General features: G+C 40.4%; 2 protein-coding genes and 1 long non-coding RNA gene across 3 annotated transcripts; all 3 read right to left on the bottom strand.

The window, feature by feature from the left end:
- Positions 1-9754: 9754 nt before the first annotated feature.
- DMP1 (dentin matrix acidic phosphoprotein 1) lies at positions 9755-23394 on the bottom strand. Its single transcript, XM_060011597.1, has 6 exons — positions 23307-23394; positions 17411-17489; positions 16894-16937; positions 14371-14403; positions 14142-14189; positions 9755-12100 (listed from the first exon to the last, which is right to left on the bottom strand). Exons 2-6 carry the CDS (start codon positions 17466-17468, stop codon positions 10730-10732), a joined length of 1554 nt encoding a protein of 517 aa, XP_059867580.1. The 5' UTR covers positions 17469-17489; positions 23307-23394; the 3' UTR covers positions 9755-10729.
- A 15457-nt stretch (positions 23395-38851) lies between these two features.
- Positions 38852-45763, bottom strand: DSPP (dentin sialophosphoprotein). The gene is made up of 5 exons (XM_060011596.1): positions 45713-45763; positions 44586-44672; positions 43447-44451; positions 41306-42964; positions 38852-38890 (listed from the first exon to the last, which is right to left on the bottom strand). Exons 1-4 carry the CDS (start codon positions 45761-45763, stop codon positions 41348-41350), a joined length of 2760 nt encoding a protein of 919 aa, XP_059867579.1. The 3' UTR covers positions 38852-38890; positions 41306-41347.
- Positions 45764-59254: 13491 nt separating this feature from the next.
- On the bottom strand, positions 59255-60874 carry LOC132425720 (uncharacterized). The gene is made up of 4 exons (XR_009519483.1): positions 60806-60874; positions 60416-60470; positions 59463-59608; positions 59255-59328 (listed from the first exon to the last, which is right to left on the bottom strand). It is a non-coding gene; the product is annotated as an uncharacterized lncRNA (long non-coding RNA).
- Positions 60875-68931: the final 8057 nt, after the last annotated feature.

Raw genomic sequence — 68931 nt, 5'->3', positions numbered from 1 at the left:
GTAGATTCGGGGATTGATTGACGAGGGAGATTTTGCTGGCTGATTTCTATTTTCCTCTCAGAGTAGAAGAAAAAGTAATCTCTAAAAGTAAGGAGAGGGAGGGCAGAGATGTAGGAGGGAAACAAGATGTAGAGGATATACAATTTGGAATGTTTGTTATGTGCTCTCTATTGCCTGCTGAATACAGCCTGCTTTTTCCCTACCTAAGCACACAAATGTATACACGTGTGGACAAAAAAATAGGAATACGCAAATTTCTTTCTAAATACAATTTCTCAGACATCCCATTCGGATTGTAACCTCCTTATTCTTAATCATTATGTAGCATGTGCTAGGCGTAGGGCAGAATTCTAAGGTGGTCCCACTGAAACTTACCTTCGGACATTCATGGCCTTGTGTAACCCTCTTCCCTTGAGTGTGAACTGGCTCAAACGGCCTGCTTTCAACAGAGAGACTACAGCAAAAGTGACGGGTATATCACTTCTGAGATTAGGTTATGAGACCGTGACTTTTGCTCACTCTTTCTTACTTGCGCTCTCTGATGGAAACCAACGGCCAGGTTATGAGCTGCCCTTTAAAGAGGGCTGCATGGCAGGGAACTGAGGGTGGCCTCCAGCCAGCAGCCAGCGAGGAGCTGAGGCTTTCATGCAACGATCTGTGAGGGACTGAAAACCACCAGTCCCCACACGCGTGAGCTTGAAGCACATCCTTCCCTAGTTGAGACTTGAGTTGATCACAACATACCTTTACTGCAGTCCATGAGAGCCCCCAAAAGAGAGGACCCAGCTAAATCAAGCTGAGGTCATGGCCCACAGAAACTGTTAGATAGTAACTATTTTGTGGTAAGTCACTACATTTTGGAGGTGATCTGTCACTCAGCGATAGATAACTTATACACTCGGAGAGTTTTAAATTTCTGCTTCTAAAACAGGTCCCTTCAAATAATTAAAAATTACCTCTGTCCCCAAGTATTTATTGTGGCAACAAAAAAATGAATACACTGTATAGGATGGGAAGGGACAGGGCAGAAAGTGGAAGAGAAGTTTAAAGGAAAAATGGGGGACTAGATTGAGGTGTAAGTCAGTAATCTCACCTCCAAGGGAGCCAACGTAGGATATAAAACAATCCGGAGGAGCAAAAGAGTGAAGGAGAAAAAGAGAGTGTTTTGAACCAAAGAGACATAGGCATATTGGGAACAAATCCTCCCCAGCTTGCTAGGGACTTAATGCTTATTGAAGGAGGGGCTGAATGTGTAACCCTTGCCGGATATCAGCCAAGATTTCACAAGGCACACACTTGGAGTTTACAGACTGTGAACTAGGAAATTATGATGTAGAGGCAAGTCAGTTGCTCAAGATAGCTCAGTGCCTTTTTAGTGGCATAGAGCATTGGATTAAGTTCCTTAAAAATTAGTGCCTTTGCTCTGCTAACCCACAAGATCTTTTAGTGCAACAGTGACAGTATCAGTTATTTCTTGAACTTTAGGAGAATATGTAAAGCATGTAGTATATCTACACAGTCTATCTAGTTATGATCCGTTTCTATCTCTTATTGGTTGTCTAGTATCAGTAATATGGGTAATGTTTCTTAAATAAACTAAAAACAGAGGTTCAGAGAAATGACTAGTTCAACAGAGCAAAATTGGACTCATATCTAGAAGTCAATTGGGTCCTGCACACTGTCTGTATTTATGCAAGGAAAAGGGTAGAATATTTGGACTGAAGCCTGACTTCATTATATTTTCAATATTTAAAGGGACCTTATTAGTATCTCCTCTGAGTGTTAAATATCTTTATGATTCAGGTATGGTTTGTGACGTTGGGCATAGGGAAAATTGTCAGAAGTAGAACTAATCCTCCTGGAAAGAAAATTGTCTCTTCGGTTCCTTTTAAGGTTATAAGATTTACTGTGTGCTTCAGCCAGGAGAAATAAGCCAGTTTAGAGCTGGTTCTAAGAAAATTAAGTTTCAAAATTTAAGGCAATTTACTGAGCTGTTAATCTGAGAATATAAAATCTAAATTAAAATCTTTCCTGACCTATATTCTAATCTGCCCCCAAAATCCTACTGGACCTTCTAAGCCCATTCAAAATGCCCTACATCATCAAGTCAATCTCTCACACTCATCATCTAGCTCTGATGCTAGAGCTGCCCGCATTTCTGTCCAGGGTTAACCCATCCACCTGTGCTCTGAATTCCAGACTCTTCTGGCCTCTCGGGGACCACAGCAGCGAGCAACACTGCCACCTGCTGGGAGTTAAGAGAAGTTACAGAGTGGGACTACCCAGATATTCTTGAACTTCAGGATTTGAAGCTTTCATAAAGAATCTTGTTCTTAAAGAAATGTAGATAAATCCCAATTGTGTTTAATGATAATTCTTATCTTTTAGGTCATAATGCTATTACATTATGACTCTTTCACTTGAAGTCTGGAAAGGCTGCAGTTTAGGAATTGCTCTTCTCGGAGTAATTTACATTTTTACTCTAGTTGGTGTCATTAAATTACCAATATTAAATCAAGCATTATAGCCTCGTTGAACGTGTATTTCAATAGAGGGAGGTTAAAAAGACACATATAACTCTCCATTCAGACTGGGTGGAAGAATACGTGTAGTTAAATTAGAAGGTGTCTTGCCGTAGGGAAAAAATTTTCATGGCTGTTCTTGGTAATGGATGAATTTAAAGTGGATAATCAATCTAAGGTTGATAAGTAGCAAGTGATATTTGCATAACGCTGTTCATTGCTTCATTTCAAATAGTAAAAAGAAAAAAGAAGAAAGATATGATAACTTGAAACTGTAAAACATAAAAAAATAGGTTAAGTGAGAAAATTAAAAATCACTGTAGGGCTTCCCTGGTGGCGCACTGGTTGAGAGTCCGCCTGCCGATGCAGGGGACGCGGGTTCGTGCCCCGGTCCGGGAGGATCCCACATGCCGCAGAGCAGATGGGCCCGTGAGCCATGGCCGCTGAGCCTGCGCGTCCGGAGCCTGTGCTCCGCAACGGGAGAGGCCACAGCGGTGAGAGGCCCGCGTACTGCAAAAAAAAAAAAAAAAAAAAAAAAGTCACTGTAACTGCAACTATGGAAAAGATATGCATGCTTACTGAGTGGTGGCCAGGAGGTCAAACTATACATCCCTTGACGGAACTCATCATGTTTAAATCGTGTTAGGGTGAACTTCTAGAGGATGGTAAACTTTTACATCATCTCTATGGTTCCCCTGCTCTATATCAGACTCTGAACCTCATGAACCTAGTTTTGGCCAAGGTTCAAAGCATCCTGTCTCACTCTCTTGTGTAGGACCTTCTTTTGGCTTCTGACCTCAAGTGGACCATATTTCAAGATGCCATAATCCCTCCGACCTACTGTGTCCCCCTTACTTCTCTCCTTAGTATTTGAGAAGTCAGGAAGGTACGGTCCACTCCCATAAAAAAAGATTAACATTACCCCTTCAAGCACACATCCAATTTCTGAAAGACAGTGAAAACAGTTCTCTACTTTGCCTTTCAAGACATTTATCAACCCATATGCAATCCAATTCCCATGGGCATAAGGGTGTCCCTTCTCTCTGGTCTCCCTTCTCTGTCTTCCTCTTTCTTCTCTCCTTTTACCTCCTCATAATTTTAGTCCTTTTTCATCCCCTGGAGTCATTTGACTCCTTCAAATTTCCCCCTTAGTGAAGCTGGAACAGAGACAAGTAGGGAGAGTAATTCACATCCTTTAAGTCCTGAATAAAGCAGGATAAAGGACAGTGTACTTTGAGGTCCATCCTCAGAGTGGAAACATCTAAAGGACAAAAGAAAACCTTTCTTTCAGTAATATTGTCACCATTTTAAAGCATAGCAGAGTTTGTCCTTTCTCTACCTATGTAAGCTCCCTATTTATTGCCATAACTTGTATTGACAGTGGGAGTGGGGGAATAGGATGGGAGTAGGGAATCACCCACTCCAGGAAGGAAACGAGACAGCTTTGAAGTTCTGTGTGGGGTGGAGTGTGGATGTGGTCCCAGCGACAATGTCCCAGACAGACTTCCTGCACCCTCCCTTCTGCTAGTTCCCTTCTTCCCCATGGGGGACTTCCAGACCATCTGCTAGATGTACAATTCATAAAGAATGACCTGTGTTATGTGAAAGGATGGTAATGGTCTCTTTCATATCAGTTACACAATAAGGTCTCTAACCAAACACTACGTTTATATTCAGTTGCTTAAAATAATAGTCATGATCTGTACCAAAGAAAAGGGAAAGCCAGGCTGTTTTGTGTGTCTGACCGTGAGACCTACAGTCTGTAGATGTTTCTCCTGCTATAATCTCTTCCATCTGTGGTACTGTGGTGCAAGGACAGAGGGAAACCATTCACGAGCTTAAGTAAGATTTATTTTGATGACAATTCAGATGCTGATAGAAAGCCAACTAGAGTAAACCTCAGAGATCCTACGCTCTGAATGGCCTTGGGGTGGGCAGTTTACCAAAAAGAAAAAAGAGCCTTACATTTTTTCTGATGACTGATTACGTCTTAACTAGTCACTGTCCGGGAGCTGATGAGAGCTAAATGCTCTAGTCACTCAAATGTTGGGTCCATTTATGTGCTGGTAGAGGAAGCAGACAAGCCTGTGTAATTGACATAAGCATTCAACTCATCATATTAAATAGGGTCGGAATTTGATTAGTGTTTTCCTTCCAAAATGAGACCTATGCCTGGGACCAAAGAGTGGCCAAACGTTTGCAGAATTAACCACTATATTGTATCAGAGTTCTCAATGCTGGCTATGCTTTGGAACTGCTGAAGACTTTAAAAAAATACCAGTGCTGAAGCCTAATCCCAGACCAATTAAATAGGATTCTCTGGGGTGGAGCCTGGGTAAAGACTTAAAAAAAAAAAAACTCCTCAGGTGACGTGCACCAGGGCTGAGAACCAGTGCTATTAGACAGTGTACAATGGAATAGAAGCAAGTTTACAGCCTTACCTCATTTTCATTATGTTCATTAATAACAGCCAGATTTGCAAATTGCACTTGAGTAATCAATGTCTCAACTTGAAATTCTGACCAATAATTTCAGTCCTAGATGTAGAAATTTACCAAATGGTACCTAGCAGTTTCGTGAAACGATAAAATTTCTATTTATTCCCAAAGAATAGATTATATACTGGGGCATTCTCTTCATTACCCATATTTTCAAAAGCTAAGTATTCCATTCACTTTAACAGTAAATTCACAGTCTAAAAGTTAATCTAATCTAACTAATACTAAAACCTACTGAGGATGCATAACGATATTCTGAGAGCACAGTTGGAGAACATGTTTTCTTCAATTATTAAATAAAGGAAAGTGAGACTTCCCTGGTGGTGCAGTGGTTAAGAATCTGCCTGCCAATGCAGGGGACACCGGTTCGAGCCCTGGTCCGGGAAGATCTCACATTCCATGGAGCAACTAAGCCCGTGTGCCACAACTACTGAGCCTGCGCTCTAGACCCCGCGAGCCACAACTACTGAGTCCACACGCACCACAACTACTGAAGCCCGCGCGCCTGGAGCCTGTGCTCCGCAACAAGAGAAGCGACCGCAGTGAGAAGCCCGCGCACCGCAACGAAGAGTAGCCCCCGCTCGCTGCAACTAGAGAAAGCCCGTGTGCAGCAAGGAAGACCCAACGCTGCCAAAAAATAAATAAATAAATAAAGCTATTAAATCTGGTCAAAAGTATGGATCTTTTTAAAAGTAAAATAAAATAAAGGAAAGCTAACTCAGTGTTTCTGGTGAGAACTCTAAATTATATAGTCTCTGAATATATACATATATTAATGTAGATTAAGCTGCTGTAATGTGGAAATTCCAAAATACGGTGGATTAAGCAATATTGAAGTTTATTTCTCTCTCATGAAACAACGAGGAGGAGGGTACCTTTTGGTAAAGGAAACTATTTCTAAAGTTGCCAATTTCTAGCCAATGGGGAGAGAGGAGAGGAAAGGAAAGAGGCCAAGCGCATCACTTCTGCTCACATGCTGTTGGCTAGAACTTAGCCACGTGTGCGTGCCCAGCTGCAAGGAAGTTTGGGAAATGGCGTCTCCATCTCGGCAGCCACGTGCCCAACTGAAAACCAAAGATTTTTATTACTAATACAAAGAAGAGGAAAATGGATATTGGGGGTAAATCTCAATTTCTACACCATCTACATCCAGTCCAGAATCTAAATATACTTGGAATGCAAAGGAACTATACGGTTTAAAAGTTTACTTTGAGAAAATTTATTTTCATTGTGTGTCCTATATCAACATTTAAGAAGTTTAGAATTTGTATTCATTTGATCAGAAAGATAGTTTATGATATACTATCTTCCTTTATACAAGCTTTAGCTATGATATGCAAGGGATGCACAGCACGTGATGTATGTAATATGAATCATGCTAATCCCCTCAACACGGTTCCTCAGCACTGACCTGGGCTTTTCCAGAACACGGTAGTTCCACAGAACAATGTTCAGACAGATCTTATATGACTGTCAGTGTTATATCTTTTATTTAATTGAATAGACTCTGGCAGCCTAGTCATGGACTCCTTTGAGAATCTGATGAAAATCGTGGATCCTCTGCTCAAATATATCAACGATTTAGCAACTAATTTTAGGGGCGTTAGAAACACCTTCCCGCATGAAGCCCAGTTTCAGAGTGTCTTGATTCTGTCTTCCACAGAAGCCTGGGAAAGTCTAGATGAAATCACTCATCCCTCTCTCTGGGACCCACCAATGGAATTCCTGGAGCTCTGGCCCAAGGCGGACACCTAGCACAGGACCTGGGGCATGGTGATGCTCTATGATGTTCGTTCCCTTGTATTTCAAAGCTCCTTTGCTCCCTGTAAGAACTCCTTGGTGTGCTGGCATAGGTGAAAGTAAACAAATAAAATTATTGTTAATTAAAAAAAAAAAGAATTCCTTGGTGGTCCACGCATTCCCCTTGGTATTAGTGTTACTTCGCCCATCTTCAGCAACATGAATCACAACCAGAGCCTTGGTGGTTGACTTGGTCATTCTCATGACATTAATGCCGCTCCTCCTTTTGGCACGGACACGGACCTTCTCCCCATCAGCGGGATGTTTTTCAATCTTTTTGCTCACGCAGCATCTGAAGCACCTTCTTACATATATTACCTCCTTATACGTTTGGATGAGAGACAAAATTCACCTTGTGATATTGAAACTGAAAATGCAAGATACTTTCTCTCTAGGGCCCCCTGTAACTATTGCATGGGCACTTAGTATAAGCTCTGACAGGTTTATGCATCTGCTACAAACTTGGAATGGAAAGCTAGTGATATAACCCAGCAGGGTCCGTGGAGAAGGGTCTCTGGCAGCAGCGACAGCTGGGATCAGCAGGACCAGGGTTATTGTAATAGTACCAGTGTTACCGGCAGCCTCCGGAGTCATTACCAGCGGGGTCAGTAGTACAAGCCACAGTGTCTAATGCCTTGTAGTAGAATCAGTGGCTTCCAGGCTGAATGAGTTCTCCTGCATATGAAGCCATGTTTCCTAAAGACTTCAGTATAAGCTTCCTTTTTTTGGACAAAATATTGCTAGCTTCTCCAGCATCACTATGATATTTCCTTGTACAAAATCTTCAGTAGTAATCTTCACTGTGACATAGATCTACATGGGAAACTTTGTGGGAAATAAGAATGCATTTCTCCACTGAAAGGGGCAGGTCTAGGAAAATAAGCCATCGGAAAATTACTGAGAGGCTCTTGGGTTCTTTCCATGCTGAGAACAAGCAGAGAATATAGCATTTCCTTTACTTATATTTCAAGCAGATAAGGCCATAATCGTATACTCATGAATCTTACTCCACTGCTTGAAACTTTCAGTGGTTCATCATCAAACTGTAATGGAAGCAGGCTCTGTCCTTTCTTGGATTTTAAACTAGAATAATTAACTTAGCTTTTCTGGGCCTCACTTGCTCTTCTTTATTTTCTATATATTTTTTTAAGGGGTAGAAAGTTTGTAATATCCATGAAAGATGTTTGTGATATGTATGATACAAGAAAACCTGGTGCCAGAAAGGCACTCTGTAAAAATGAAGTTTATTCTCCTTAATTTGGCACTCAGAGGCCTTCACTTTAGATCGCGATCTGCCTTTCCAGTCTCTTCTCTTATCACTTCCCTTCCCTCTTCCTCTCTTCCAAATGCTTTGGTGACACCAGATTTTGAACATCATACCTTAATGCGCCACAAACAATTCCATACATCTACTCCTCTGTTCCCTCGGCCTGGAATGTGCTTCTCCCCTGTTTTCTTTTTCACTCTCCAAGGTCCACCTGTGTCGTCCAGTACTTCCTCCACTTAGCTGTTAAGTTAGCCAGTGTTCCGAGGTTATATGACCTAAGTTCATGAGTTTGATTTCATTAGGATTTTTGGTGGCAAGGAGAAAAGGTGTCAGAAAGGTGGGTGTATTGTAAGGATACAGGTGGCAATTAAGAGGAAAGAATGTCACAGGCATCCAAGAAGGCCTGACAGGCAATAGGAGAGTCAGGATCCAAGCATGAGAGCCAGAGGGTTACGATCTCCCCCCGCAGCATCAGGAGTTCAATCATTTTCAGTTTTGTGCTCCACCATTAATGGACTTAAGCTTTCTCCTTATTCCTGCTTCTCTGTATTTTCCCGTCTGTTTTTGTTCAGATCATTCTGACATCTCTCTCCCTAAATATCCAAATTTACAGAGAGGGAAAATCAGATTAGACCCCAAGCCACCATCATTGTTCAGGTAGAACCTTTGCGACACGCCCCCTCTGAGGCTGCTGGCCGACTTCCCTTGGGTTGGGCGCTCATCCCACACCATCACCTGTGGTGAGGCGGGCCATTGGAGTGGCTGGAACCTGGTCACCTATGTCTCAAGCAACCAGGAGGTCTGTGCAAGGGCAGTTCTCCTCTGAAGACGCTGTAGGTTGGTAGGAATCTGTAGGTTAATAAAGCCAGGTAAGTAATCCAGAGAGTCAGAGAACCCAAATGTAGGTGTGCAGATGGGCTACTTCAGAATCTCCTGGGATCCTTTTTAAAATACAGAACTTGGGGTTCACTCCAGATCTACTGAATTAAAATCTGAAGGGAGAGGCTTAGAGAACTATATATATTTTATCTCCGCAAGAGACCATAGCTTTGACATTATGAGGGAACAGAGCTATGTGAAGGATAGGAAGGGTCAGACTGAAGGTTAGGAAGTTTTCTTGATTCTCTGAATGAATTTGTAGGGGGATTTTGATTTGCTCTAGTGGCAGTGTGTGTGAAAACACATTTGAAAAGTGGAAGTGCTGAGGTGAGGTAGTTTCCTTCAAAGAAATACACTGTGAGGAATGTGTATCTCTGTAGTTTCCAGAGTTTACACTTATGACTGTCAGAGAGACCAGGAAGAACTAATGTTAAACCCAAACACCGTGAACTTTCCACATGGCCTTATACAAAAGCTGAGAGTTTGCTTCCTTTTTTTAACCTTATCTATAACAGGTATATTTAGTGAAATACCATAAGCAACACGTGAAGTAACTTTATCAAAATGCTGCCTGAAGTATAAATAAAATTAAATTTTCAGGAAATAATTTAAGAAAATCTTTTGTTTTAATGGGAGAAAGCTAATAGACTATTTTGCAGTGCGTTAAAGGAAGAGTTGTTTCATATAAATATATCCTAAAAATTGACATCACTATAAAAAATAAGCACATACTTCTTCTGGATATTATTATCTTTATTACAAAACAAATATTTTATGTTGAGGTAACATTTCAAAGGGTATTTGGCAAAAATCAGTTGAATTCTATACACACAATTTTGCTACGTGCGACCCAGGCAAAGGACTCCGAGAACAGTTTTTCTAACATTGCACATAGACTGGTCTTAGAAAAAAGTAAGCTGAAAGTTGTCTATTTAAAGAGGAATTTTCTTTTTCCACTCTCCCCAAACCATTCCTCCATATCATCACCAGTGGGCAGGGAGGTGATGCTCACTGGAGCACCACAAAAAACATTGAAAAGTATAAATTAATTGAAAAAAAAGTTTGCTTATCCAAAACACCTCACCATGCCATAATTTGAAAGTGCTTTCACAAACTAAATATTTATTCATACAGGATTTTCTATTGCCTGTACCAAGAATAAATAGAACTGTCTTTTCTTAAATGGAGAAATCCTATGCAATGCTCCAAGTCCAGTGTCTTTTCTGCTGTGAAGCCTTCTCTGATTCTCTAAGGCAAAGTTGGTCCCCGCTCTGTGCTCCCATGTGTTCTGTGCACACCTGTGTTATAGGACTCACCTCATTGGGTAGTAGTAATTCTTGCTTCTGTCCTACGTATCCCTCTTTCACTTTATTTATCCCTCCATAAGCTCCTCAGGAGCAAGAAATAAGTCTTAACTTCTTGATATCCCCAGCACCTGGCACAGTGCCTGGTACCTAACAGAATCTCAGTAACTGTGTGTTAGGTTAATGAGTTAGGAACTATTTCAGCTGTGAAGCTATAATGCACATCTTTCCTGGCATCAGGTCTCATTGAGGGTATTTTAGTGAAATTCCCCATTATTGAAACCTCTATGGTTTGGTGACATCCTAGAAAGAAGTATAATGTCCAGTATTTCCTTTCATAAAGGAATGGTCTCTGGTTATTCTTCTGATACAAACATCAATAAATTACAGTTCTCATGATTTCCCTAGTCTCCAACCCCCAAGACACGTGTCTGTGAGAGGCACTCAGGCACGCCCGTGCTAGTAGCCGTCTTGGCAGTCATTGTCGTCCTGATCTCCGATGGGTTTGTTGTGATAAGCATCGACTGTCAGTCTTCTGCTTTCTATCTCGGTGTTTCTGGACTGGATGTCTTCCTCGCTGCTTGATGTGCTCTCAGTTGAGTTGCTCTCTTCTTTTGATCTGCTGCTGTCCTGAGAATCGCTGCTCTGCTCCTCCTCAGACGGGCTGTCCTCCTGGCTTTCCCGGCTCTGGCTCTCTGACGAGGCGCTGGGAGACCAGGGGTCCTCCTGGCTGGAGCTGTTCTCCTCTTCGGTGGACTCCGGGCTTTCCTCCGAGGATCTGAGGCTCTCACTGGATTCGCTGTCGGTTTGCCCCTCTGTGGATCTGCTCTCTGAACTGGAGGGTTTATCCGAGCTGTCCTCATCACTGGAGTCACTGGAGTCCTGATCTTCTGAGTGACTGGTAACGTTATTGGGGTTGTCACCCCTGGACTCGCGCACGACCTCTTCCTGAGATTCGCTACTGCTTTCTTGAGAAGGCAGGTCACCCTCTTCACTGGACTCGCTGCTGGGGTCTTGGACGCTCTGACTGTCTTCTGGGGACTGACCCTCCTCGCTCTCTTGTTGAGATTCACTCTCGCTGTGTTCCCTGGATGGGCTGAGACCAGCTTCTTTGGAGTCGGGGTATTCTGGGGAGTCACTCTTGCTTTCTTCCATGGTGTTGCTATCATGAAGCTCACCTCTGCCATCTTCCTCCGAGATGCGAGATGTTCTGAAAAATTTCCTACTGGGATACCCCACTGCCGGGCTTTCACCGGAAGCCTGAGTCTTTGCTTGCCCATTGCTCCCTTTCGAATCTTTTGACTGGATGCTGGCCCTGCTTATTCTGGAATTGCTTCTCTCGCTCCTGAAGGTGTTGGGGTCCTCACTCTGCATTCCTTCGTCGTCAAACTCAGAGCCGTCCCCGTGGCTACCGACTCCCTCACTGTCGCCTCCCACCCACTGCTCTGCACTCTCGCTGTCTGGAGTGGAGTCACGTCCCTCAGGCCTGCTGCGCCCCTCGTCCTCACTGGCAAAGTCCCTGCTCTCACTGGTGGTGTCTTGAGCACTGTCTTCCCCCCGTGGGACACCATCCTCCGTGGACTGTGTGCTGTCAGTGGGGTCCTCACCGCTTCCGAGTCTGGAGTTCCCTCCTCGCCTCTCTTCGGGTCCTGGGCCATTGTCATCATCCGCCGAGGTGTCATCTCCACTCTCGTCTTCATCATCATCTCTATCATCTCCTTCTTTTCCTCCGCTCCTAGAAAGGCCACCAGCTGGTCTGTGAATGTACTGCGGATCATCAAGGCCCAGGCCCTCCTCTGATTCAGTGCTGTCACTGGGGTCTTCATTTACCTGGAGTTTGGGGTTAACAGACATGGTTAGTACCCCAGGAGCTGCTCTCAAGGGTGTTATTTAATGCCCACCTAGGCTCTGTTTGCTTTCTTCTTCCTATGTCCCTCATCAGAGCCATTGAGCCAATTTTACAGCTCAATAATGTTTCAACCAGGGGTTAAAAAGGAAGGAAGAACAGTTGAAAGTCACGTCGTTCCATTTTACATAGGCACAGTTCACTTAATGCTGCAAACATTTGCTCAAAAAGTTTTATAGAAATCACATTTATGGAACTCAATATTTAAGTGTGAGTCCTTAAAGGATACTTTCAGAGAATTTTTTGTAAATTAAAGAATTGGTTGGGCTTCCCTGGTGGCGCAGTGGTGGAGAGTCCGCCTGCCGATGCAGGGGACACGGGTTCGTGCCCCGGTCCGGGAAGATCCCACATGCCGCAGAGCGGCTGGGCCCCTGAGCCATGGCCGCTGGGCCTGCGCCTCCGGAGCCTGTGCTCCACAACGGGAGAGGCCACAACAGTGAGAGGCCCGCGTACCGCAAAAAAAAAAAAAAAAAAAAGAATTGGTTTATAATACTCACTCACCAAGTTGTTTGGTTTAAAACACAGTTTTTTAAAATATTGGGTGATTTTTAAAATGACTCAAGTTTTTTTTTCTAATCAACTCTGGGGGGAAAAATGTATTAGGGCAGGCAGATGAAACCTTTAGCTAAAATGAAAGTATAATATTGTAGTAAGGTATAAATCTCACCAAAACCATGTTTGTAACTCATTTGCACAGGCACAGAGTTGCCTGTGGAAGGCTTAGCTGAAGAACTGTAGCTAGTGTGACCACCAAGGCAGCTTAGTTCCAAGTGTGAGCTCAGAGAGGTGATCCCCAGAAGTAAAGCCATTGGATGCTCTACTCAGATAAGGAAGGATAGTGAATCTTCATTCATCATGCTCTGGAAAAATCTGCTCTCTCTACCATATCCTATGACAGAACATTCTTGCCAACTTTTTTTTTTTTCCCACATGTCCCTACTCATCAATGTCTGAGTTTCCAGTCAGTACTACCGGGCGGTGACACCTCTTCCTATCGCTAGGGTGTACACTGATCCATTGGAACTGAGCATCTATTTAGTTTTCCTAACCTCGACAGGCACATACTGTACCCCTCCCAAGGCGCTATCATCCTCTGAGAACCCAGAGAACACTGAGGCAATACATCACAACGTCCCCAGAAAAGAGCATTTTCCCAATTCTACACTTATAAATCTGTAAAATGTTCCTCTGACAATCTTTAGTAAATAGTGGTAAAAAGCCTAAATTCATTTTCCAACTGATTGAGTATAGAATGCAACATGGGTCAAAGTTTCAGGGAGAAACCTGGTTCCAAGAATGTCTGGAGCCCCTGGGGGTTGAGATTGGTCAAAATGATAGGACAGAAGAGTGGGGAAGGGAGAGGGAAGGTGGGGACGGGAAAGAGGATAAGAAGAAGGAAGCTACCAAGTTTTCTATGAAAGTGATATAAGCTAAGTCAGCTTTTCTCTCTCCCAGGGCCACAGATGAGACTATTTTAAAGATGTCATTACTAAAGCAGCTGTCTCCTTAAAGGTTCCTCAGGGCGCTCCTATTCTCTCCTCCAACAGGATTCCGGGCCCGGAGGTGGTCTCCAGGCCCAGCAGGCATCTCACATTAACCAGAACTCTTTGCCCGATCTGAACTGCTCCAATTGTGAAACCAACATTTGAGATTTATGAGTGAGCTATTCCTCGTCTTCCAGAGTCTATGACCGTGTGTGTGTGTGTGTGTGTTCTCTTTAACTAGAGGGACATTTAGGGCCACATGTCTATCATCTGGCCCCAGTGATAAATATGGAATGAAGGGCATGTCTACCTCTGAATTCTCCCACTCATTTTTCCCTTCCTATTTTCTGGGGCGATTTAGCCAGCATAACCAAAGGTTAGAAAATATTATATTTAGAATGGTCACTAGGTAATTTAATATAACATCATTTCCTTTGATTCCTAAGTAGCCTGGAAAGTTAAGAAAGGTTTGTTTAATTACCTGTTCCTTTGAGCTAACTTTACTTTCTTCTGATGACTCACTTCTCTCCTAAAAAGAAAAAGAAATGTTTATTTTTCATGTTCGTAATTGATGAATAAAGATAAAAATAGGACACACATCCATCGCTTGTGGTTTGGATTTACTACTTTCCAAACGGCCTGAGATGATGATAAGAGTGTGAAAGTGATTTCATGAGATGTTTATGACAAAAAATCAGTGAGATAGTTACCAAAGGTGGTGTTGGTGTCTGAGCCAAAAGACCCTGTAAAAAAGGAAGGAGGACAAGTTACTCTTTCACAGATGGATCATATCATTGAAAACATGTAGGATAATTTTAGGTTTTTTTAGTATATTGATACCTATTTTGTATTCACATGAACATTAATGCTATTTTATAATGAAATGGCTAAACAATGAATGTCAGATGACCAGTGGCCTGAAAAGACCTTGTGATATAAAAAACCTAGAAGATTTTTGTATTTCCAACACTTAGACAAAAATAGAATTTCTTTGAAGAAAAATATACAACCTAGAGGAAATGTAAGAGAGGAGAAACAGCGCTGGAACTCACAAACCCCGATTTAAGTCTCAGTTAGCTCCTTGGCTTGGATTTTAGCCCTGAAAACTGTCTTGATGCTAGCGCTGAAATTCATGTGTTCCAGGAAACATCTAGTCTCAGGTAAACTGCGATGGTTGGTCACTCTACGTGAATTTGCACAATTCACTTCACCTATCTGATGTCCGTTTCTTATTTGTAAATTAAGAATATTAACCACCACTGCGCTTATTGTACATGGTTGCTGTGAGGATGAAATTGGCTAATGCCTATGGAAGCATCTTGAAAAGTATTCAATAGGATATAAGCTGAAGAAGTGATCCATTTTGAGAACATCTACTTTATAAAATTCAATAGCGGACAAAACTGAATTGAAAAAGCCATTAAACCTTTCTTGAGTCACGTAAGATCACCAAAATAACACATGCTAAATCTGAAACTTAGTCATAGTTCTGATTTATTTCACTTTCTTTAATCTGATGAGAACTCTAAGAATGCCTGTGCCACCTCTGGTGCCCTCTCCCCATCTACTCTCCCCCTCGCCTTGAACATGACCAAATCCCAAATCCCATGTGGCTCAAAGCCACTGAGCAATGGGTATGAAGACCCAGTGGAGCAGAGAGTAGCTGCTGTCAGCATGTCTTCAACAAGCCTCTCAGCAATGCTGGGCTGGGATAGCTCCTAGAGGAAGGACCTATCATCACCTAAAGTCTTTGCCCTGTGACACTGCAGCAGGCACCATGGCAGACTCTACCCCAGTCACTTAGCATCTGGAATTAGGAATGGAAGGGAGTGAGACATTGGTATTTTTCTCCTGCCAAGGCTAGACTTGAGAACACAGTGTGTTTGGGGAACTCAGGCTGAATGAAAGAAGGGATCCACAGCAGCTGCTTTTAAATAAACCAGCCTAAGGATATTCCTGATGAAAGTTCATGTAAGAAATCCTGCAATATCTATTCCAGCCTCAAGCAGGGGCAGGACCCCATCTCAGGCCTCTGACATTATCTGGCCATCACTAATATCATTGTGCCCTAGCTGTGTCATACCTAAAAGCCAGCAGGAAACAAGGTAATGAAAAAACATTCTGATTTAGGTTGAGATTTTAACCCTTCCTCCTAGAGTCAGCCCTTCATATCCATGGGTTCCACAACCACGGATCCAGCCAAGCTCAGATCAAAAATATTTTTGAGAAAAGGAAGAAAGAAAGAAAGAAAGAATGCTCCAAAAGTTTCCAAAAGGCAAAACTTGTATTTGCTGCACTCCAGCAAATATTTACATTGTATTAGGTATTATAAGCAATATAGAGATGATTTGAAGTACACATGAGGATGTATGCAGGTTACATGCAAATACTACATCATTTTATAGAAAGGTCTTGGGCATCCATGGATCTTGGTAACCGAGGGGGTCCTGGAACTAATGCCCTGCGGATACGGAGTGACAACTGTAGTTCCAATCTTGAAAATCTACTGACTTCCTAGACCTGGCCCCTTCGAGGGATGTAACACCCCAGCAAAGAATATGAATTCTGGAGTCAGAGCGACCTGGGTTCAAAGTCTGGCTCTAACAGTAATTAACCACATAACCTGGAGAGACTAGGTTACTCTCTGCGTCTCAACACAGAAAATACAACACCTAATTCACTAGGGGTGCTGTGAAGATTGAGAAAGTTAATACATGCGAAACGCACAGAACCGTGTCTGGCAGTGGTTGTTGAACTACTGAGAGTTAATAACGATTGGGTTATTCGGAGCCAACACTCAATAAACATTAGCTATCATTCCGAAGACCCTAGCATTCTCTCATTCTTCTTTCTCTTCTCACCTTCCGGGACTTGATCTCCTAACCTCCTGCCTACCAGACATCTGATAAAACAGACTTGTAGCCCGAATCCTTCAAGGACAATCTTGGTTCACTGTCATCCATCCCCTTGCGCTACTATAAGACCAATCACAAAAATAATGCTAAAGGAGAAAATGCTTCCTCACCAAATTATACTATTAAGTTAGAGTTGAAGCATTATATGAACTACATTTTCTTATAAGAACTAGAAATTATAGCCCTTACTCCCTATATCTTAGGTTATTCATGTGTTCTTTAAGTCAGTAGTAGTTTCAACATTTGCAGTGAAGCCATCTTGGTTATACTAATAACATATTAAAATAAAAATATTTCAAAAAAATCTTTTCTACTCACCTTCCATTCTTCAGAACTCTTAGATTCAGTATTTTGATACCTGGCTACCTAGAAAATTCAGCACAAGTGGTCGGCCCACAGAAATTTCCAAAGCAGCAGCTATTAGCACTTCACATACTTAGGAGGAATATTAGTCAAATTTTAGCACGCATCAGAATCACCGGGAGGCCTTGTTAAAACACAGATAGCTGTGCCCTATCCCTGGAGAGTTTAGTAGGTCTGATGGAGGACCTAGGAACTTACATTTCTAACAAGGTCTTAGTTGGTGCTACTGGTCTGGGGGATGACGCTTTGAGAACCACTCTTACGAGGAAGAAACATGAGCAGCCTAACTATACGAACGGCAAGTGAACAGAACAAGGAATTATTCGGATGATATTTTAAAGAAAAGAGCTTCCTAAGAAGCTACATTTTCATCTGACTGGAACATACACAGCCACTTTGGCTTATAGCCAATGCAATTTGTGCAGTTTTAGGTATAAACAGTTTTTTTTCCCATGCATCCCTACCCTGATACTTACTGGGAGAGCACAGGACAATCCCCACAAGAACATAAGCAGGATGCTGGTCCTCATTGCTGGGTGTGTCACCTCTACCTGTGATGAAAGACAGAAGATGCTTTTCTCCACTCTCAAGAAACATAGAAGCTTCAACTTTTTAACACCTTCTTTCTATTAAAAAAAATAATAAACTCATCCAAATGTCCATCAACTGAAGAATGGATAAACAAAATGCACTCTATCCATACAGTGGAATATTATTCAGCCATGAAAAGGAATGGAGTGCTGATACATGCTACAAAGTAGAGGAACCTTGCAAACATTATACTGAATGAAAGAAGCCAGACACAAAAGACCACATATTGTATGATTCCATTCATATGAAAAATCCACAATAGGCAAATCTATAGAGACAGAAAGTAAGTGTTTGCCTCAGGCTGGAGGAGATGAGCTGTTGGGGTGACAACTAAGGGGTGAATTTTGAACATAATGAAAATGTTCTAAAGCTGACTTTGGTGAAGGTGGAATAACTCTTGTGAATGTATGAAAAACCATTGAACGGTATACTTCAAATGGGTGAGGTATACGATGTGTGAATTATATCTCAATAAAGCTGTTTTTAAAAAACCTCACTCCGAAGAGATAAATTGAAAACTTTTCAATGAGGAGCTCTGTAAACACTTCTTCACTAACACATAAACTATGACAAATGGAGGAATAGTTAAGAAAAAGCAATAGAGAAATTTCTGACCATTCACTTTTTTTCTATTTAACATCTTTATTGGAGTATAATTGCTTTACAGTGGTGTGTTAGTTTCTGCTTTATAACAAAGTGAATCAGCTATACATATATCCCCATATCCCCTCCCTCTTGCGTCTCCCTCCCACCTTCCCTATCCCACCACCTCTAGGTGGTCACAAAGCACCGAGCTGATCTCCCAGTGCTATGCGGCTGCTTCCCACTAGCTATCTAATGTGGCAGAATGGACTGGCAAATATCTTCCGACCAAAAAACTTTTTTTTTTTTTTGCGGTACGCGGGCCTCTCACTGTTGTGGCCTCTCCCGTTGCGGAGCACAGGCTCCGGACGCGCAGGCTCAGCGGCCATGGCTCACGGGCCCAGCCGCTCCACGGCATGTGGGATCTTTCCGGACCGGGACACGAACCCGTGTCCCCTGCATCAGCAGGCGGACCCTCAACCACTGCGCCACCAGGGAAGCCCCCAAAAAACTACATTTATTGATAACATTCATACCATTGATACCATTGATAGGTGGTGGGCATTTGTCTTCACACACACACACAGGGCTCCTCATTCACATTTATAACCACATAATAACGTCTAGACAAAATAGCTTGGTTTTGCATTTTTTCTTCATCTTCAAGGGATGCACTATGGCAGGCTTCATATTACAGCTCCAGAAAGCATTTAATATCCTCTGTGCTACTTTTAGTCATGCATTATACATGATTATGCTAATTTTTTAAAGTGTCATTCACAATACTGAAGGATTCAGAGAAGATTAGAGGTTTGGGATACACTTGTGAATCACACTGAGAGAAACCTGCCAAATCAAACTGTATTTTCCTGGAGGGTGGCTTCATTTCACACTTCAAGAACTGGTGGTTTGGAAAACAATTTGTTCTATATCTAAAAATAGATGTCCTAGATGCTAATGTAAAAAGTTATTGAAATGATTTAAAAGGAAAATAATTTGCCCTGCACTCGTAAGCCCTGGGGCTGTCCTAACAGACTGGTCAGATGGACATCCGTATACTCTGCGGAAAATCCTGCTGGCTGATTTCAGACCTCACTTTTGCTGATTTGTGTCTTTAAATGTTAAATATATACTATGCCAGTGACAAAAGATCTAAGCCAGAGATCCCCAACCTTGGTTGTATATCAGTATCACCTGGGGAGATTTAAAGCAATACCAGTGCACAAACCCACCACGGGGTAATAAATCAGTTCACTGGGGGTGGGAACAAGCATGGGTTTGTTTTTAAGGTGCTCCAAATGATTTTAACCTCTGATCTAGGAAATAATAGTACCTTGCTCAATAATGTCTGAATACACTGAATAATGACTGAAACATTGGGCTCAGGAAGTCACCTAATCTTATTTTTAAAATTTATTCAAGAAAACAGTAGAAATCCTAAGATAAGGAGACTGAGAAGGTTCCTCATTTCTACCTTCATAAAGCTCAAATGGTCCAATAGAGCCTCTCTTTTATCTTGAGTGTTATTCCTCGTCAACACAGCTATTCTTTGTGTTATTTTCTTTATTCTAATTAGCATACTTCATATCAGTCCTTGTGTGTTGATATTATTTTTATTTCTTTTTCAAATCTTTCCCCTAATATCAACAGAGAAAACATATGAAAATGTTCAGCTGCCCCTAAAACGAGCCTAATTAAACAGATATTACTTCTGAAGGGAACCAGAATATCCCATCCCAAAATATGCCTCTTTGACATAAAAATTATTTTGAGCTGAAGGCACTCAAGAGACTGCAGATGCAAGAAGGGTGCTCTGATCTTCCTTCTTTTTCCCGGAAGTGGGAGATGATAAATCTCCCACGTGAAATGTGCCCTCCCTCTCTTAGGAGGAGGGAAGACATTCTCATCACCAGAGATGGAGTCAAGGCTGAGGGAAGTCCATGCAAAGAAATCTTGTTAAACTAACCTGATCTTCCTGGTTACTTCTCCACAATCTACTGCCCCTGTGTCTTGTCAATCCTTCACAAATGTACTGTTTCTTTGCCTAAAAGGTGTAAAAGCTTCCACTCCGGTCACTTCTTCACGTCCTCATTCTCTTGTGAAGGTGCGCACGTACATGTAAAAATTTTAACAAAACGTGTATGCTTTTCTCCTGTTCCTCTGTCTTATGCCAGTTTAATTCTTAGGCTCAGCCAGAGACCCCAAGAGGACAGAGGAAAACTTTTCCTCCCCTACACTCCCCTTTAGTTCCCGTAATCAAAACATTTTCTTTTAAGTTCTCAGGTTCATTGCTTAAGGAAAGGAAAGTTTCTCCCAAATACGACACTCTCAAAATAACTGTGTACCGACGGTTTTGGCTTCATAGGTCATGAGGTGGCTCACCATTTTCATTTTCAAAGTGAAATTTGAATAGAGTGATAATCTCATGGTGCTCTAAAAGCCAGCAAATGTTCCAAGAAGTCAACAAATATTGTTCTCCTCTTGTATTTTCTTTTGTTTCCCTCTTATCTAAATAACAACAAAAAAATGCTCTACACCAATGAATGTTGTGTGTTTTATGAAGGAAGTGTGTGCTTCCAGTGCTCAGTTTCTCAGGGGTGTAATATTATGAAACATAAGGAAGATGCAGTAACTCGCTCGTGCTTCTAGAAATAACATTTAGCACCCCGACTCAAAGTCATAATTTTCCAAGTGGAAGTCTGGCAAACTAAAATAAAATACAGCCTGAGGTCCCGAGAGAGCCGGCGTTGCCAACCATAGAATAGAGTCTGCTATCAAGCATTACAGAAAGTCAGAGCTCAAGCACTATACGTGTTAGGTTCTCAATTAGTATTTTTGATAAGAATAATTATACTTGTGTGAAGTGTATTCCAAAGGAGAGCTCCAAACTTTCATAAGCGTTTTACCTACCACCCCAAAAAGAGTAGAAGCAGATACGCAGTAGCCCTATTCTGAGTCATAAATGAGCAAAATGGCTACAAGCCTAAAAGATGAGACCAGAACCCTACGTTCTTCTTCAGTGATTGGTAAATGTCATTTCTACATCGCACGTGCTGTCATGCTACAATGAGAACATGTAACAAAAGGACATCAACAACCTCAATTTGAGTTCCACCTGTATGGAAGGTAGTGTGTGTATCAGAGCTTTTCAACCTTTATGAGTTGTTCTCCCGGAATTGAAATATCCAGATTGCTTGGGGTCTGGAGAAGTGGACTGCAGTCCCTTCTCTCTCTGGCCACCCTCAAGTGTAGCCAGAACTTCTTTGTGCTCTCAAGTAAGAGACCTTGTTCCAGACCTTCCTCAGAGTCAATATTCACTTTTAAAGTATATATTTTCTTTTATGTAAACAAAGATGAAAGAGGTAGGCTAAAGAAAGGAAATGAAAGACTTGAAAAATCATAAGTTCAATGTATCATGCTTAGTTTGCTTATTTTTGACCTCATGTTGTCATCCTTAATAATACTTATGAATAATGTATCCATTTATTAGCAGTCAATAAATAGCTGTTGAGAACATCCTGTGTGCCAGGCACTGTTCTAGGTGCTTGAGTATTCAACAATGTGTGATAATGATAATATGCTTGTCTAAACAAAAGCAAAATTACCCAGAACCCAACTAACCAGAACCTCCATTAGCTAGAATTTGTTTCTTTATTACTCTTCGAAAATAAAGTGGAATTTGGCCAGGACATGAATTCTATCACGAATTCAGAAAACCAAATAAATAAATCAATAAAAATTTCCTTGAGGATATGGGGAGGGGGAAGGGTAAGCTGGGACAAAGCGAGAGAGAGGCATGGACATATATACACTACCAAACGTAAGGTAGGTAGCTAGCGGGAAGCAGCCGCATAGCACAGGGAGATCGGCTCGGTGCTTTGTGACCGCCTGGAGGGGTGGGATAGGGAGGGTGGGAGGGAGGGAGATGCAAGAGGGAGGGGATATGGGGATATATGTATATGTATAGCTGGTTCACTTTGTTATAAAGCAGAAACTAACACACCATTGTAAAGCAATTATACTCCAATAAAGATGTAAAAAAAAAAAAAAAATTCCAAACATTCCAATTGTAATTGTCTCGAGGTCAGTTATAATCAATCCCATGTTATATGCTTTCAACCACAGTAAAATAACACCTAGGTGTCCCCAAATTAAAGATAGATGTGGGAGGACACACGGCATCTGAGACGCATTGGTCCACATCACCATTTGGGGGATTTCTTGCGGACTAATACCCGATAGAAAATTGTTTGTTTGTTTAAATATTTTAACCAACCAGATCGAAGTAGCATAGTCTACTTGGCCCTCAGTTAAACAGAAAGTATGGCTCACCAGAACTTATAGCTCTTGAAGAAGAGGAGTGCCTGAAGTGTTGCTATTACACGTGGGATCTTCTAGATGTCATGCAGAAAGCATTGCATGACCACAGCTCCCACTCTGCTGTGGAAGACAGACACTTCTGATACAGATGAAGAAGTGGAATAAATGCAGCAAATAAAAATACACGTGGGCAGGGGTATATATACGCCTAAGTCTTCTACACTAGGAAAGGTTTTTTAAAAGACAGTTATCTTCAACATTTACTGACCTCTGACTGTATGCAAGGCGTCATGCTAACATGAAGACCCAGCCAGACAATAGAAAAGCAGTATAATTATCCCAGCCATGGTTTGTTTCAGTAGTCTTAGCATCTCCTTTCAGCTACTCAGTTCATAAAGGAATACTATTGGATGAATAGCATTATCTGATTTTCAACTTAAGGGAGCATATTTAGAAAGTTCTGCCAGTCTAGTTTACATTCTTTTATAACATCTTGTAGGCCATGAGCATACCTATATCCATAAAATCTAAATGTAAAAGCTGTATTTGTTTTGATAATTAAAGAAAAACTTCAGAATGACCTTCCATCTACCTCCTAATTAGTAAAATTTCCCTTTCAGAATACCATGCAGAGATCTAATTAAAGTATTACTGAGAAGAGCACCTGTCTCTATTGACTTAACCTGTCATTTTAAAGTCATTATTTACTGTGGCATAAACAACTGGAACAAAATGGAATCGTTTTTACCCAAGGCACAGCTCTCCCCATCTTTCTCTGCATGACATAATGCTGCTCAACACGTAGGCATACTTAATACTTTCCAAAAAACACGGCCGAAGTCATTAAAAAAAATTAAACAATGAGAATGTCTTACCTTCTTCAGTTTCACAAAGACTTGGCCCCAAATGTCTCAACAATCAGGCTAATGTTCTCACAGAGGAAATCTGTGACAATGAAGCCACTCTTGTGTTGACGTTCTGAACACTTCTCTGATGGTGCAGGAATTTAAACTCTGCTTCGGCTCTTCCCAGCCAATCAGCTGCGGCCTGGGGGTGACTGACATCACAAGGTGTGACCGGGACTCCAGTACACCCACACTTCCTCCAGCTTACAGAAGCAGATTTTCCCTAAAAAGCTCTTGTGGTTCCCAAATGACTAGACTAGTTTCAATTAAATTGAAGATCTTCCTAAAGCTTTATTTTGATTTCTAAATATATGTCATTCACATCCATGCAGGCTTATGAGCATTATAAACAATGACAATGTCTTCCACCCACTTGCAGATCCCAGCAGACACAAGGATGGGAAAAGGAGAGTCAAGGAGTAGGTAGAAAGTTTCCTGTTAATGTACATTTCCAGGTTGCACATGAAGAACCTACTAAAATACTAGATTTGCCTAAATTGTTGGTGTTGAGAAGATGGGTTTCATTCTTGCCCTTTTCATCTTTTAGCAACCTCCATTACTCATCTCCTTTTCCTCTCATCTCCCTACCCTCCTATACACACAAAGGTCCAAAATTCTTACTAATCTAACGAAGTAGCCCCTTACAGAATTCTGTGGTGATTGGAAATGTTAAAGCACCTCCCTAAGTAACTTTCATTTTTAATTGAAAATAATTTAAATCCAGCACTTCATGACTCCCCTCAACTGCCTGCCACATTTTGGTTTTAACGCTGGTGACTCTGAAATCAGTATTGGATTAAAAGAAAGACTAGTTGGGCAGCATCTGGAGAAACCAATTTCCAAGGGATTTTCTGCCATTCCTGAAAAAGTAATGAAATGAATAAAATGGTATTGACCAGGACTCTTCAGAGAGTGTGCTGAAAGTTGTGTAGGGAGTTGGAAATGAGGTGGGCAACTCCCAAGGAGCATGCTCAGGTAACAGTAGAAAGACCACTGGACAAATATTTAAAGAACAGAAGCCACCTGAATTTAACTTCCTCAAGAGTGGGGATGTTTGCTTTAATTCCTGGTGTATATTGTCCTAATATCTAGGTGCCTGCGTCATAATAAACACTCAATAAACAGTTTTATGAATGAATGAGTGGCTTTTAAATGGGCCAGACTATTAGCTTGCCTGCAGTACCCACGTGATTCACTCTGACTTTTTTTGAAAGAGTTATGATTGTTGGAAATTTTAATTGATGCTCCTACCAACCTGGTTCTGGAGAATTGGGGTGCCCGGCGTTATCCAGGAAACTAACATCTAACTCATGGGTTTTTAACTTTCTCACTGTGAACTGCGATGCGGTTGGGGCAGAAAATGTGGAGAGGAGAGTCTATTTTCATACAGGGCTGATTAACAGACCAAAGTTCATAGGCGGAAGCTGTAAATTCCCTATGTTCTGTTCTGGTTCTGAATTACATTTCCTGTTGGTTTCATAGGTCTTCACTGAGGTCTATCCTAGAAGAAACTTATAATCTAATGTCAGAGCGGATTCTGGGAAGGTTTTGGCAAAGGGTATTACAGGACGTTGTTTTAGGATCTCTCCAATTCCCACATAAAAACAGACAGAGCAACTAGATAACAAAACTGAAAACCATGGACAACATGTACAACAAAACTAAATGTTTTAGTTCTATTGCTGCCTTAAAAACCATTTCACTGGGCTTCCCTGGTGGCACAGTGGTTGAGCGTCTGCCTGCCGATGCAGGGGACACGGGTTCGTGTCCCAGTCATGGAAGATCCCCCATGCCGCGGAGCGGCTGGGCCCATGAGCCATGGCCGCTGAGCCTGCGTGTCCGGAGCCTGTGCTCCGCAACGGGAGAGGCCACGACAGTGAGAGGCCCGCATACCGCAAAAAAAAAAAAAAAAAAAAAAAAATTTCACTACTTTATATCTTAAAACAACAACTATTTTGTTATCTCTCATAGCTAGGACTGCAGTCTTCTGGGGACTCAATGAAACAGAATAGTCAATATCGCTCTCATATAGTTGTTTCTGGGGAGCTGGAACGGTTATTCTGAGCACTTTAGTTCTCCCTCCCATGGCCTCTCCTTGTGGCTTGGCCTTTTCACATGGTGGCTGGAGTCCAAGAGCTGCCTGAATGTCACTGTCTCCATATTCTAATGGCCAAATCAACCACAGGGCCATCTCAGATTCAGAAGGAGAAATCGTCTCTATCTTTTGATGTGAAGAGCAGAATGAATGTATAGGGAACAGAGGAAATGTTGAGGCCATTTTAGAGATTGGTTACCACACTACATGACAGGTTGTAGCCACAAACTCCAAACAAAGTGGCTGAGGACAAGCCACCAACTGCCACAATTCCTACATCATCTGTGCAGGACTAAGCAGAGAGAAGCAGCAGGACAGCTGATGGACATGCGAACAGGAAACACCAACATAGTCAATAATCGTTGCTGGTAGGTGCGAAGGGAACATAATAAAATTTGAAGGATCTGGAGCAGTCTGGCCCCTAAAAATTCTGAAAACAGACACCACAGCTGCCTTCCAGGACAGACCCACGTAGAGGAGAAACTGCTGGGAGTGGAATAAAAATTGCACAGAATATGTAAAGTAGAGAAGGCACAAATAAGTGTGGGAGAGGGAAATGGATGCAGCAAGTCTTAGAAAGCAAGCTGCTATATTTTTTAACACAATATGAGAACCAGAGAAGAGGGTGAAAGCTACCCTGAGCTATATCGCCTTCCAAAAGTTGAGGAAAACCAATTTCACATAAAAACAGTGAAAAGCTATGAAGTTTAGATTAGAGCAGAAAACAAACAACCTTATAGACAATGAAAGCATGCTGAGAATACATCAAAATTGTGACGTTGTATTTTAAAAATAGCAAAAAGACATTATGAAAATGGCACAGTAGATGAAAAACAATATAAATAGAAATTAGAATAATTCAGAAATTATTAAAGTCATGAAAATTTTGAAAGAAGAGAAAAATTTTGAAAATGAAGACTAAACTAAAAGGAACAAAAGAAGGAATAAACACAACAGATAATTCCTTAAGAGAACTAGAAGGCAAAAAAAAAAGGAGGAAAATGTTTTAAATTTAAAAGAAATGAGGGGCGGACCTTCAAAATGGCAGAGGAGTAAGAAGTGGAGATCACCTTCCTCCCCACAAATACATCAAAAATACATCTACATGTGGAACAATTCCTACAGAACACCAACTGAACACTGACAGAAGACCTCAGACTTGCAAAAACGAAACGATTAAAATGTCCACAAAATTTCACACCCCCATACTCTATAAAGCAAATCATGTGGCTGACAGGGTCTTGGTGCTCCGGCTGAGTGTCAGGCCTGAGGCTCTGAGGTGGGAGAGCCAAGATCAGGACATAGGTCCACCAGAGACCTCCAGGCTCCATGCAATATCAAACGGCAAAAGCTCTCCCAGAGATCTCCAACTCAATACTAAGACCCAGCTCCACTCAACAGCCAGCAAGCTACAGTGCTGGACACCCTATGCCAAACAACTAGCAAGACAAGGACAAAAACCCACCCATTAGCAGACAGGCTGCCTAAAATCATAATAGCGTCACAGTCACCCCAAAACACACCACCGGACTTGGTGCTCCCCACCAGAAGGACAAGATCCAGCCTCATCCACCAGAACACAGGCACCAGTCCCCTCCACCAGGAAGCCTACACAACCCACTGAACCAACCTTAGCCACTGGGGGCAGTCACCAAAAACAATGAGAACTACAAACCTGCAGGCTGCAAAGAGGAGACCCCAAACACAGTAAGTGAAGCAAAATGAAAAGACAGAGAAACACACAGCGGATGAAGGAGCAAGGTAAAAACCCACCAAACCAAACAAATGAAGAGGAAATAGGCAGTCTACCTGGAAAAGAAATCACAGTAATGAGAGAAAAGATGATCCAAAATCTTGGAAATAAAATGGAGAAAATACAAGAAATGTTTAACAAGGAGAACTAAAGAGCAAACAATGATGTACAACACAATAAATGAAGTTAAAAATTCTCTAGAAAGAATCAGTAGCAGAATAACCAAGGCAGAAGAACGGATAAGTGGCCTGGAAGTTAAAATAGTGGAAATAACTACCACAGAGCAGAATAAAGAAAGAAGAATGAAAAGAATTGAGGACAGTCTCAGAGACCTCTGGGACAACATTAAACACACCAACATTCAAATTATAGGGTTCCCAGAAGAAGAAGAGAAAAAGAAAGAGACTGAGAAAATATTTGAAGAGATTATATTTGAAAACTTCCCTAATACGGGAAAGGAAATACTCAATTAAGTCCGGGAAGTGCAGAGAGTCCCACAGTGGATAAGTCCAAGGAGAAACATGCCAAGACACATATTAATCAAGCTATCAAAAATTAAATACAAAGAAAAAAACATTAAAAGCAGCAATGGAAAAACAACAAATAACGTACAAGGGAATCCCCATAAGATTAACAGTTGATCTTTCAGCATAAACTCTGCAAGCCAGAAGGGAGTGACAGGACATATTTAAAGTGATGAAAGGGAAAAAATTACAACCAAGATTACTCTACCCAGCAAAGATCTCATCCAGATTTGACGGAGAAATTAAAACCTTTACAGATAAGCAAAAGCTAAGACAATTCAGTACCACCAAACCAGCTTTACAACAAATGCTAAAGGAACTTCTCTAGACAGGAAACACAAGAGAAGGAAAAGACCTACAAAAACAAGTCCAAAACAATTAAGAAAATGGTAATAGGAGCATACATAACAATAATTACCTTAAACATAAATGGATTAAATGCTCCAACCAAAAGAGATAGACTGGCTAAATGGATACAAAAACAAGACCCATATATATGCTCTCTACAAGCGACCCACTTCAGATCCAGGGACACATACAGATTGAAGGTAAGGGGATGGAAAAAGATACTCCATGCAAATAGAAGTCATAAGAAAGCTGGAGTAGCAATTCTCATATCAGACAAAATAGACTTTAAAATAAAGACTATTACAACAGACAAAAAAGGATATTACATAATGATCGAGGGATCAATCCAAGAAGAAGATATAACAATTGTAAATATTTATGCACCCAACATAGGAGCATCTCAATACATAAGGCAAATGTTAACAGCCATAAAAGGGGAAATTGAAAATAATGCAATCATAGTAAGGGACTTTAACACCCCACTTTCACCAATGGACAGATCACCCAAAATGAAAATAAATAAGGAAACACAAGCTTTAAATGATACCTTAAACAAAATGGAGTTAATTGATATTTACAGGGCATTCCATCCAAAAACAACAGAATACACTTTCTTCTCAAGTGTTCATGGAACATTCTCCAAGATAGATCACATCTTGGGTCACAAATCAATCCTTGGTAAATTTAAGAAAATTGAAATCATATCAAGTACCTTTTCTGACCACAACTCTATGAAACCAGATATCAATTACATGAAAAACTGTGTAAAAAATACAAATACATGGAGACTAAACAATTCGCTAATAAATAACCAGGAGATCAATGAAGAAATCAAAGAGGAAATAAAAAGAAACCTAGAAACAAATGACAATGAAAGCATGAAGACCCAAAACCTATGGGATGCAGTAAAAGCAGTTTTAAGAGGGAAGTTTATAGCAATACAATCTTACCTCAAGAAACAAGAAAAATCTCAAATAAAGAACCTAACCTTACACCTAAAGCAATTAGTGAAAGAAGAACAACAACAACAAAAAAAACCCCAAATTTAGCAGAAGGAAAGAAATCATAAAGATCAGATCAGAATTAAATGAAAAAGAAACGAAGGAAAAAATAGCAAAGATCAATAAAACTAAAAGCTGGTTCTTTGAGAAGATAAACAACATTGATAAACCATTAGCCAGACTCATCAAGAAAAAAAGAGAGAAGACTCAAATCAACAGAATTAGAAATGAAAAAGAAGTAACAACTGACACTGTAGAAATACAAAGGATCATGAGAGATTACTACAAGCAGCTATATGCCAATACAATGGACAACGTGAAAGAAATGCACAAATTCTTACAAAACCACAACATTCTGAGATGGAACCAGGAAGAAATAGAAAATATAAACAGACAAATCAGAAGCACTGAAATTGAAACTGTGATTAAAAATCTTCCAACAAACAAAAGTCCAGGACCAGATGACTTCACAGGAAAATTCTATCAAACACTTAGATAAGAGCTAACAGCTATCCTTCTCAAACTCTTCCAAAATATAGCAGAGGGAGGAACACTCCCAAACTCATTCTACGAGGCCACCATCACCCTGATACCAAAACCAGACAAAGATGTCACAAAAAAAAGAAAACTACAGGCCAATATCACTGATGAACATAGATGCAAAAATCCTCAACAAAATACTAGCAAACAGAATCCAACAGCACATTAAAAGGATCATACACCATGATCAAGTGGGGTTTATCCCAGGAATGCAAGCATTCTTCAATATACGCAAATCAATCAATATGATATAGCATATTAACAAACGGAAGGAGAAAAACCATATGATCATCTCAATAGATGCAGAGAAAGCTTTCAACAAAATTCAACACCCATTTATGATAAAAACCCTCTAGAAAGTAGGCAGAGAGGGAACTTTCCTCAACATAATAAAGGTCATGTATGACAAACCCACAGCCAACATCGTCCTCAATGGTGAAAAGCTGAAAGCATTTCCACCAAAATCAGGAACAAGACAAGGTTGCCCACTCTCACCACTATTATTCAACATAAGTTTGGAAGTTTTAACCACAGCAATCAGAGAAGAAAAAGAAATAAAAGGAATACAAATCGGAAAAGAAGAAGTAAAGCTGTCACTGTTTGCAGATGACATGATACTATATATAGAGAATCTAAAGATGCTACCAGAAAACTACTAGAGCTAATCAATGAATTTGGTAAAGTAGCAGGATACAAAATTAATGCACTGAAATCTCTGGCATTCCTATACACTAATGATGAAAAATCTGAAAGTGAAATTAAGAAAACACTCCCATTTACCACTGCAACAAAAAGAATAAAATATTTAGGAATAAACCTACCTAAGGAGACAAAAGACCTGTATGCAGAAAATTATAAGACACTGATGGTCACCTTATTTTTGATAAAGGAATGAAGAATATACAATGGAGAAAAGACAGCCTCTTCAATTAGTGGTGCTGGGAAAACTGAACAGCTACATGTAAAAGAATGAAATTAGAACACTCCCTAACACCATACACAAAAATAAACTCAAAATGGATTAAAGACCTAAATGTAAGGCCAGACACTATCAAACTCTTAGAGGAAAACATAGGCAGAACACTCTATGACATAAACCACAGCAAGATACTTTTTGACCCACCTCCTAGAGAAATGGAAACAAAAATAAACAAATGGAACCTAATGAAACTTCAAAGCTTTTGCACAGCAAAGGAAACTATAAACAAGACAAAAAGACAACCCTCAGAATGGGAGAAAACATTTGCAAATGAAGCAACTGACAAAGGATTCATCTCCAAAATATACAAGCAGCTCATGCACCTCAATATCAAAAAAACAAACAACCCAATCCAGAAATGGGCAGAAGACCTAAATAGACATTTCTCCAAAGAAGATATACAGACTGCCAACAAACACATGAAAGGATGCTTAACATCACTAATCATTAGAGAAATGCAAATCAAGACTACAATGAGGTATCACCTCACACCAGTCAGAATCGGCATCATCAAAAAATCTAGAAACAATAAATGCTGGAGAGGGTGTGGAGAAAAGGGAACACTCTTGCACTGTTGATGGGAAAGTAAATTGATACAGCCACTATGGAGAACAGTATGGAGGTTCCTTAAAAAACTAAAAATAGAACTACCATATGACCCAGCAATCCCAGTACTGGGCGTATACCCTGAGAAAACCATAATTCAAAACGACGCATGCACCCCAGTGTTCATTGCAGCGCTATTTACAATAGCCAGGACATGGAATCAACCTAAATGTCTATTGACAGATGAATGGATAAAGAAGATGTGGCACATATATACAATGCAATATTACTCAGCCACTTAAAGAAATGAAATTGAGTTATTTTAGTGAGGTGGATGGGCCTAGGGACCATCATACAGAGTGAAGTAAGTCAGAAAGAGAAAAACAAGTACTTGCTAACACATATATATGGAATCTAAGAAAAATTTAAAAAGTCATGAAGAACCTAGGGGCAGGACAGGAATAAAGACGCAGAACTACTAGAGAATGGACTTGAAGATATGGGGAGAGGGAAGGGTAGGCTGGGACCAAGTGTGAGAGTGGCATGGACTTATATACACTACCAAATGTAAAATAGATAGCTAGTGGGAAGCAGCCGCATGGCACAGGGAGATCAGCTCGGTGCTTTGTGACCACCTAGAGGGGTGAGATTGGGAGGGTGGGAGGGAGGGAGACCCAGAGGGAAGAGATATGGGGATACATGTATATCTGATTCACTTTGTCATAAAGCAGAAACTAACACACCATTGTAAAGCAATTATACTCAAATAAAGATGTTAAAAAATAAAGAATATCTATTAGTCTACTTCCTTTCCTGAACACATAAAATTACATGCATAAATATCAGTTGTGATCTATGTGCCTGTTTTAGTATATTTCCTAATCCTATTTCAGTAAACTAATTTTGGATTTTAGTTTTCTACTCTTCAATTTTCTTCTCTCTTCGTTCTTTAGCTGCTCCCAATAACTTCACTTTTTATTATCTGTTAATATATTTAGGGCTAGACAGACCCCTATAAGACACTTTGTAAAAGATAGTATTTCTTCTTTATTTGCATAATTTAAAGGAATAAATAGCTTTGTCCAACTTCCTATTTACTACAGCTTAGATTGAACCATTTGCAATTGCTTTTTTTTAGGTTAAAAAAAGAACAGTTGAAATGAAGCAACCAGCAGTGCCGTACATTACAGCTGAACAGTGTGGGCTTAGGGGCGCTGACCCCTGCACTGTCGAAAATCAGCCTATAGTCAGCCATGCATATCCTTTGTTCCTCTGTATCTTGGGTTTTGTATCTGCAGATTTAACCAACTAGGGATAATGTAATACTATAGCAGATGTTTATTGAAAAAAATCTGCGTATGCAGTTCAAACCCATGTTTGTTCAAGGGTCAACCATACATCTTTCTTATCTCTCCATCTCATCTTCTTTTTTGTAATTTCTCTATGAATCCTATGCTTCTGGCATCCTCATCTGTTCCTTCTACCCCTCAATACATTCTGCTTCTAATCAGTGGTTCATCTGACTCAGAATTCCCTCCTCGCCACCGATTGTATTAGTCAGGGTTCACCAGAGAAACAGAACCAATAGGATATGTAAAGCTATATAAGAGATATAGATGTAGATATAGGCATAGGCACATGATTATGGAGGCTGAGAAGTTCCATGAAAGTTAACAATACTTAAATACTGATATAAAGTCAATACATTTTCTTCTGTTACATGATAAGGGAATAAGAGAGGAAATAAGACAAAGATATCTGAGATAGATATACACACATATATATTCACACACAAATGTATTCATAGCAAAATAAGGAGGAAACGCTCAGGACAGTTTCAGTCCTTATTTCTGTAACTGGTCATGGGGTCATAGTTGATATTTGTAACTATCTTCATCTACTAGCCATTCTAAGTCTTTTGCCTCCAGCAAGCACCTCAGCCGGTCATGGTTCTTACCTGGTGAAGTTACACAAATCTTCATTCCTGAAGGGTCTGGGCCATTTGTAATCCTGCCTGGATCGGGTGGTTGTAGTTTTCCATTTACCTTAATCACAAGGCACGGTAATACTGAGACACCCTCACAGATCTCCTGTATTCCAGACATATGTTTCCTTACCTCCACTGTGGAATAATAATTCAATCTCCCCTCAGTCATCATGATCCGTCACCCCAGCCAACACTGTAACTCTATTCTTTACCTGTTGTTTCAGAGGCATGAGGAACTCCAAGTGGCCAGGTGCCAGTATTAACCTCCGGTTCAATGGAATCATTGTTGAGTCTCCAGGTGGAAGCATTGCCCCCTCTGGAACTAAAATCTCTAGGTCAGCAAAGCATAAAGTCACAGAAACAGAAAGCAAAAATTTGGCTAGTGGGTCACTAGGGTTAACAGTGAGTGGTACCACTACAATTTCTACCCCTTGATCACTAGACTCATGAATCCTGCCTATCATATAAATATGATTTGCACCATATATTGGACGCTGACTCAGAGCATATGCAGCTTTCTGTAGAACCTTACCCCAGCCCCGAAAAGTATTACCGCCTAGCTGGCTTTGTAACTGAGTCTTCAAAAGGTCTTTCCACCATTCTCTCAAGCCAGCTACTTCAGGACGGTGAGGAACATAGTAAGACAAGTGAATTCCATGAGCATGGGACCACTGTAGCACTTGTTTTGCTTTGATTTGAGTTCCTTGATCAGAAGCAGTGCTGTGTGGAAAATCATGACAGTGGACAAGGTATTCCTTAAATCCGTGGATGGTGGTTTTGGCATAAGCATTGCATGCAGAGAAGGAAAATCAATATCTAGAGTAAGTGTCTATTCCAGTAAGAACAAAATACTGCCCCTTCCATGATGGAAGCAGTCCAATTGATCAGCCTGCACCAGGTAGCTGGCTGTTCACCCTGGGGAATGATGTCATATGAGGGCTCAGTGTTAGAATCAGCTGCTGGCAGATTGGGCACTCAACAGTGGCCACGGCCAGGCTGGTCTTGGTGAGAGGGCGTCCGTGTTGCTGAGCCCATGCATAACGTCCAGCCCTGCCACCATGGCCACTTTGCTCATGAACACATTGGGCAATGACAGGGGTCTGGGGAAAGAGGCTGACTGGTGTCCACAGAACATGACATCCTATCCTACTGATTGCCATAATCCTCTTCTGCCGACGTCACCCTTTGGTGCGCATTTACACAGGACACAAATATCTTCATGGTTTTGCCCACTCAGAGAGATCTATCAACATACTTCCTCCTCAAATCTCTGCATCACCAATTTTCCAGTCATGTTCCTTCCAAGCCCCTGGTCATCCAGTCAGACCACGGCCACAGCCCATGAACCAGGATATAGTTGCACACCTACCCTTTTCTCCTTCTAAGCAGAGTGAACAAACAGGGGCACTGCCCAAAGTCCTGCCCACTGGGAGGTTTGTTTTCACCACTCTTTTTAAGGGATATCCCGGGAAGAAGCTGTAGTGCAGCTGCCCACTTTGAGGTGGTGCCTGCATATTCTGTAGGACCATCTGTTAACCAGGCCTGAGTCTCCTTTTCCTCTGTCAGCTGGTCATAGGGAATGCCCCATGAGGTCATAGGCACAGGCTGGGAGAGAGGAGGCGGGGTAGCGGGAGTAGGGGCCACGGACATTTGGGCCACTTCTTCATGTAATTTACTTGTGCCTTCAGGGCTCAGGCCCAGTCCTGTATACACCACTACCACTTGAGGATGGAGAGTTGCTGTGCATGCCTAACTCTAGAGCTTCATGGGTCAGTTAACACCCAGTTGATAATGGGATGCTCAGGTCACATGGTAAGTTGTTCAATGTCTACAAAGGCCCAGTAGCAGGCCAAGGGCTCTCTCTCAAAAGGAAGGTAGTGGGCTTCCCTGGTGGCGCAGTGGTTGAGAGTCCACCTGCCGATGCGGGGGACACGGGTTCGTGCCCCGGTCCAGGAAGATCCCACATGCCGCGGAGCGGCTGGGCCCGTGAGCCTGGCCGCTGAGCCTGCACGTCCGGAGCCTGTGCTCCGCAATGGGAGAGGCCACAACATTGAGAGGCCCGCGTACCGCAAAAAAAAAAAAAAAAAAAAAAAAAGGAAGGTAGTTATCTTCAGATGATGGCATCTGAAGATGACCTTGCTCCATAACCCTAAAGACCTATGCTGCAATTCACCTGTAGGGACCTGCCAAAGGCTCCGAACAGCATCCTCTCTGCCACCGCCGCTTCAAACACCATTGGATCTGGTGAATCACATGGCCCATTTGACGGACCAGCTTACACAGCACAAATGTTCAGGGTACAGAGAGTAAGCAGAGAAAAAGAAATAAATCCCAGGAGTGACGCAAAGTCCACCAGGTGGGGATCTAGAATGGGCAATATTTAAAGAACAGGCAGGCATCTAGAAGTTCTGCCAGGATTCAGGAAAAGGACTAGCAAGGTAATCAGACTTTTGGTTTTAGCAGAAACATATCTCCTGAGAAAGCAAAAATTAGCTTGGACTGAGAAAGTAGAAATCTACCCACCATTTGTCAGACTGGAAAAACAGACAGAAATAAAGCCAGCTGCAAGTGTTAACAGAAAATAACATCTCTCTCAAGGACACTGAATCTATAAAGTGTCATGACAACCCCCTACTTTGAATGACTCCTGCTTTATTAATCACTGAGAAATTTTATTCTCTAAAATCAAAGATGAGCAGAGACTTTGCTTTTTAAAATTATATCAGTAAAAATAAAACACCCAACTCTTGTCTGGAGGGTCTGAGGCACTTTGACATAAGGACTCCGTCTCAATTTACAACCCAGGGGCAGAGATTCAGATCCAACAGTCCACATCCATCTCAACTTTACTTTGCACTTCCCAAGGACACAGGAGCCTGGGTCTACTTCACAGTCCAAACCTGACGTTGACTCCTTCAGCCACAGCCCAGCCTTGCTTTGAGCCTCTCAAACATTGCTTCATTTAAATATCACCTCAGTTCCATCCTTTCCCCAAATCCTACAATAGTTCTATCTTTTCCTTTGCTAAGACTCCAAAGTTGCTCTGGTGGGCAGTCTCCTTCCTTGCATTGGGCCCAGAAGCCTGACTGTGTCAGACAATTTGCTCCTGGTTGCCTTAGGTGATCGGGCTGGCACAGTTCTAATCAGTGTACATGCTAGGATGAGATGAGGAAGCTATGCAGAAGCCCAGTTAGAAAGATCACAGGGGATTGTTGCTTGAGGACAAGGTAAGGATCCACTTACGGGAATCAAGATATTAGGACAAGACAAAAGGTAAATGTGCTTTCGCGCCAAGCCTAAATGTTGGTCTGTTACAGCCTGAGTATCTCCTGCCTTCAGTTCAGATTGTGTTAGAACAACAAGGAAGAGTCAGTGGTTTCAACTGAGGAAGGTACTAGGGAGGTAGGAGCTGGGAACCAGTTGGTTGTGACAGATCTTGGGAGCAGGCCAAAGAGACAGGTAAACTCGACAGCAGCCCTTGACTAGGGGCTTGGACTGGAGCCTCACACTGGACGATGTCTGGGAATTAAATTTTGCAAGTGCTTTCTTCCCACAGACACATCTTCATCTCTTTGAAAAGAAAATTCTAGGGAGGAAAAGAAGGAAGGAGTGGGGGCTTCCCTGGTGGCGCAGTAGTTGAGAGTCCGCCTGCCGATGCAGGGGACACGGGTTCGTTCCCGGTCCGGGAAGATCCCACATGCCGCAGAGCGGCTAGGCCTGTGAGCCATGGCCAATGAGCCTGCGCGTCCGGAGCCTGTGCTCCGCAACGGGAGAGGCCACAGCAGTGAGAGGCCCGCGTACCGCAAAAAAAAAAAAAAAAAGAAGAAGGAAGGAGTAAAGGAAGGAGGGGTATAGGTAGTGGCAAAGCCCAAAATAATGGTTGCGGGAGTAAGGGAAGCAACTTATGATACAGCTGTCTGTAAATGCAGTGTTTCATGCTAGAGCTGGGGCCATGCAAACTAATGGAAAACACAGAGTCTAATATATTGGTGACCTTTAGACCTTATACCATTTTCTGAGCTACATGTGTGCCCCATAGGAATTGGCTCTTTTTTTCCTTTTTCTAAAATTTCTTACTTCTTTCTTCTTTTTTCTTTTTTAGCATATAAACCCAAGGTCCCTGTTCAGAGGGGAGAGGTTGGGAACATTGAGCTGTTGGCTTGTTTCACTCTCTAGAGGATTTGCTTGCAAGCAGCAGTGAATGGATCACTGTGAGAACACAATGATATTTTCATCTGTGAACTGAGCTATTCTATTCTGTTCCTGTTCCTTTTAGGGAGAGGAAAATTGTTCCTAGTTATTTTGGTCTCAAGTTTTTCAGAACTTCCATTACAAACCATAAAGCAAGTTTGACTTCTGGGAAATTCTATTCCAATTAATAATTTAAAATGTATTTATATGATGAGGTATGGATTCTCTAGAGGTTATCTTTTTATAATCTATTTTAGAAAATAGATTTTGGACTTCCCTGGTGGCGCAGTGGTTAAGAATCTGCCTGCCAATGCAGGGGACACGGGTTTGACCCCTGGTCTGGGAAGATCCCACATGCCGCGGAGGAACTAAGCCCGTGCGCCACAACTACTGAAGCCTGCACGCCTGGAGCCCGTGCTCCACAACAAGAGAAGCCACCACAATGAGAAGCCTGCTCACCGCAAGGAAGAGTAGCCCCCGCTCGCCGCAACTGGAGAAAGCCCGCACGCAGCAACGAAGACCCAACGCAGCCTAAATAAATAAATAAATAAATAAATAAATAAATTTTTAAAAAGTGGGAAAGAAACAGAGGTTTGTAAGGAGAAAAGTGAATGTGAAAAGTAAATGTAATGTACAGCTGAATCACTTTGTTATACAGCAGAAACTAACACACCATTGTAAAGCAATTATACTCCAATAAAGATGTTAAAAAAAGATGACAAAAGTAAATGTAAAATGATTACTAGCAGTAATAATGTGTTTTTTTTTTTTTTTTTTTTTGGCGGTACGCGGGCCTCCCACTGTTGTGGCCTCTCCCGTTGCGGAGCACAGGCTCCAGACGCGCAGGCTCAGCAGCCATGGCTCACGGGCCTAGCCGCTCCGCGGCATGTGGGATCTTCCCGGACCGGGTCACGAACCTGTGACCCCTGCATCGGCAGGCAGACTCTCAACCACTGCGCCACCAGGGAAGCCCAGTAATAATGTTTTATAACCCTTTTCTAAACCAATGGCTTTCACATCTTTTTCTTACTGCAACCAAGAGTATATGCATACTTAGACATATTTGTGTATGTATGTATATATAGAGAAATAACACTGTTTCATGAGACACTACACATTATACACTAAAGATTTTTCTTTTTTATTCTTTCATTTTACAAAATGCTGGTCATGTGTCACTAAACTGATATCATGACCTATTAAATGAGTGGCAACCTGCAGTTTAAAAAAATACTACTCTCATGGGCAATATTAGCAGTTTCTTCATTAATCTTTAGTCCAGAAAATAACCTAAAAGCAATTTTATTTTCTAATACCAGACTTCTTGTGTTCAAAGGATCTACCCTTGAGACGTTCCTTGGGAGTGTCTCCTTCATTTTCACCTTGAAGTTACGGACGGAGGTCAACGAAGATATTACAGTGGAAGGTCAGGGTCATAGTGTTCCTTCATGGCTTCTGACATCGGCCCTAGATTCTGAACATCTCCTCTCCTCTGCCCCAGAAATACGTCTTAAGGTGAAGTCTTTATAAGAGCTGGCAGGAAATTTATCCCACTTGACTCAGGTGACACCTGCAGAGACTCTCATTGGACTAGAAATGGAAAGTGATCAAAAAATAGGGACAGGTTAAATACCTAAGGCATTTCATAAAATAAAATACGACACAGCTTTGAAAAAAGAACGTCACTCTGTGTGTAACGAACCAATATTCAAGGTATAGTTTTAGGTTAAAAAGAGTAAGTTAAGCACACTGTGTGTAGTAGACTTCCATGTGTTTTTAAAAGGGGGATATACGTGCTTATATGTGCAGAGAATATTTCTGGAAATTTCCACAAGATATTAGTAATGGGAATTGCCTCTAAGGAAGAGAAATAGAGGACTGGGAATCTGGGATGATAGAGATTTAATATTTTTGCCTACCTTTTCATAGTGTTTGAAATTTTTATTTTGTGTATATATACATATTACTTTTTCAATTAAAAAAATAACTTATTTTAGGGAATTCCCTGGCAGTCTAGTGGTTAGGACTCAGTGCTTTCACTGCCAGGGTCATGGAACTAAGATCCCACATGCTGCACAGCATGGACAAAAAAAAAAAACAAAACTAATTAAAAAAATATGTTGGAGGAAGTAAGTACTCACAAACTCATTAAGATGAAGGGAGTTTTCCTTGTGAACAGTCCTAGAAATAGATGTTTATTATAGCACCAAAATTCATTCTCTCTTTCATTTACATATATTATATAATTTACAAAGAGTTTCATATCCATTGCCTGACTTAGAGCTCATAACAACCTTTTGAAATAGGTAGGACAGTTACTAGAAGCCACAATTTACAAATTGGAAAAAGACAAAAGGGCTAAAGGAGTTAAAGCTCTAGAGCACAGTTTAAGGAAAGAAGTTTGGAGTCATGTACATGATTATGATATAGTAGAAACTTGAAATTTTACAGTATTAGGAGTTACCAAGTAGTTTATAAATGGCAGTATTTTGAAAGCCTTCAGCAATATTACTTGCAATATTGATCTCTTAACTAAGAAACTCATGCATAAAGGAGGAAGGAGGCAGGAAAAAAAAAAGCTACTGAAACTCTTTGTGTAAAATATGCCCTATAATAGAGCATAAAATTTTCAACCAGTCAGCTAATGACTGGCTGAAAATTAACATTAAAGAAGTTGCGTTCAACACTTCGCCGTATAGAATTTTACCTTTGAATTAGAACAAATCTAAAATAATTACCTAAGTGGAAGAGCGATATCACAAATCATCACTTACTAAATCTTGAATAATACCCTAAAGGCTTATGCTTATGGTCATTATATCTCCCAGAGTCCCAGATAAGCCAAATTTACACCTCCAGTCCCCGGGTAATTATTCATAGAAGCCCTTTCATTCTCAAGGGTATCCTGGTTTGGGGATAAATGATTATCCACCTTATTAAATATCACGCTCTAGTTTCATACACCTTTAAGATCCTCATGTTCTAGGGTTAGGGCTTCATCTCAAAACTAAGGAGTACCCTCATTCGTGCAAAATCTGAAGAACCCACGTTCAGATTTTAGCAGCATGTATGACTCTCAGATAAAAAAGAGTAGTTTCCAAAGCAGCTGTGGGCTTTACCAAAGAGATTAAAATAAGAAGGAAGTCTCAGAGTCTGATTTGGAATTTTTGGTTTGTAGGGGTTTAAAGGCAAATGTGAACCAAGTTTGGCTTGGTGAGACTGAGGTGGAAGATAAATAACTGATTCCACTTAGCAGATGTCTGAACAGAGAGTTCAAAAAGTGCATCCCCTCCAGGAGCACTTCATTCACGAGCACTGCCTCAGTTTTGTCAGTAGTTTTGGGGACGTTATGCTCCATTTCCAGCACTTTGCAGGAATGTGATACTATACGTGAGGTTTTGTTTAAACCAGCCTCTGAATTCTTTCCTGCTTAGCGCTCTTTAGAATTTCCATAATTTGTAATTACTCTATTCACTAATTACAAAGATTATTCCCATGGTCCAGGTAGGTTAAATCGTTGCTGTGATTTTTTTTTTCATTTTGCAAGTGTATTTCTTCCTTAGAACAAGCAGATGAATTGTAGCCAAGCTGGAGATCATGGTAACAGCATCTTTTACTCAGAGGTAAGCAGACCATCTATCCAGAATATATAATTACTGAAAGATTAAGGCATTAAGATGTGTTTACTTGCTACATTCTCTAAAGCACTTGGCATTTAAATTGAAGTTATTTAGTATGTGATTACTTGAGGTTTCTGTGTAAAATACTAAAGAATATTTTAATCATTCTTCTATGTTTACATTTACACTTTTAACAAAATCTTTTCTGAATATATTTAACACGCGGGTACACAGATTCTCTCTCTGACGGTGTTCAGACCTGGTTCTGAATCTGACAGTTTGACTATTTTCTTGTTGTTTCTGTTGTTGTTTACATATGTCTTCTCTTTTATTTCTCCCCTCTGTTTACTTTCTTAGAAATCTTTATTTCCTATCAATTACTCACCAGATTGTTCACAAAAGGAATCTGGTGGAGTTTTCTTTAGTTCTAATCGTCACTGGTTGAGTGATTACTGTCACTGCCTTTACTGTCACTATCACTGTCACTACCACCTCCATTGTTGTCGCCGTTACCAGACTTGCTCTTGCTGTCACTCTCATCACCACTGTCAGATGCACTGTCACTGCTGTCACTATCACTGCTGTTGCTGTCACTGCTGTTGCTGTCACTCCTGTCACTACTGTCACTATCACTGCTGTCACTGTCGCTGCTGTCACTATCACTGCTGTCACTGTCACTACTGTCACTGCTATCACTACTATCTGATTGGCTGTCACTGCTGTCACTACTGTCACTGCTGTCACTACTGTCGCTGCTGTCTGACTTGCTGTCACTGCTGTTACTACTGTCACTGTCTGATTTACTGTCACTTTCACTGCTGTCACTACTGTCACTGCTGTCTGATTTGCTGTCACCACTGTCACTGCTATCACTACTGTCACTGCTGTCACTGCTGTCACTGCTGTCACTACTGTCACTGCTGTCTGATTTGCTGTCACTACTGTTGCTACTGTCGCTGCTGTCAGACTTGCTGCTACCACTGCTGTCACTGCTGTCACTGCTTTCACTACTGTCACTGCTGTCACTACTGTCACTGCTGTCACTGCTGTCACTGCTTTCACTACTGTTGATGCTATTGCTGCTGTCACTGCTGTCTGATTTGCTGTCACTACTGTTGCTACTGTCACTGCTATCACTATTGTCGCTGCTGTCAGACTTGCTGCCACTACTACTGTCACTACTGTCACTGCTATCACTACTGTCACTGCTGTCACTGCTGTCACTACTGTCACTGCTGTCACTGCTGTCACTGCTTTCACTACTGTTGCTGCCATTGCTGCTGTCACTGCTGTCACTACTGTCACTGCTGTCACTGCTGTCACTACTGTCACTACTGTCGCTGCTGTCACTGCTGTCACTGCTGTCACTGCTTTCACTACTGTTGCTGCCATTGCTGCTGTCACTGCTGTCACTACTGTCACTACTGTCACTGCTGTCACTGCTGTCACTACTGTTGATGCTATTGCTGCTGTCACTGCTGTCTGATTTGCTGTCACTACTGTCGCTGCTGTCACTGCTGTCTGAGTTATCTTTGGTGCTGCCTGATTTTCCATTCTTATCACTCCCAATGTCACCATTGCCATCACCACCACTATCATTAGCATCTGATGTGTTATCACTATCACCTTCTTCTCCTCCTTTTGAGTCACTGTCATTGCCATTATCACTTGATTCATCAGAGTTATAAGAAGCATCTCCTTGGCTACTGTGGTTGTTGTCACCTTCAGAATTGGTATCATCACTGCCATTAGACTCATCACTGCTGTTGGGATCATCTCCTTGCACGGATTCATCACCAAACTCATAACTGTCATAGCCATCACTGTTACTGTCACTACGTGTTTTGCTGGGTCCAAACTTATCTTGAGGTTCTAATTTCTGGCCAGGTCCCTGCATGACGTCAACCTCTTCTTGTGCCTTGACATTTCCTTTGCACACAATCATTCCATGTTGGCCTTTACTCTCTTTATCTTCATTCATTTTCCCAGATTCTTTGGTAATATTGTTTCTGTCGCCACTGCTGGGATATTCCATTTCTATTCCCTATGGAAAGATGGAGAAAAGAATGATTAATTAGTGAACGTTGTTCCACAAAATTGCATTGGTTTGAGGAAGACTGACTGGGGAAAGTGGCCATAGAACAGGAGTTCAGCTTCCAGTACTTCAGAAACATCTGTCTGTGAAAACGTGCTTTATTCAATACTTGAAAGTACTCTGGTGTTTAGATTATAGACCATCCCATTTGTGCCTTTACCCAGTAAGAGCTTTCGTAAACAGTTACGTGCTGCATTAATTATTTAGCATAAGACTTTTGAAGAATTATAACCAAATTTTCAGAGATTTCTGCTTTTTAAAATTGTTCTATAGCAAAGTCTAGTATGGACTCTAGCTTTCCCATCAAATATTCAAGTAATTTAGATGCAAAAATACATGACTATTTGTCATGATTTATTTTCATGCTACCATCATGGAAGGAAGGGGAGAATTTAAACTGCCCTTGAAAGAAACCAGCTTCACAAACTAACCTTAACTTGGTGCTTCCCAATAGCAGGTGGCTCTAATTTTTCAGTGATTCCATTTTCCACAGCTTTGCTTTCTCTCTGATTGGGTTTTTGAGTGTCCTCTATTTTTTGGCTACCATTGTCTCCTGAAATACCATCAAAATCGTCCTCACTCTTGGAGGTATTGTGTCCATCAATGGCATGGGTGTCTTCTTTGTCCGCAGGGTCATCAGCTTCACCACTAATTGAACTTTGACCTAAGCTATTGTCATCGTCACCTTCTGTTTCATGAGGTTGACCCTCTTGGCCCTTGCTGTTATCAGGGCCTTTTTCTCCATTCCCTGTCTCTTCACCTTCATCATCACCAGAGCCCTTGTCACCAGAGTCTTCATTTTCATCTGCTCCATTCCCACTAGGACTTCCATCAGAATTGTCCAAGGCGACATCTTCTCTATTGCTATCTCCACTTTCCCCTGGTGTTACCTCTGTCTCCTCATTCCCGTTGCTCTCGCCTTCTCTCTGAGGTGTTTCTTCACTTGCATCACCCCCATTTCTACAGAAATTCCCACTTATTTCATCCTCGTGACCTGTGCCATTATTGCTTCCAGCCCCTTGATGTCCATCTTCTTGGACAACAGTGGCATCTTCACTCTGACTTGCATTTCCAACACCCCCATTTTGGGAATTGTTCCCAGTAATCCCATTAATATTGCTCCCATTTGCTGTTCCAGCACTGTCGATGATGCTTACTTGTCCCCTGACGCCATTTGCTGTGGTGCTGTCTTCTTGATGGAGTCCATCATGACCATATGTTTCTGGTTTTTCTGTGCCCCCATTCAGATCCTCAGTATTCCCCTCTTCATTTGCTAACATAGAACGTGCAGAAGAACTTTTCTCTCCCACTTCTGCCCCCTCAGAACCATTTCTCTCTCCTTTGCACCCATCTTTGGTGTACTGTTGCCTTCCTCTTTCATTTTCATGCAGGAGGACACCACTTTCTTTGGTGGTATCATTGGCATTTAACTCATCCTGGAAAAGAGAAACAATGCAAAATAAATTGTGGATACCATCTTAAAGTAAGGCAAACTGAAAAGATGAGCATCAATTTTTTGGAAGTTAGTGGAATCTAAAAACAACTCAGAAACACATTTCACATCCTATACCTGTATCAGCACTTTCAATTCTGCTAGAAGATTTAAATTCACAGATTTGTCAACAGCATGTCTCTCCAATGGCTTGATTTGAGGAACCTACCAAAGTGAAAATACTGGAAATTGAAAACATTCTTATTTTGTGCACATGTGTGCCCACACACGCACACACACACACACACACACACACACACAATTTTCTCCAAATGAAGAAAAAAAGATATAACACAAAGGTCAAAGTATGATCTAACTGGGTAGAAAAGAGAAGTGGCTTGTTATAGGGCTTATGTAGAATTTAAACTTGGCAGTATTCCCAATTTTATTGAAGTATTAACCAGATCACTTAACTGTAGAAAAGGAATAGTCTTTTATAAAAATGAAGAGAGACCTTTGATATTTCTGTACGATGCTTCTTGCAATAGCACCAGACCCACATTAAGTATAATCCTGGCCAAAACCCCTAAGAAAATAGTAGGTGTGACCAGAGCCAGGGAGGAAGCAAAGGCAAGTACTTTGCTACTTCTGTGCCCTTCAGGAGCACAATGAAAACAGTTGAGAAAATTCTCAACTACAGAAATACCAAAGTATTTGGTATTATGAAAACATACCAAAATGTTAACCATAACAGCTGGCTAATAAAATTACAAATGGTTTAATTTTCGTAATTTTTCTTTGTTGGTATTTATCTGTATATTCCAAATTTAACTTTCTGAGTGAAACATCAGTTTTCCCTTTGTTGAAAAAACACATGATTTTTTTTCCTATTTTTCTTTCTTGAAATCTTCCTAAACAATACAGGCTTTGTTGATATTAGAATGAAACTCATAGGGTGTTAGCAAAGATGGACAGTCTCCATGACTTCTAAGCATTAAATGTAAATGAATCTGAGTGAATTTTAAAAGAAATAATCCTTCCAACAAGACAGGAGTTTCAATTAGAAGAACGGGAGCATGAATTGGAGTGCCTATTTGGTTTTGTTGAGACCCCAAATATATCTTGTAAAGTCTTTCATGTAAATCTAAAAGTTTAGACTCAGCTGATCGACAAGGTCTCAAGAAAAAAAAAAGTATATATATATAAATGTTAGCTGAAAAGAGATAACAAAGTAAGAAGGATTTTTTTGAGGAAGGCATACTTACTGGAATGGCCCATGCTACTGTCCAAATGCAAAAATATATAATTATCTTCATTTCCTTTAGAAATATTAATCAGGCTGTTTTTGAAGAAAAAAGAACAGCACAAAATTACTTATGAAACAAAATATGATAGCCATATAATGTATTATTTTGGTCTGTAAGCATTTGCGTTTTTCCTAGGCAAGGAGTATAGATGCAACATCAGAAGAAGCTGTCAAGACTCAGTGCTCCAGAGCACACCTGGAGCCACAGTGACGTACAATGGCGTCATCCAGCTCAGCACTGATGGCACTGCCTAGACTTTTTCTGCCTTTGCCAACAAAGGGGTATAGCCAGGCAGTTACAAAAACCATAACTATAACTTTCTCCTTCTGTTGTTCCTGATGGCAATAATGTGTCTTCTGAATAGTTTTAATCAAGGATTAACTAATTCTGCTAAGATTGTGCTTAAAAGATTGTGTTTACCATCCCCACCCCAAAGCCACACTATTGGGCTGGCTAGACTGTACAGAAAAGAAGTTACTAGCATGAAGATGAAAGAACATGGAGTTTGGATTCAGAGACCTGGGTTCCAATTCTATCTTTGCTACCTGATGTGTGAGCTTGAAGAATTTAAGTAGCTTTCTTAAGCATTTGATTCCTCTGTCTGGGATAATAAGAATACCTGCACTTCAGGATTATCCCAATTATCTTAGCAGAAGAATTTTCTCTGAGAAACATTCTCTGACTCCATGTCAAAAGGCGTTTGGTGTCTCTCTCCTCTTTACACCCAGGAGCTTCTGCACACCTTGCTAGTAGCGCTGCACAGTTTTCACTGTTTTAAAGTAGCCTGGGGGCTACTTATATGTTCCCCCACCCTACTGAGAGCTCCTGAGGTCCAGGAGAGTGTCTTGGTGATCACTGTATTCCAAACCACAGCACAGAAAAAGCTATTTTGTAAATGTTGCTGATGAATATATACTTATTACTCTAAGCAACATGTAGCACTGTTCCGGGTATTTAACAGTCTCAATAAATGATAGCGATTATTATGTGGGACTTCTAAAAACATGATCCTTCATTCCTGTTAGAATCCACATTCAGAAACAATCTAATGTACATTTTTGATACATTGGGATAGACATTGAGTTCATGAGAATCAAAATTTTAAACCGCTGTTTACTGCAAATTGGATTTCTTGATATAATGATGCTATTACTATAGAAAGGAAGGAGGAATTTTACTTCTATTTCATGCACTCCCACTGGATTTATAGATTATAATATTGTATGTCATAAGATAGCCTTGCTTGAATTTAATGTTGATAGTGGAAGCATAATAAAACCGCAGTGAATATCGACTGTCCTAGAAGTATTGGCATTTTCACAGGAGAGAGGACCCAGTTCCAGAGCTATTGAGAGGGGAAAAAAATGTGCTTACTCTTATAGCTGTTCAACAGAAAGCCAAGAATAGCTAGACCTCTTTCAAAAATGCTATAGATTAAAAACGAGGCTGATGTGACCTCAGGACACTATAATGCAGAGCTCTGGGGCATAGATGTGGAAGGGCAGCTGTTTAGTAAGCAGAGGTTATACTGTACTTTGCAGTCCCAAACCTAATTATTACATAGACTCTGCAGAAGACCAGTCTACACTGTGATTTGGAGGAAACATGGTATCCTGGAAAGGAACTTATAGTGAAGGACAGAGTTAAGTGCATCCCATTTCTGAACTGCAATCCAGCAATCTGACCACTTTAGCTCTCTTTCAAATCTACTGCAGAACAATGCACGACGCTACTTGCCACTGTGTCCACAGGTAGGTAAACGGCTTGAAAAGCTACTATAGAAATGGCCTCTGTTTTGTCAGTCTGAAAGCAGAGGCTTCAGAATTGTGTGAACCCCCTTCAGATTATTTTATGTATTATCACAAACAAAATGAGATTTGAACAAGTTAATAAAACCTTGAAAAGCAAAGCTTAAATAAAGCCCTGTTTCAAAGCCCAAGGTAGTTATTTATATCTGGTTATCTAATTTGTTATCAAAACTAATAAAAGCAACCAGATAATTACAAGGTTTCTACCTCAGTTTACCAATTTTTTAGTAACATGTCTTTTATTTGCCAAGCCTATTATTATAGCATAAAACAGAAAAAGTGTGTGAAAGAAGTCAGATTCTCCAGATATCCTAAGTAGAAGTATTTTAATCTAGTTTTAAAACCCTAATGTCAATTGGTAAAATAATAATAATAACAATTTATTATTATTTTAGGCCAAAGGTTGATTTTTCAGGGACCAAAAAATTAAATGTAAACTGATATTCATTCAACAAACATTTGAAGGCCTAATGTGGGCCATATACTGAACCCTGGGAACAGATATGAGTCCTATCCTCATAGAGTTTATTACTGACTAGATTAGCCAAACTTTGAAATAAATGTAACATAATGTGTTAAATCAAATTCCTAAATCCATGTTCATTTCTTAATACAGTCAGTGTTTAAATGTTATTTGAAAGAGATGGTTTTTCTGCATAAAAATAACAGTAATGGAGCTTTAGTGAATTATGCATAAAATATTCTAATCACTCATTCCGTTGTTAATATTTTAGATATAAAATATGTGCTTCATCGTACATATACTTTTCCTATTAGCAACTTATATTTTAACATAATGGCTGTGGAAAACAAATCTGATTCTTCAGTGATGCAATATTTTGCTAGGTGGAATTAGCACCACTTACCACATAATTTTCCATTATCTTTTAAAACATAATTTTAATTTGACAAGTCAAAAGGGAAGGAAAATGTCTAATCATAAGGGTTATTCATTTTTTTAAATCGAGTTGGCTTCTCTGAAATTCGAATTTCTTTCCAAAGAAATCAGTTGGGTCCATCTTACCTTAAAAGCCTTCAAAGGGACTTTGAAAATCCAGGATTTCTTATCTTTCTCTTTGAGGACTGAGTGGCACACTGTCCTGGGCTTTTGCATGACAATTTTGTACCTGCCGAAATTTAAAGTCAGTTTGATAATTTTCTCAACCAATCACTGTTTAGGATCCTTGATATGGGGTTATAAAGTGTCACTGTGTCTATGAAGCACATAATAAGTTACCCCACTTCCTTCACTTGCTGGTATGTATTTGCTCACTGAACCATTCGATTCCAAAGGGACTAGACTTACTTTCACTTAATTAAATAGCTCCTGGAAGGCTGTTTTGCATCTTAAATATAGACAATCAGTGTAATATATCTGAAAAGAGCCACTTAAACTCTGTCACCCTGACATTTCTTGTCTTACTAAGGTTGGCAATCTAAGAAAACTCTAGGTTTCTTTAGTGAATATACTGCCTATTTAAGACCCCTATCATTCCTGAGGTAGGTATTAAAGTTTCTGTGCTATAATTCAAGAAACTGTCCACATGCAACAGCCTGGACCTTGCCTGAGGGGTCTTTAACAGTCTATAAATAGTAACTCCCAAGAAATCTCTCTGACCTAAATAAACAGTGGTGTGAAGCTTAAAAATGTATCAATTTAGTATCCAAACTAAATTTTAAAAATAGATATTCAAAATACTAAAACTTATTGTAAGGTAGCTAGATGTGCAAAAGTGCATACCTACAGTCGATCTAGCTCTCAGTTACCTCTGTTATTTGTGCTAGCCGTGGAGGACAACCTAGAAAGCCAGACCATAAGTCTAGCACAAGTTCTGGCACCTGAACTCACCATTCACTTGAACCCCAGACGTATGCTGTAATGCGGGTAACCCCTAAACCAGTTCTCCAATCTAAGAATTGAAAACCTTGACAGTCTAAGTCTCTCCATGTACTTGTTCAAAATATTCCGATTTTTTAAAATGTCATAATATCAAAGGATGTGAACCAAGTAACTTGCTACTACCCAACAGTGATAACTCCAGGATTTATATATAGAACTATTACAGGGAAAGTAGTAAGGTTGAAAGGGAGTGGAAGAAATGGAAAGAGATTTGCCTTGAAGCTGTTTTCATAGCAAGCACTTTGTTCTTATCTAAACAGCATGTTTACGTGGGTGGCTTAAAGGACCTAATCAAATTTTAAGGAGTCTTAAGTCACTTCTGGGAGCAACACAACAGATACTAGTGGAGGTCAGGGAACTGAATCTGCCTTCCTTTTCCGTTAACCTGAATTAACATGAGAATTCTGATCTTTTGTTAACTTTCCCAGGTTTCAGCAAAGGATTGTAGCGTCATACCCTCAGCTTTTTCTAGATCATTCTCTCCTGATGGCAAATTTCTTAATTTTAACATCTTTTGCCATTTGGATAGGCAGAGACCTTTCAATACCGTCAGGTCCTGGTTTCTTTCTCTTTAACAGTTTTTCTCTCAATGTATTTTCTCTCCTCTTGCATTTTGTTTATTTTTATTTATTTATTTATTTATTTATTTATTTGCGGTACGCGGGCCTCTCACTGTTGTGGCCTCTCCCGTTGTGGAGCACAGGCTCCGGACGCGCAGGCTCAGCGGCCATGGCTCACGCGCCCAGCCGCTCCGCGGCATGTGGGATCTTCCCGGACCGGGACACGAACCCGTGTCCCCTGCATCGGCAGGCGGACTCTCAACCACTGCGCCACCAGGGAAGCCCCTCCTCTTGCATTTTGTTATAAGTAGCAAGAAGAAGCCAGGCAGAAGCTTCAACACTTTGTTCAAAAATCTCCTTAGCTATATATCCAAGTTCCGTGCTTACAAATTCTGCTTTCCACGTAACTGAAGGCCAAAATTCTGCCAAGCTTTCTGTCACGAGGATAACAAGAATCCTCTTCCTCCATATTCCAGTAATGTCTTTGCTCACTTCCTTCTGAGACCTCGCCAGCAGTGTCTTTAACGTCTATATTTCTACTAACAGTTTTCCAGCCTCTACCCATTGTCTGATTCCAATGCTACACCCACATTTTAAGAATTTCTTATGGCAGCACCCCACTTCCATGTACCAAAATCTATATTAGTTTTCTCTTGCTGCCTAACAAGTCACCAAGTGTACTTTTGCTTTTGGAAGGCTTATTTGGCTCATTTAGCCTCACCTAAATAATCTCTTTATCTTAAAGTCAACTGATTAGTACACTTAATTACATTGGCCAAATCCTTTTTGCCATATTAACAGGACTTCATCGTGAGGCAGGAGATAGATGGGCCCCAGCCTGAACAGTTTCCCCACTGTGGACAGAAACTCCATAATAGCAGAAACTTCATAAAAGCAGGATGATGGAGGAGGCTGGGCCCTGCCCAGATAGAAGATAAGAGACCACATATTCCTCATTCTCGAAATCAGGAGACCTCCCCGACTACACATGAGCAGAAAGGCTCCTTGGAGGTCAAAAGCGGAGTGATGCCAACTGATGCCAACTGATGCTCATTACCCATAGGCCTCTTCGGTAGAATCCATCTTGGCTAAGAGCTGCATACGCACACATGGGAAAATCCTGAGCTATACCAAATACAGACTTTGAACCAGGCAAATCAAAATGATTGGCCAAAGGAAACCCAGAAGAAATGCCCCATATAAGTGATCCAAACTGCCACGAGGGCACGACTCTCTCTCTGAGCCCACCCATTTGTGTCTATCCCCACGTACTGTACTTCTTTTTTCCCTAATAAATACTCTACTTGTTTCACTACTTTCCATCTTTGTGGGAATTCTTTTTCTGCAAAGCCGTAGGGCCAGGGCCTTGTCACTGACCACTGTTCTAGTGGCTAGGATTCGGTGCTCTCACCGCCGCGACCTGACCTCAATCTCTGGCTGGGATCTGAAACCCTGCTTCAAGCCGCTGTAGGCCAAGGCCACCAGAGATCAATCATGGAAATGATACTTCATCATATTTACTCCTTCTCTCCACATTCAAAGGAGAGAGGATTGTACAAAAGGGAGGGTCATTGGGGATCGTCTTAAAATTCTGCCTACCACACATGTTAAGCTACAGTGAAAGAAAATAGATCAATATCTTCATGCCTTGGGGCTGTAGAAAGAAGGGATTTTTAAAGGGGGCATGAGGAAATTTTCATGGATACTTCTGTCTTAATTGTGGTGATTGTTTCATGGGTGTGTACATATGTCAAAACATCAAATTGTACCCTTTATATATGTACACTTTATTGTGTGTCAATGACACCTCAATGAAGCTGTTAGGGGGAAAAAAAGTAATTAACCCATTTCAAGTTCTGTAAATTGAGAAGTGAAAACTGCGGTTTTAATAAGGTCTACCTAAAGGGAAACAAAAACTTCAATTTATTGTGGAAACCAAACAATTAACTAAAATTTAAGATCTGGGCTCAGAGGTCTACATCAATTTAGTAACTAAAAAAGCTATCTATAAACCCTTAATTAGGATTGTTATTCTGTTCTTAAAGAAAGCGTTTGGAATGGAACTCTTAATCTAGAGGCTACTCTATTACCATGACTTTGAACTATCTGTCTTCCTGTTTCCTTAAATTTGGATAAACAGTAGCTGAGCCAAACGTCAAAAGTAAGGCAAGAATAGCAATAGCAGCGGAGACACAGGGAGAATGTTCCAACTCAGATTATTTTAAGTTGACTCAAACTAGTTCACAGCAGAAGCCACTTGAATAGGTGTTCTCTGTGTGACCAGATGTATAACATCCCTACTGGACATCTTTGACTGATGGAAGTTGAAATGGCAAAAACCTTCCACTGCCCGATATTGAATTAATGTCAGTGCAATTTAAAAAAACAGACACTGTATTAAGTTTTTTTTAAAACAACCATAGTCTTTTAAAAAGTGGTAACCATTTCTTCCAGATTCCGTATTCCATTTCCACCAAGGTTCTAGTTGGCATAATGTTGTGTGAGATAGCTTGATTAAAGAAGACGTTATAACTGAACCTCAAGTAATAGACATGTCTGTTGGCCTGTCTTAGCTTCCAATGTCTTATTATGACTGAGACAACAACTGCTAGAACACATAATCCTTTCTTCTTATGAAAAAAAAAAAAACTTCAAGTTTTCCTCTTTCATGGGCACATATTTTATTTTCTCCAGACCTGTGTCTCAGATATTTAGAGCTAGTAGAGAGTAATGATATAGATTGGAAGCTTTGAAGTCAGATGTATCTGTGTCAAACCCCTGCCTTTTCCTATGTGACCTTGGAAAAGTAACCTAATCTTTCTAAGATTCAGTTTTTTCATCTGTAAAATTATGTTATGATAACAGTTAACATTTATATAACATTTATATATTAGCATTTATAACAAGATACACCCTGTACACAGCAATCTAAGCCCATTATCTTATGTAGTCCTTAAATGATCACACAAGATAACTCTGTTATCTCCATCATAGGGATGAAGAAAGTGAGTCCTAAGGTGGCACGATCCATAAGTGACAGAACCCAGATTTGAACCCCATGATTCTGATCTCAGAACCTGGCTCTTAGCCACTGTACTAAATTAATTGCCTCCTTCATAATGACACAGTGAAGGTAATGTATGCAAAACCACTCCTTACCCAGCACACACATGACTCCTAGTAGGGGGAGCTATTATGAATTTCATGGTTCTTTGCCAAGTTTGAGTCCCTTCCTTGTCACTGCCCAAACTTTCCTAAGATTATTGGTAAAATGATGTCTTTTAAATTAAAAATAAATTAATAAAATAAAATTTTAAACTTTAACAGTTATTTATGAAATATTATAAGTAAATTATTAATTTTCCTTGTCCTGAGTGCTGAACCTCTTAACAGGCATGCCTGGTTCCAGTCTCTGGGCCCTACCCCTGAATCTATCACCCAGATGCTGGCATAATCTTTCTAAAATGCAAATCTAATCATGTTACTACTCGACTTAAACTTCTCAGTGTCTCTTTAATGTGGCATGGGACTTCTGAAACCATCCAGCTTCAACTTGGGCCCCACCCCTTTGAGAACCCTCGAGACCCTGGAAGGAGAGGAACAGGGCCAGAGATGCGGTTGGGGTCGGTTGCGTGTCCTCCTGAATGCACAGGACGTGTCCTGTATTTAAATGACCTTTCCTGCTTCCTGTATTGACTTGGTCGGGTCTACCTAAGTGTCCTATATTCAGCTCTTCTCAATACTTATGAAAAGTTGGTGCTATTTTTCCACCACAGTAACTGGAGCTTAAGTCTCTTAAATGGCAACTCCAGCCCCAAATTATTCCTCCACACATCTGTACAACGCGAGTTGCCCTCTCCTGCAGGTCTGGCTGAGGGAAAACCAGAAGGAGGGACTTAGAATTAAAATACATATTTTTCATACATAAGGAAAGAAAAGACTGTTCTTTGGCTAAAGTCCCAAGTCATAAGGAGGGAACCACCATTAATTAGGGATAGATCAGTGCTCATGTTCTGAAAAATCACCCAATCAGCAAGAGCCTCACTCCAGTAACAGCTTCTGTGAGTTAGCAAATCAATGACATCCAAGCTTCCGAAAGTCTGCCAATCAGGGACAACCCCATGTTTCAGGACAACAGCCAATCAGTAAGTGCCTCATTCCAGTGGCCTCACTAGCACATCTGGACTTTCTGAAAGTCCACCGATCCCTGAAAGCCAGGCTGCCCAAAACATTAACTCAGTAATACTGTGCCCTACGAGTACAGCTCTTCCTTGTGCAAAGGGGAAGTTCATCTTTTTACATCAGTTCTTGAGTAGTTCACAAGTTTGCAACTCTTTCAACAGTTCAAACCCTGCTTACAGCTAGTTATGAGTTCTTACTTGTGAATGACAAACACACCATCACGACAGTGATGCTATCAAATTCAATTTTCATTCCTTGCTGTGTGGCCTTTAATTTGTGTATATTTGAATCCCAAAATGCCAAAACATAATATAAATTTTGTAATAAATTTTCTGATCAGTGAACATTGATTAAATGAGGAAAAAGCCCTTTGGAAATTCTCTGTACAATTCCCAATTGTTGATTTAATGTTTTAAAAATTGTAGAAAGACAGATATAAATCAGTATAAAATAGTAACTAAATAGAAGAAATGTAATTTCTTCAACTACTGCCAAAGATGTGATAAAATAATAAATTTTTATGGGACATTCAGATGAAGAAGATAAAATAATCACAGCAGAAGCTGTAATGGCTTTCCACACTGGATATCATCTGCCTTCATCTCAAATAACTGTTGGAATGTGCTGCTGCCAGAAGTATTTTCTTATCCCAAAATTACAAATAAATTATCAGGGTGAAATCTATTACAACAATAAAAATGTAATAGTTCCACTTATTGTTACAGAGCTTATGGAAAATCTAATGCCTTATCTTTTTACAACATAGCTATAGATGCAAATAGCCATAATGCAGAAAACATGTTCCCTTTGTTTGTACAATTACTTTTCTCATGAAAAAGCGTTACTTATAAGGCTATTGTGAGTAAAGTCTCTTCCAGATGAGACTTCAGAAAGGTTCTATTATTGTGTTAGGAGTTAATGAGAAAACTGTACTGCTTTTGGTGGCAAAACCATGAATACAAATTCTGCTAGATATTTGCATGAAAGTGCAGACAATGTTTAGTCAAAGTTGAAGCAAAACATGAATGTAAGGTGTTGGCTATCCTGCCATATTCTGCAAATGCTGTTCAAACGTCATCTAATGTCCTTTCTACTGACATTGAAGTCATTATGAAATTTTTGTCCTACTTCAGCATTTATATTGTTCAAACTGAGCAATTAAAAGATTTTTGTGAGAACTGCCAGAAGGAGAAATTAAGAAAACAATCCCACTTATAATTGCATCAGAAAGAATAAAATATCTAGGAATAAATTTAACCAAGGAGGGGAAAGACCTTTACACTGAAAACTATAAGACATTAACAGAAGAAATTGAAGAAGACACAAATAAATGGAAAAATATTTTGTGCTCATGGATTGGAAGAATTAATATTGTTAAAATGTCCATCCTGCCCAAAGCAATCTACAGATTCCATGCAATCCCCATAAAAATTCTAATAGCATTTTCCACAGAAACAGAAAAAACAATCCTAAAATTTCTATGGAACAGCAAAAGATCCCAAATAACCAAAGCAATCTTGAAAAACAACAAAGCTAGAGACATCACACTTTCTGACTGCAATCTATAAAACAAAGCTACTGTAATCAAAACAACTTGGTATTGGCATCAAAACAGACACATAGATCAATGGTACAGAGAGAGAGGCCAGAAATAAACCCATGCACATAAGGTCAAATAACTTACAACAAAGGAACCAAAAATGAACAGTAGGGAAAGGACAGTATCTCAATAAAAAGTGTCAGGAAAATGGATAGCCACATGGAAAAGAATGAAACTGGACCACTACCTTACACCATACATAAAAATTAACTCAAAATGGATTGAAGACTTGAATGTAAGACCTGAAACTATAAAACTACTAGAAGAAAACACAGATGGCAAACTCCTTGATGTCAGTCTTGGTGATGATTTTTTTAATCTGACACCAAAAACAAAGGTAAGAAAAGTAAAGATAAACAAGTTAAATTAAATCAAACTTAAAAGCTTCTGTACAGGAAAGGAGACCAGCAACAAACTGAAAAGGCAGCTACTGAATGGGAGAAAACATTTACAAATCATACATCTTGTAAGGGGTTAATACTGAAAATATATAAAGAACTTATACAGCTCAGGAGCAAACAACAATCTGATTTAAAAATGGGCAGATATTTGCACCCCTATGTTCATAGCAGCACTATTTACAATAGCCAAGACATGGAAACAACCTAAATGTCCATCAACAGATGGATGGATAAAGAAGATGTGGTATATATTATATATATATATATATATATATATATATATATATATACTCACACACACACAATGGAATATTATTTAGCCATGAAAAAGAATGAAATAATGCCATTTGTAGGAAAATGGGTGGACCTAGAGATTATCATACTAAGCAAAGTCAGATAGAGAAAGATAAATACCATATTATATCACTTGTATGTGGAAATCTAAAATACAACACAAATGACCATATCTATGAAACAGAAAGAGACTCACAGACATAGAGAACAGACGTTGTTGCCATGGTCGGGGGTGGTGGGGTGAGGACTGGGAGCGTGTGGTCAGCAGATGCAAACTAGTGTATATGGGATGGATAAACTACAAAGTTCTACTGCAGAGCACAGGGAACTGTATTCAATATCCTGTGATAAACCATAATGCAAAAGAATATTAAATATATATATATATATATATATATATATATATAACTGAGTCAGTTTGCTGTACAGCAGAAATTAACAGAACATTGTAAATCAACTACACTTCAATAATTTTTTTCTTTTTGGCTGCACCACGTGTCATGCAGAACTTCCCTGACCAGGGATTGAACTCATGCCCCGCCCCCAGTGGAAGCACAGAGTCTTAACCAATGGACCACCAGGGAAATCCAATTTTTTTTTTTTTAATAAAATGAGCAGAAGATCTGAATAGACGTTTTTCCAAAGAAGACATACAGATGACCAACAGGTACATGAAAAGATACTTAACATCACTAATCATCGGAGAAATGGAAATCAAAACCACATAAGATATCACCTTACACCTGTTAGAATGGTTTTTATCAAAAAGACAAGAAATAACAAATGTTGGCAAAGATGTGGAGAAAAGGGAACACTTGTGCGCTGTTGGTGAAAATGTAAACTGGTGCAACCACTATGGGAAACAGTATGGAGGTTCCTCAAAAAATTAAAAATAAAACTATCATATGATCCAACAATTCCACTTCTGGGTATTTATTAGAAGAAAACGAAAATGCTAACTCAAAAAATGTAAGCAGGGCTTACCTGGTGGCGCAGTGGTTGAGAGTCCGCCTGCCGATGCAGGGGACACGGGTTTGTGCCCCGGTCCGGGAGGATCCCACATGCCGCGGAGCGGCTGGGCCCGTGAGCCATGGCCGCTGAGCCTGCGCATCCGGAGCCTGTGCTCCGCAACGGGAGAGGCCACAACAGTGAGGCCTGCGTACCGCAAAAAAAAAAAAAAAAAGTAAGCATTCCCAAGTTCTTTGCAGCATTATTTAGCTAAGATATGGAAATGACCTAAGTGTCCATTGATGGATTAATGGATAAAGAAAACTAAATATATATACATATATATGTGTGTATATATACATATATATATACACACATATATATGTGTATATATATATATATATATATATATACACACACACATACACACATACATACACACACATTGAAATATTGTTCAGCCATAAAAAATAAGGAAATTTTGCCATCTGCGACAACATGGGTGGACCTTGAAGGCATCATGCTAAGTGAAGTAAGTCATACAGGGAAAGACAAATTTCATATGATCTCATTTATATGTGAATTTTAAAAAACAGCAACAGAAACAAATGAACAAAATCATGCTCATAGATACAGAGAATAGATTGTTGGTTGCCAGAGGCAAGGAGTGGGATATAACTGAAAACAGTGAAGGGGGTCAAAATGTACAAACTTCCAGTTATAAAATAAATAAGTCATGGGGATGTAATGTTCAGCATGGTGACTATAGTTAGTAATACTGTATTGCATATTTGAAAGTTACTAAAGAGTAGATTTTAAATCTTTCATTTTGAAATCAGCTATACTTAAATTAAAAATTTTTTTTTCATTTTGAAAAATACGCACAATGATATTCATTTTGCTGTTTGTTGTGTTAGCAAAAAATGCAACAACCCAAACGTCCATCAGTAGGGGACCAGATAAATGAAGAATGATATATTTATATGATGGAATAACTATGTAGCAGTTAAAAAGGAATGAACTAGAACTCTGTATATCAACATGGATAGATCTAAAAGAAATAGTTGGAAAAAAAAAAGCAACTAGCAACCACTGATATGTTTTCTGTCCTTATTGTTTATTTGTAACCCCAAAATCAATATTTACAGTCATTTTATGGCCAATCGACATGTGCTTGCACAGAGCATCAAAAAAATTGAGTTGCCTTATATGCAAATTCCTAGCTGAGGTCAAACAAGGTAACAGCCTTCTAATTTCAACTCTCATACTGTAAGCATGTCCTTTTTGGTCTATTTAGTGCCACATTTTTGTATTTTGTGCTTTTTGTTGGTGATTTCATTGCCTAAAATGGCTCCCAAGCATAGTGCTGAAGTGCTATCTAGTGTTCCAGAGTGCAAGAAAGGCTGTGATGTGTCATATGGAGGAAATACATGTTAGATGAGCTTTGTTAAGGCATAAGTTATAGTGCTGTTGGCCGTGAGTTTAATGTCAATGAATAAATAAAACGTGTTTATTAATAAGGTGTCTTTAAACAGAAACACACATAAAACAAGGTTATGTATTGATCAGTGGATGAAAATGTTGTGACCAGAGATTCACAGGAACCTAACCCTGCATGTCTTCTAGGAGCAATGATTCAGTATTTGCTAATTCACTGCTCAAGGCAACTAAGTAAAGCATAACTACCTTGATAACAAGAATTGCGTGTGTGTGCTTAATCAGAAACAACTTTCATAAAATATAATACTTACCCTTACTATTTGTGACACACTTCGATAATGTCTCTTATGTTTCTTTTATAATGCTGCTTATAATTGTTTCAACTCCCCGAATTGATTTATAACCCACTGAGAGGTCATGACGGGCATCTGGAAAACACTGCTGCAGCACACACAGAAAGAAAACCAATTTTTCTCAGCTTAGTAAATAAAGTGAATATTCAACATTTATGGGAAAGATAATGGGCCAAGTTAAGTGATCGCATTCTTAAGAAATTTGATGAGTGGTAGCAGTACCTTCTTAGGTTTTCATTATTTTTCATCTTTTCAGATGCCGTGTTAGTTTCTATTTTGCCATAGATTATGTAGCAGCTGTTGATTGTAAGAACCATTTAATTCATGGACACCATTTCTTTCTGAGATTTGAGGGAGTTCATAATTTTCTGTTGATGAAGCAGTAAAGAAAAGGTTGGTTTGTGATCAAGTTTGAGGCATAGGGCCAGAAATTGTAACCAAGTTTGTTTATTGATTACACTGTAATCAGACGTTTAACTATGCCTTTTAAGTCTTCTGTCATTTATAGTTATTCTTGTACTCTGTGCTCTTACAAAAAGCAATTCATCATCAAGGAGATTCATAGAAAGGCTGTGGAAGCAGTTACAACAAGTTCCACATCAAGATGATGACCATGCAAGGATTCCACCCATAACAACTCAAAACAAGAAGCTGTCCTGCCCTTGGGGCCCCTAGGTCAGGCATCCAGAGGTTTTTACTCCCTGACAGGCAGAGTCGATGTCCCTACTCAGCCTTGAAGCAGTTACAGAAGACGGACTATTGCCCTTTTGCTTCCCGTAAGAATATGGGAGTAAAATCTCTGAGAGGGGAATGAAACTGGGGGAAAAGAGGCAGGGCATAGCCTTTGAAAGAATGACATAGCCCAAGGACATGACATAAACTGATTGGAACCAAATGGGTCCAAGATGGTGGACAAGTCGACTTCCACTAGACCTTGAGGAGCCTCAGTATACCTCACTGTAACACATCAGCAAGCTAAATGTCACACCCACAGGCGCCATGACCGTTCCAAGGCCGACCAGAAGGATCAAAAAGTGGGCGGTGGCCCAATTCCTGGAAATCCACCCCCCCACCCCGTTCCCGAAAGTAGCTGGAATACTCCTCCCACTCATTAGCCTATGAAATTACCCACCCCTATGAAAACTGACAACCCCATACCCTGGTACCTTTCTCACCTTCTGAGATGGCCCACACTCTGTCTGTTTCTCTCTAAATAAATCCACTTCTTATCTATCAAAAAAAAGAAAAAAGAAAAAGTGGGTAGCTATTCCTTGCATGCTAAACAGGACTAACTTTTATACTTTTCAGCAAATATTTGGTTGGAATAGTTCTGTGTGGGCTATTGGTTTGAAGGGGCAATGGTAAGATTGCCCAGGCTTTGTTCTGCTAGGTTATTGGTACAATGGGGAGTTCAGTTCAAATTAGTCTATTCTGCCAAAGTAAAGGAAATATTTCCATCATGACTATCGATCAGTTGTTAATAACAGCAGTGTTAGGAGAGGATAGACTGTGCTGCTAAAATAAATTAGCCCCAAATGTGGGGGCTTAGTACAATAGAGGCTTACTGTTGCTTGTGTCACAATTCAAAGTCGCTCTCCTGTAGACAATGACCCAGGAGCCCAGGCTGTTTCCATCCTATTTTTCTATCATCTTGCAGCTTCAATCTCACCCTGGCATTACCTATCTGAAGTTGAGGGAGGAAAGAAAAAGAGAGTGAAAGACTATGCTGGGTATTTTAGGAATCAGGCCTGGAAATGGTTCTTTACTTTTGTCCACATTCCATTGGCCAGGACCCAGTCACAGGGCCAAACCAACTCCAAGGGAAGCTGGGAAATGTGGAGGAACATGTGGATATGAAAGAGCACGAATAGTCTCTGCACAGACAGAGAAGATTCTCCAGCCTTGATGCTGGAGAACCCCACATTTCTGCAGGGGACCTGTATCCTGGTTGATTAGATATGGCTGAGAACACTTCTAGGTAGCTTGGAAGCACTGTTTAACTCTCTATCCATGGTTGTTATGAATAAATATAATATTAGTAAATATTATATGTATATTATAGTTATTGTCTTTAGCAGAATATTTGAGGTCCTCCCTAAGACAATTTTGAAGACGGGACTGACAAGGAAGCAGGCCCACAGTGTGGATTACTCCTGCGTACATCTCATAAGACCTCGAATTAACATTTTTCGTAACGTGGCTCCTAGGTCACTTGAATCTGAATCACCTCGATTCTCACTGTTAAATCTAAATTTGTTTAAAATACAGATCTCAAGGAGCCACCTCTGACCTATTGAATCAAAATCTAACTAAGCGGAGCTCAGAAATCTGCATTTTAAGATGTTTCTTAGTTTATTCCTGTGTGCACTGGTATTTGAGAACCACTGCCAACAGGAAAACTGAACTATCTTCCACCTGAAGGTTTAGTCTGCCTGTGACTGAAAAGTAAGCTCAGATCTAAGAGCCAATTTCAATCTTCTTTTCTAAATGAGAAGAGCCAAGCATAGCAGATTCTAGGATTTAAATTGTCATCGTGCTGGCTGAAACAGATGATGACAGAGCCCAGATGATCAAGGCCAGAAAAGGAAGGAAGCAGGACAGGCTTAACTTGGACACCAAAACGCCTCAAAACTTGATTTTTGATGTGTGTGTGTGTGTGTGTGTGTGTGTGTGTGTGTGTGTGTGTGTGTGTGTGTGTCTGTGTATAAATATCATCTCTACAGCTTCCTTTCCCATTACGTTTTCTAATGCAACCCTTCCCTGCCCTTTAAGTGCTTACTGAGCGAAAGCCACCTACCTACCTAGCCTTTTGGCTAATATGAAATGATGTAATAAAATCCTCATCATAGGACTGCTCTGAGGATTCAACAAGATATGTGTGTGACGTGTTTAACTCAGTCCCTGACACCTAGGAGGCTAAATCAGTTCCAGCAGTTATCAAAATCTAACACAACCACTGACAGACCTATGGCATTTCTGGGCTCTCAGAGTAATCCCACATGGGCCAGGAAACTGAAGGCCCTGATATATCATTACCCAAGGAAGGGTTGTAAATGGGTGATATAGGTGTCCCCAGTAGGTACATCATGGCATCCACCGGGAAATGAGCTGGGAATGCCAGGTCACCCAAGCACACCCTGCCCTATGGAGGAGTGCCAGGGTAAATGATACGTAGGCCAACTCCACCACTACTACCACCCAACACACCCACTCAGAGAAGGTTTTAAGCCAAATGTAAATCAGTGGATAACTTGCCTACATTTGCCTCTTATAGACATAGCCTTGGAGTCTCCTCAAACAACAAACCACCTATCAGTTCAGAAAATGACAGGGTTCAATTTGAATGGGTCTATCTGCTCCCTCACAGGGACGTAGCCAGGAAGAAAGAGAGAGAGAGAGAGAGAAAGAGAGAGAGAGAGAGAGAAAGAGAGAGAGAGAGAGAAGTACGGGATGTGGGTGGTAAAATGCCTAAAGCCACAGGAAGAATTATGCTATGATGTTTTGCACGAGCTATTATAAATTTAAATGAGCAAAGACTAACTAAGACAACTTCCCCTTTAATTTTGGCTCCTAAGATCTGAGCAAAGCTAAAAAGAGGACTGTTGGTTAGCATGGAAAAGAAAGATTCTTCCACAATATTAATGGAATGGTCACAGGAAAGGGAAAATAACATGCTGTGTTTTTCAAACTGTAGGTCGCAACCCCCATTAATGGATCATAAAATCAATTTTAGTGTATTTTTCATGAAAGAATAGAACAGAGCATCATACATAGTAAGGGTATTGGAAAAAAAAACGATTCAGTTTGTATGTGGATTTGGGTTACAACGTAATATTTATTTTTTATCATGGATTCTAGTAGGGAAAGTTTTAAAATGTGTAGCAGAAAACTGACTGCTCTAGATTCACAAGGAGTTTGAATCCAGGCCCCATCCCTTGCTAATTTTATGACTTATGACAAGCTTCAATTTCCTCAGTTGTAAAATGGAAATAATACCTACAAGAATTCTTGGGAAGTGAAACGGGATCGTGTATATAAACTTCTTTAGCACATTGTCTGCCACAAAATAATCACCTAACAAAGGTCAGTTTCCTTCTTCTTTCCACTTAAGGTATTACGTGTACAAACAGGTTCTGGCATCACAGCAACAGTCGTTTAATTTCCCTTGGCCTCCGTTTCTTCATTCTGCAGTAAAGGAGCTGAACTAGACGAGCTAGTGCCTTGCCTGCTCTACAACTGTCTGATTTAATGAAAATGGTCGTTCTGTTATCACATTAGAGAGATTCTCTTTGAAAGTATTGCAAATCCCAAGTGACAGATAGATTTCTTAAAGTCATCTTTTTGTTTTGAGGTAACTGTCGATTCATATGCAGTTGTAAGAAATAAAACAGAGATCTCGTGTGTCTGCGACAGTAAGAAATAATACATGGACTCTGTCCCCGATTTCTGGCACACAGCTTCTAACGCCTTTGGATCTTCCCAGTGAGTTGTGTGTGTTTTGTACGCTGATGGGATGGCTGGGGGCTGGGGGCTCCTGGATAGCTTCAGCTGGATACTGGCCACAAGAAAGACCAAGGCATGATCAGACCGCTGCAAATCTCAAGAGACGAGAGAGAGGCTGAAGATTGAGCTAATCACCAATAGCTAATGACTTAATCATCCCTACATAATGGAAACTCCATAAATACCAGTAAATCACAGGGTTCACAGAAGTTAGTGAAAAATCGAGGTACTGGGAGGGTGGTACACCCAGAAAGGTCATGGAAGCTCCCTTCACCCCGTTCCCGTACCTTGCCTTATGCATTTCTTCTATTTGGCTGCATCTGAGTTCTATCCTTTATAGTAAACCAGTAAGTATGGTGCCTAAGTTCTGTGAGCAGTTCTAACAAATAATCGAACCTGAGGAGAGGGTCGTGGGAACCCCTGACTTAGAGTTGTTCAGCCAGAACTTATGGGAGTCCTGGGACTTGTGATTGGTTTCTGTAGTGGGTTGAACTTATGAAACTGAGCCCTTCATTTGTGGGATCTGATGCTAACCTCAGGTAAGAGTGTCAGAATTGAATTGAATTGCATGACATCCAGCTGGTGTAGGAGAATTGGTTGGTGTAGGGAAAAACCTTGTTTTGTCAGTAAAAATAGCTCTGGAGTACCCTTCACTCTGTTTTCCCCAGCGGTAACATCCCACAAAACTGTAATACAATATCTCAACCAGGATGTGGACTTTGATACAATAGCTGATCTTATTCAGATTTAGGTTTCTTTGTAGGTGCCAACTGGGGTTGATTAGTATTGGCTAGAGTACAAGCTTGGAGGCTGCTTTGAGTCCTGATTTAGCGGAAGCACATGTTTCTCACAATTAGCAATGTGCCCCCAGGATTGAGAGAGTGGTGACATGATTGCTACAGATGTGCTGACTTCTGCAATAAGTGAACAAGATGTTGAAATTAAACATTTCGAGCTGGTGCTTGGTGAAGTAAAGTATCTCTGTTTTTATATATTATAATGTTTTAACACACCAAGATCCAAAGGAAGAGTATAAAGTTATCTCTTCATCCTGAAATTATATGAGTAGTTCCAATGTATTTTTAGGTGGAATAACCTACTCACAGCAGAGAGAGCAAACCTTCAGAAAATCAACCGTAAAGTTTTCCTTTGGGCCTCTTTGCATAATTGAACTATTTTCATGTTAGTGCCTGAATTACTGCTTTATGTTAAAGGACAAAGGCAACCTTAAATGGGAACATGTATTTGTTCCATTTTTGTCTACAAATTCTGCACGAAATCATGAGATTCGTCAACTCAACTGAGAGATGAATGAAAGAGTTTGGACAGAACAACAAATTTAAATAAATGTTTTTCTCAAAAGTCTTTTTAAAGTAGGTTTAACTATGAGGTAAGAGGCCATAGGAACCGTTGCTTTCAGGAAATGTAAATCTGATATTCGGCTTTCTCACATCAAATAGACTGCAGAGCTGCTTTTGAATGTCTGACATTCACTGTTACAAATGGCAGTTTTATATAGTGAAAATGGAGCACACCTTTGGTTATTTTTGTCTCAGCAAAATGCTATCTTAAGTTAAAAGAACTATCCACATAAAGCAGCGCCTGGCATATAATAAGTATGAGACAAATGGTAGCTGCTACGACAATGATGACAATGATACCACATTCTTAGCTTTGTAAATTTTAGTAAACCATTTAACTTTTCTGAACCTCAGTCATCTCATTCTCAGAGGTGAGGTGGAGTGAATAATGACAATGCCTTTTATGCCTACTTCACAGGGTTACTATAAGATTCAAATTATTATTATTAATATTATTACTATTATTATGTTGAGGAAAGTTCCCTCTCTGCCTACTTTCTGGAGGATTTTTATCATAAACGGGTGTTGAATTTTGTTGAAAACTTTCTCTGCATATATTGAGATGATCATATGGCTTTTCTCCTTCAATTTGTTAATATGGTGTATCACGTTGATTGATTTGCGTATATTGAAGAAGCCTTGCATTCCTGGTATAAAGCCCACTTGATCATAGTGAATGATCCTTTTAATGTGCTGTTGGATTCTGTTTGTTAGTATTTTGTTGAGGATTTTTGCATCTATGTTCATCAGTGATATTGGCCTGTAGTTTTCTTTCTTTGTGACATCTTTGTCTGGTTTTGATATCAGGGTGATGGTGACCTCGTAGAATGAGTTTGGGAGTGTTCCTCCCTCTGCTATATTTTGGAGGAGTTTGAGAAGGATAGGTGTTAGCTCTTCTCTAAATGTTTGATAGAACTTTCCTGTGAAGCCATCTGGTCCTGGACTTTTGTTTGTTGGAAGATTTTTAATGACAGTTTCAATTTCAGTGCTTGTATTTGGTCTGTTCATATTTTCTATTTCTTCCTGGCTCAGTCTTGGAAGGCTGTGCATTTCTAAGAATTTGTCCATTTCTTCCAGGTTGTCCATTTTATTGGCATATAGTTGCTTGTAGTAATCTCTCATGATCCTTTGTATTTCTGCAGTGTCAGTTGTTACCTCTCCTTTTTCATTTCTAATTCTATTGATTTGAGTCTTCCTTTTTTCTTGATAAGTCTGGCTAATGGTTTATCAATTTTGTTTATCTTCTCAAAAGAACCAGCTTTTAGTTTTATTGATGTTTGCTGTCTTTTCCTTTATTTCTTTTTCATTTATTTCTGATCTGATCTTTATGATTTCTTTCCTCTGCTAAGTTTGGGGCTTTTTTGTTCTTCTTTCTCTAATTGCTTTAGGTGTAAGGTTAGGTTGTTTATTTGAGATGTTTCTTGTTTCTCTAGGTAGGATTGTATTGCTATAAACTTCCCTCTGAGAACTGCTTTTGCTTCATCCCATAGGTTTTTGGTCGTCGTGTTTTCATTGTCATTTGTTTCTAGGCATTTTTTGATTTCCTCTTTGATTTCTTCAGTGATCTCTTGGTTATTAAGTAGTGTATTGTTTAGCCTCCATGTGTTTGTATTTTTTACAGATTTTTTCCTGTAATTGATATGTAGTCTCATAGCGCTGTGGTCAGAAAAGATACTTGATACGATTTCAATTTTCTTAAATTTACCAAGGCTTGATTTGTGACCCAAAATATGATCTATCCTGGAGAATGTTCCATGAGCACTTGAGAAGAAAGTGTAATCTCTTGTTTTTGGATGGAATGTCTCTGGGATCCGCGCTGATAGCTGCGGCTCGTGCCCGTCTCTGGAGCTCCTTTAAGCAGCACTCTTAATCCCCTCTCCTCGCGCACCAGGAAACAAAGAGGCAAGAAAAAGTCTCTTGCCTCTTCAGCAGGTCCAGACTTTTCCCCGGACTCCCTTTCGGCTAGCCGTGGCGCACTAACCCCTTCAGGCTGTGTTCACGCCGCCAACCCCAGTCCTCTCCCTGCGCTCCGACCCAAGCCCAAGCCTCAGCTCCCAGCCCTGCTCACCCCGGTGTGTGAGCAGACAAGCCTCTCGGGCTGGTGAGTGCCGGTCGGCCCTGATCCTCTGTGCGGGAATCTCTCCGCTTTGCCCTCCGCACCCCTGTTGCTGTGCTCTCCTCCGTTGCTCCGAAGCTTCCCCTTACGCCACCCGCAGTCTCCGCCCGTGAAGGGGCTTCCTAGTGTGTGGAATCCTAGTGTGTGGAAACCTTTCCTCCTTCACGGCTCCCTCCCAGAGGTGTGGGTCCTGTCCCTATTCTTTTGTCTCTGTTTTTTCTTTTGCCCTACCCAGGTACGTGGGGAGTTTCTTGACTTTTGGGAGGTCTGTCTTCTGCCAGCGTTCAGTAGGTGTTCTGTAGGAGTTGTTCCACGTGTAGATGTATTTCTGATGTATTTGTGGGGAGGAAGGTGATCTCCGCGTCTTACTCTTCCGCCATCTTGAAGCTTGTCTCCCGCATTTTCTGTTGACCAATTCCGGACGCTTTTTGTGGTGTTTTCAGTTCGTCTAACTGGGAGCAGTAGTTGTTGGAATTAATTGTTTGGTTTTCCGGAAGGAGCTCATAATAGGGGACTCCCTTCCAATCCCACCATATACACAACATCACCTTCTTTGGATGAAGACCGGCCTTTGGTGTGGTTGATGGTGGTTCATTTCGCTTGCCCCACGATCTCTTCCGTTCCACATTATTGTACAGTCTCCACTTTTCATCACCTGTCACAATTTGTTTTGAAAACGGGATCTTTTCATTACATTTAAGTAGAGAATCGCATGTGCAAATATGGTCAAAAGGGTTTTTTTTGCTTAACTAATGTGGAACCCAAATGTCAAAGCGATGAACATAACCAAGCTGTTGTAAATGATTTTCAGCACTTGATTTGGATATTTTGAGTATGTTGGCTATCACCTGCATGGTATAACATTGATTGTTCTCAATTATTGTTTGAATTTGATCGCTATCAACTTCAACTGGTCTACCCGACCATGGAGCATCGTCCAGCAAGAAATCTCCTGCATGAAACTTCTCAAACCATTACTGACACTTTTGATCAGTCACAGCACCTTCTCCATACACTACACAAATCTGTTATTTTGCATTTCGGTTGCTTTTTTACCTTTCTTGAAATAATAAGGCATGATATGCTGAAAATGTTGCTTTTTTTCCTTCCATCTTCAATATTAAAATGGCTACACAAAAATTCACCGATTTTGATAAGTCTTTTTTAAAATGCACGCTGATATGACAGCTGTCACATACAATCTAACAAAATTGTTTTTTTAAAGTTTTAAATTTTATTTTTGGCTACATTGGGTCTTCATTGCTGTGCAGGGGCTTTCTCTCATTGCGGCAAGCAGGGGCTACTCTTCATTTCGCTAGGCGAGCTTATTGAGGTGGCTTCTCTTGTTGTGGAGCATGGGCTCTAGGTGTGCAGGCTTCAGTAGTTGTGGCACATGGGCTCAGTAGTTGTAGCTCGCGGGCTCTAGAGTGCAGGCTCAGTAATTGTGGCTCAGGGGCTTAGTTGCTCCACAGCATGTGGGATCTTCCTGGATCAGGGATCGAACCCGTGTCCCCTGCATTGGCAGGTGGATTCTTAACCACTGTATCACCAGGGAAGTCCCAAACAAAATTTTTTTGAATGAAGTTAAAGACAACTAAGTGCTACTAAAGCCATCTTATGGAAAACAAACAAACAAACCTTTTGGCAAACCCAATACTATTATTATTAGGTTTTTCCCCCTTTCTCTATAGAAAAGGTAATTACACATAAA

Source organism: Delphinus delphis, chromosome 5, assembly GCF_949987515.2.
Source record: "Delphinus delphis chromosome 5, mDelDel1.2, whole genome shotgun sequence".
In the NCBI taxonomy this organism is placed as follows: Eukaryota; Metazoa; Chordata; class Mammalia; order Artiodactyla; family Delphinidae; genus Delphinus; species Delphinus delphis.
Note: the sequence above shows the minus strand (reverse complement) of the source record. Positions and strands in the feature narration are given on the sequence as shown.

Bases quoted from the DNA above. Each gene is read 5' to 3' on its own strand.
- DSPP (XM_060011596.1), bottom strand. From the start codon at position 45,763: ATGAAGATAATTATATATTTTTGCATTTGGACAGTAGCATGGGCCATT. The intron at 44,673-45,712 runs GTAAGTATGCCT...TCACTTTGGTAG, and splicing joins CAGTAGCATGGGCCATTCCA to GTTCCTCAAATCAAGCCATT. The intron at 44,452-44,585 runs GTATAGGATGTG...TCTCTTTTCCAG, and splicing joins AATTGAAAGTGCTGATACAG to GATGAGTTAAATGCCAATGA.
- DMP1 (XM_060011597.1), bottom strand. From the start codon at position 17,468: ATGAGGACCAGCATCCTGCTTATGTTCTTGTGGGGATTGTCCTGTGCT. The intron at 14,404-16,893 runs GTGAGTAGAAAA...CCTTTTTTACAG, and splicing joins AGAGTTCTGAAGAATGGAAG to GGTCTTTTGGCTCAGACACC. The intron at 12,101-14,141 runs GTAATTAAACAA...CCCAAACTCCAG, and splicing joins AAGTTAGCTCAAAGGAACAG to GTAAATGAAGACCCCAGTGA.